Raw genomic sequence first — 72,089 nt, forward strand, 5'->3', positions numbered from 1 at the left:
TTGTAAGATCAACGAAGCAACTCTTTTTGGTCGTTTGTGCATGCGCACCGATCATAAAACTAACGAGAGAGCTTATATGAGCGATTTATTTTGACTTATGATTTTAATCCGTTCGACTTGTGTTTTTCGTACAAGTATTGAAGAGTATCCGGATCCAGTGCAATTAAATTCAGTATTTGTCCTTTTTCTTTCAACCTCGCATCGACATCTGAAGGTCTACGGCAGAATAAGTAAGTGCTGCTTTATTTAGCTTGGCAGACTGAACAATTGCGCTGATCGACTCTTGAACCTTCTCAACCCTGAGAGCCCTCCCTTAAACAAGGAGGAAGGTAACAACCCTTTAATACATTAATACCTCACCACCATTCACATATATACCATCTCCCCCATCCTTACTTTACCTATTTTATTTTTTGTATTTTTGGGTTATTACAGTTTTACTTTGTGAAAGTAGTCATTTTATAATTCGTTTTTAATAATAGCTTTTAGTTAAAAAACGCCCAACAACTAATAATAAGTGAGTTTTCTGAATCGTTTAATTTTTAAAATGAGCTAGAACATTCGAGTTCTTCTACAATTATACGATTTTAAAATGTCGTTTTTTCTTTTAATAAAACACGATACAAATACTTGGGTTTTACACGGAACATTCGATTTACTCGATTGCTTAACTGAACGGACTGCCGTCAAACGACAGAATAAATATAGTCCGTCGAGTAGGCGTATATATATTAGGAGAGTTTTAATCGAAAAGTCGTGACGTATACGGTTCCGTCTAATTGATGCGGCCCGTTCGTGATCCACAACGAACACTTGCATTTCGAAATATTACGCCTGACTGTTCAGATCATTTGTTCTGTCATAAGGGCGTATTTATACTTACTTCTAAAGGGGAGGACTCAATTTTTTTCAAAATTTACAAGTAAAATTTTTGGTAATATTTAAATCAGGTGAATCCTTAATATTTGTGATTTTTTTTTTTTTTTTTAATCTAACGCCTGATTCACTTAGAATCGACTTTTGTGTAGTTTTTTTTTTTAACACCTGTTTGTATTTTGAAAGTAACGCTTGTGTTTTATTTGATTTTTCACTGAGTGTGGACCTGACAAAAAGCCCAATTCAGTATTCGTAGTCACACGTAATTTGATTTCATTATAAAATGATCCACATTAAAAAAATTTGAAATGTGTATTTTATATATAATCAATTCTTTAAATACGGATTCAGGGGGGGGCGATTGCCTCTTCGCTCCTTCCCTAAAATATGTCCATGTTACAGAGGTTGTTTCGTGCTTGGTAGACGTTTCTCTCACGCTCATATCAATTCGGGTAAAACGCGTATTATTTTATCGCCGAATCCGTTCACACATAACTCTGCCACCGTACAGGGTGTCCTACTAGGGTACTCGCGCCATAATAATTCAAAGTGCTCGCTGGATTAACGCGGTTTCCGCAGTGAACCCGTGTAGCTGGTTACCGCTCCGAGTCGGTAAATCTTCGTGGGACCGCCACCTGTCCACGCGTGTATAAAATAACTCATTTTTAGTGAAAATATTATCATGCAAAAGTCCCCCCAGTCCCTATCATCTCCTTGATAACGTTTATGGACGGCGCGAGAAAACAATAAACGCGTCCGAGTCCGCGTACCGTTTTGGCACCGAATGTCGCGAATGGGTCCCTTCGGTCATCAATCTTACGATAATATACCACGTGGTGACACATTATGGTATGTACCGAGTACGGTTATTTGGCGTTTGACAGGTAAAAAATATGTAACCACATGAGCGCAAATAGACGTTTACGTGCGTATGACGAATATGTTTAAAATATTGTGTAAGCTGCATGTGTCGGTTATTAGGAAAGCAAATCGCTATATGAGAAAAATTGAAAAAAAATAATTACAGTGCAAATTTGAGAAGTGTTCAACTTGAAAATAGTGGTCAAAATTAAAAAAAATTAAATAACGTGATTTCGAACATAATTTGTCTCACGTGAGAGAAACGATATCAAATTAAAACTAGATAGTTCAAGTCACAAATCACTCTTAATATTAATTTTATTTCCACTTATGATTTTCAAAAAAAGTTATCTTTCAAACTAACCAACTTCACCAAAGAAGAACAGTGCAATCGTTTAATGGGTGGATGTCATTAAATAATTTGAATCTGTGGTAGTTCGCCTGTATTGAGGAACGCAAGTAACGCGAGGTACACTACACTAGAATTTTTTTGGTATCAGGTGCGGAGTACTATTTGAATGAAAAACGGTTGACTAAACCTAACCGAAGTAATTCAAGTACTCACCGACGAATCACCATACTCACGACAACAAATTCTACTTCAACGAAGAGAAACCAAATTCTATGAAATTGGTCTACGTACCACCAGTTCCGTAGCATAGACTCGACAAGCCACTACAGGAGCAGTTGTATACACAGCAGAAATTCAAGGACCAGAGACCAGGTCAAACCAATGGTGATCAAGCCAAGCGGTGTGTCTTGAATCGAAGGGATTCAATCCAGAAGGATCAAATTTTTCCAGTGCAAATAAACGGACCTGTTAATTGGAATAAGAAAAAAGAAAAATGCACCAGTTGTGAGTATTTAGCATAATCTATACTACTATATAAAATGAAGTCACTTTTTTTATTCGGGATAAACTCTGAAATTACTTATTGGATCGTCATGCATTTTTTTTTTTTAATGAAAGGGGACATCACAGAGAAGGTTTTAAGCGTAAATTTAGTCCGATAAAGTTAATAAATAATTAGTTATTAGTTATCTATCTATATGTATATAAAAATGGAGTCAAAAGTATAAAATTTCATCAATTGAGAACGGATGGGCCGATTTGGCTCAAATTTTTTTAATTATTCGTAATTGGCAGGAGAAGGTTTTTACGAAAAAAAATTTTGGAAAAGTACTATTGTTTAATAAATCATAGTTTTATTTAATAATTTTTGACCCGGTCGATAACTGCGCAATCGAAAATGAATTATTAAATAAAACTATTGAAAAAATATGAAAGAACAATTAAAAACTATTTAAAAACTATTAATTTTATTTTTGGTATTAAATGACGGGTATTGCATAAATATTAAACAAAAAGATCCCACAACAGGTGACAAAACAAATAATAATGTTAGTTCAAAGAATTATTATGCATATCGGTTGATGATTAGACGCGATCAGGACAAAATTATTCTACGATATCATGAGCTTCGTCAACAATTCATGGTCGAAATGTAGGTAAAGATAGAGAGCGAACAATTTCGATACTTGCGATTCAATCAAAAAAAGCTGCGTGCGGAAGATTCTCAAAACAATTAATAGATATTGATGATTAGAAAGTTACAACAAATAAAACGGTATGTATACAATTACCGACCGATTTTTACACAATCATTTATTCGCAAGAATCTCTCATTGACCAGATATTTTCCAATGTACACAGACAATACACAAATCATGAGTGGCTGGCAGAAAGAGAAATTTAAGTAGCAAAAAATGTGGATGTCAACGAATTGAATCTCAAGATACAACATTTGTTACCAGGAGACTTGGTCTCATACAAATCTATTAATACAGTTTGCGGTGCTATTGAAGCTGTAAATTATCCAACAGATTTTTTAAACTCATTGGATTTACCAGGCATGCCACCGCCTAATTTACAATTGAAGGTTTGATCTTCGGTTATTTTGCTTCGTAGTTTGACCCACCACGGTTGTACAACGGCACGCGATAAGTCGTTAAAAAATTAATGAAAAATGTTATCGAAGCCATCATTTTAAATGGCAAATTCTGCGGTGAAAATATATTATTACCGCGAATCCCTATTATACCCACAGATGTGCCAATACAATTTAAACGCCTTCAATTTCCAATTATATTGGCATTTGCAATGACTACCAATACGTTTCAAAGCCAAACGATGTCTATCTGTGGCTTAGATTTGAGCACATCATATTTTTCACACGGACAATTATACGTGGCGTGCTCCGAACCATACGGTTAGTTTTGGCGAAAGATGGGATAACAAAAAATATTGTACACTCTGTTGCATTAAGATATATATATATATTGTTTTTTACTAATATTGTCATAATTAGGGATATATATAATTTTAATGGATCAATTTTAATAAATTATTAAAAAAATAAATGTTTGATGTTTTTTCATTTTTATAATTCGCCACCATTCATAGCACTCTATACCTCTTCCTTACACCCTTATCCTTATCCACATCCTAATATGCCTATATTAAATTAGTTATTTTTTTCTAGCAAAATATTCTCTAAAAATAATTTATATGACAAAACAACATTTGTTGGGTCAGCTAGTATATACTAATTTTGAAAGTTTTCCATATGAGCAAACATCCCTAAAATTCTGAACTTATTAATAGCAAGCTTAGCTCGATAGATTTAATTGACCTTAACGGAACAATAAGGGGCAACATGAAGACAATGACTCTAACGTGTGCTCTAAAGCCAGATTCCAACCTTTTGCGGGGGTAACGGCTACGACTTAGTCGAATTTGAGGAAGGATGTGAATTTGTATTAAAAAGTGTCTCAGAATCAATGAAACCCATAATAATAAGAGCAATAAACACTAAATTAACACGTTCACCTCCACACGTATATTCCTAGTCTAGTGCTACACGCCGCATAACTGTTGATAACATATTATAACAATGTTATTCAACACACAAACCCGGTTTTTCATTGCATTCCATACAATAATATATTGTATCTTCACGAATGCCTTTTCCTGAACAAATTTGATATCGTTTGTATTTGTATTTTTTTTTTATCATTTTTTTCTACTTTTTTGGGAAGATGTTTTTCATTCTTTTTTTTCGTGATTCGAGTATTATTATCCAGATCGTTTGGTAATAATACTTCAATCACTGACAGTCTAAACTCGTACAACGATGTCTTCTTTGCATATTTATTGTATAAAAAATAAGAATTTAGCAATAACAAATATATACAATGTATACCAATTTTTTTATACCATCTTATAGTCTTTCTTTCAAACGGGTAGTACGAAGTCATCTGATCTTGGCGATCTATTCCAGATATATGTTCGTTATATTTTATAACTGAAATTGGTTTTTTTATATTTCTATTTTTTTCAATTTCTATCATTGAATGAGGAAATTCAGAACTTATTGTCAACACATCCATTTTATCTTCCCATTTCACAACACAAATGTTATCCTCTGTATATCTGCATATTGACTCTCCCTTTTTAGTTTTTGAGCGATAACTTCACGTGGATTATGTTTACGGTTTGAGCGTAAAGTTCCCGTAACATAAGGTTTTTTTTTGTAATAATTTTCGAGAAAGCTGAACACTGTTATAAAAATTGTCCATGTATAATGAACGACCTTTGTGATATTACCCACTCATAAGATTATCGACAACAAATTCAGTATGAGTCATACCCTCAGAAATATCATGCCTTTGTCCGGAATAAATCATTATTTTATGTATAAGTCCCCATGATTCTGTAAGCATAAACATTTTCACTCCAAACTTATGTTTTTTATTTTTTATATACTGTTGAAATATTAACCGTCCACGCCATAATATCATCGACTCATCAAGTGACAAATTTTTAGTTGGTTCAAATATTTCGTTCATCCTTGAACGAATTGAAGTAATTCACGATAGGTTGAATTTTGTGTAATCTATTACGAGGAATAGATTCGCCTTCATCTGGGTTCCGTGAAAAATGTAATGCTCGGAGTAATATAGTAAATCGATTTCTACTCATATGGGTACGAAAAAACGGTAAATTAAATAACTTATTTGTTTTCCATTAATCCTCTAATCTAGACATTTTAATTGTTCCCATATTAAATAATAAACTTAAAAATGTTTTTATTTCCGATCTATTTGTATTTACCCAATCACTAATTCTAGACTTGAATTCAGAGACAGAATTAAAAAAAAAAATTCAATAGCATAAATATTAGTTTCATCTACAAGAATGTCTAATAATGCATCAGTTACTAATAAATTAAAATAATCAATTGGATTGTCTCCATTTGGTAAACACTTAAGTTCAGGTGTGACCAGTTAAATTTGTAGAACTATACATTTCAGATAAAACCTCAACGACTTCATTCCCTCCAGAACCCACATAATCACTCATAACATTTTGTAAATCGATACCTTCATTTTCTCCATCATCGCCATCAGAACTATAACTACATTCTGATTCATTATCAAATTCTTCTTCAGACGATATCCATTTATCGTTTTCCAAAATATCAAGTAGTTCAGCATCCGATAATATGTGTGTTTTCATGCTTTTGATGGGACTTCGAGAGCGATCAACTCTTGATGGACTGGCAGGAAGATCCATGTTATTATAATATAAATTAAATAGATACTAAATTATAGAATACGAATTATAAAATAATAATATGTCTAGAAAAACAACAGTGTGCAAATTGCAAGGGTACTGTAGTTGTTTTCAATATAGTTTAACGAAAATACACGGGAAACACAAACCAACTGCAACGCATTGTTTATTAATACGTTCTGAATGGCAATGATAAATATTGAAGCAGTGTTTCTATAGCCGAATTATTTATAAACATATCTAAATATAAGTGCTAGTGACGATCACGGATCGGCGGCGGCCATTAGCGCGCTACTACTAGCGCCGATCCGTAATTGGCGGTGGCAGTGAACGTGGGAAAAATGCGCGGGCAGTTTGGTGTAGAGAAATAAAAAGTTGGAAGGAACTGAGGCTCACTTTCGTAATATTTTTGGGTCTACTTACATGATATCTTATCTATAGCTACACTTAAATTCTTTAGAACAAAAAGAAAAAGAATCTATTTCAGAATTTGCAGGTCAAATAGAGGGAACATACCATTTGCCTACGGAAGTATTTTTAGTAGGAAAACCAGTAGAAACAGGATTTTAGCAGAATCGGTATACACCAAATCATTCACTTAATGTTTTTACATCAGGAATTACATCTGAAATTACAACGATATTAATAGCTAGGAACGTAGGACTGTTCGAAGAAGCAATTATACTTACCATTGAGAAAGAAAAAACCATTCAAGGAAAACCAAGAAGTTACGAATTTAAGGGAAAGTCTGATAATAATAATAGACGAGATAGAAATAATTCTAGCAACGATTTAAAAAATATATTCGAAGATGTGATACGTGCTAGAAGAACAAGTCGCACTTGAACACTAAACAGCCCATGTTAATTACCACAACAGTTACATGCGCATTTGAACGCGTATGCCTCGACATCGTGGGACCACTACCAAAAACTCAAACCGGTGGTATGTACATACTGACCTTGCAGGATGAGTTAACACGTTATGCGTTAGCCATCGCATTAACATCAACGGATGCACAAATGGTCGCACATGTGTTTGTAGAGTGTTTTTTATGCATATACGGAATCCCAGATTCTATTAACGGACTGCGGTACGAACTTCCTGTTCGACGTATTCAAGCAGATGTGTAAACTGTTAGGCATTGAAAAAACATAATACGTCGTCTTGGCATCCACGGGCCAAAAGGTTTTCGGAAGATCACATAAAACATTGAAGAAATACCTACGGAGTTATGTAGACTAAGACAAGGAATGGGATACCTTATGCAATGTTCTGTTATTACATAACGGTACACACGTATAAAGCGTTTACTCCGTATGAATTAGTATTCGGACGTAAGCCGAATATTCCTTCATCATTGTCACGTGCGCCAGAACCACAATACAACTACGACCATTATGTATATGACCTCAAGAGAATGATGCAAGAAAGTTATAAAATCGCCAGAGACAATTTAATTAGAAAAAAAGAAAACAATAAGAAATATAATGACCGTACTGCTTATCCGATAGATTTACGCATAGGGGACCGGGTATTAATAAAATAACAAAATAAAAAGAATGCATTGTGTCAAAAAATGGAAGGGTCCTTTCAAAATATAACTAATCCATGATAATGAGAATATTACGATTTTAAGAGATAGGATGAAATATCGTATTCACAAAAATAACGTAAAAAATATGATTGCCCTATATGAATTCGAGGTAAATACTTATTCTGAAATAATACAAGTTGATAAAATACATGGACCTATTAAACCAAGAAAAAACTCATTGACCAATTAAAATATATTAAAATAGGGTTATCTAGTGGTACTGATTTACACATAGAGTTAGGTATAGATAACCCGTACGAGCTACTCAAACTTTCAGAATTAGCGATATATTGTGTTAACAATCGGTTAATATTCAAGATTAATATACCATTACTATATCAAAATATTTTTTCATTGTATTGAATTCTATCTAAACCATATTGTAAATTAAATATTTGTGTTTATATAAAATTTAATTTTAATTTATTAACGGTAAGTAGATCTAAGGAATAATATACTACATATGATCATTTTGATCACTTTTATTGTAAACATGCTCAAGATTTCTTAATCTGTCCTGAAATCTATCCACTGTATCCACGCAGTACACGACCGATATGTGAGGTAGTGCTTTTTTTAAGATCCAAAGGAAATACCAGAGAATTATGAGATAAGACAAATACAGCTAGTTACTAGCATTTTTTCATAAATTAAAATATAAAAACAATTGGCTATACACAACAAAAGGAAAGACTGTATTCATAAAATGTGACACGGATAAACAATCAACTAGCTTACAATTAGAAGATGTAGGAGTGCTTTGTATCATACACATAGTAAGTAAGTAAAAATGTGTAATATATAGGTAAGTTGAATGTAAGAAGATTTTTAAATTAGTCAGTAAATTGTGATAAATTTTTGCCCCATCGACAATAAGAGCCAAGTACCGCCCGTGAATATATATATATACATTATAATGAATTGAGGAGATTTATGGAAAACAAACCAGACGACAGTGAAGAACTTATTGAACCAAAACCCAAGTAAAAATTAATACTTTTTCGAAATAATTTTCTAACCTAATATTTGTGTATACATTATTTAAAACAAATATACATTAATCAATACATCGTACCATTTTAAATAAATCACCATACATATATTGAAATTTTAAATTCAGTTTTTTTTTTCTTTCGTTTACTCGGATTCTCGAACAACTCGAACTTTTTTTGCCGGTCTCTTCTACGATTTCGGGTTGACCAACCAAGTTCGACCGTACTACCCCCGTTTCGGCAGAAAAACGGAAAAAATGTTCTATTTTATAGGCTCCGGCGGCGTACATCACGTGCGAGCGGAGGACGACGTGTAGCGCACTGCGAAAACTGTTGAGGTAGGACGCAGCATGGTGGGCGGTTTCGGGGCGGGGGAAAACGTTTCCGCCCGAGCGCACCGTTTCCCAATGCCGTCGCCGTCGCCCGGAAAGCATTCCGCTCTCGTTACGTAATAATTTCATCGACATCCGCTGTACCACTGACAGACAAACGTCCGGGACACGGCTCATCGGTTCGGGACGTCGCGTTCAATCACCACGATTCAAAGTCGTCTCGTGATGTGAAAACTGGAAAAATACGCGTACGGAAATGTACACGCTCTTGCCTCGATGACTGCGATTTTCAAACGGTCACGTAGTGATTTTCGGTTCGAGCTCGCAGAGGATTTCGCAGCGCCGAGAAGTGGCCACGCGAATGCGACGATGTGCCAGGAACAAACAATGGTGATTCGAGCTGCAGTGGTTCCTGTCATCGTTCACGACCTTTTCACGTATTCCGGAACCACGTACGCGCATTGAAATTCGTCATGTGAAAATACATCCCTTTAAGATATGTCCATGAATTCGACCCCCCCCCCCTCCCACACGAGGTCAGATCAACTTCCAAACACCGTTAACAATTTGAAAATCAATTTAAAAATAATTTTGAAACATTTTAATCAGTCAATTTTCACAACACTTACTTTTATGAAGATATAGATATATATAGATAATATATAGATTGTTTCTTAAAACTAATAAACAGAAATATATTTTTTTGACCGAATTATAATAGAGGTATTAGATTTATATTTTTGAAATAAAACCTTTATTAAAATCAGTACCTACCCTTATGCAGCGTTTCTCGATCTGGTAGTCGCGATCACCTTGACTAGAGGTCGCGTAAGTCAAAAATAATAAAACACTGATTTACATAATGAATATTTTATATATATATAATATATATATTTAAATTTTTTTATTTGAACAGAAAAAATAAATAATTAAAATAATAATAAAATAAGGATCTACTAAAAAAAAAAATAATAAATATTATTAAATAAATAATTTGTGTTATCGTTGGAATTGTTTCACGTTGAAAAGTTGCTTGATCTGTGATTCAACATTTGAAACTCGTAAAAGTAAATTTTTTACTGTCTAATGATATCAAGTGGTAGCAAACGATTTCTATATTTAGTTTCTATTGTCACTATGAAAAAGAATCCTTTTTCGCTTAAATAAGAAGTAGTGAACAGAATCAATATTTTTAATGCCTCTGTCACTTAACTTCTGAATGGATGTATTGGATGGACACAAAATACCATACCTAATTTTAATTATTCTAGACCAATGTTTCCAAAACTTTATGATAACGTGGACCAAAAATATCTTTTATGTTGTGTAGATGACCCTCCAAAAAAAAAAAAAAAAAAACCCAGTATGCATTAATATAAGGAATTTAATCACATATTTTAACGCAGCGATTCCTAACGTGAGCGGTGCCACCCCCTTGTGAACTTTTTTTATTTTAAGGTTGCATTTTACTTAAGAGGGTAATTCAACTGTGGTTATCATTTTTATTGTTCATAACTTATTGCAATAAAATGTTTAGGTAACTGCGTACAATCAAAAATAATAATGTACCAAACAAAAGTATTATAAAGAACTGTGCAGGTATACATAATATGTATACACACTACAGTATCATTAAATAACAGCCAAATTGTATCAATAATCAAATGGTATATAATTAATATCTGGACTGGACATATCTAAAAAGGTAGATTTAAGAGTGATTGTTAATTATTGTTAATTATTAAAATTGAACTATAATTATTTTTTTAATCTCTCCAAGGGAGAGGTGATTTTGAAAATCTAAAAGAGGCATTGAGTCAAAAAAAGGTTAGGAATCAATGCTTTAACGCAATACTACAAAACTGAATTCTAATACGTATAATTATATTTTGATGACTAAGATATTTAATTTTTAGTTTACGAACAGTGACCCATCAAAAATATTTTTACAACAAAATGTTGGATCGCGACACGTAGATTGGGAATGCTCATATAGACCATAAATAAATGTAGTAATCATTACTCATTAAAATAACTGAAAAACAATAACTTGTGTTTTTCTTCGTAAAATAAAAATAATAATTAAATGATTCTAATAGCCGATTGATTGTAGGTTTTGGATCGCATTCGATATTTCTGATCTAATTTCATGTACAAAATTAATTATTTACTTAAAGATCATTAACAATGAGAGCTCCACTTCTCATTGTCGTGAATATTCGTGACACACATTTTTTAAATATAAATCGTATTGGAGGATATATAATAAATGCAGAGCCATCTATTGATCGAGTTTTGAACTTTTCACTAAATTTCATAGGAGGTTTGACGTTTTCCGTTCCCGAAGTCTATACATTTTTATTCAGAAATCTTTTACGACTGCTTTTCGTTTACGACGTCAGTAATAATTATAATTATATCAAAGTTATACTAATATGAAATGATTGCATTTTTTTTAGAACATATCGATGTCAGTTATGAAGATAAAAGTCTCACATCGATAATAATCAAAATCGTGATGACCATATCGAAATGGTATTAAAAAGCCAAAGGAATGCAGACATGTTGTGTACAGTGGTGTTTGTCATAGATCACAATAAACCAAAAGCATTCTATGAAAGCGCTTATATTTTCACTAAAAATGAAGTTTCCAAAACTTATAAAAAAAAAAGTCAAAAGAGATTAGCTTTGAGAACGAAATTTTCTGAAATTTGATGCTTCCTTGTTTCGAAAAGCAAGAAATATGTAATAAAAAAAACATAATTTTGACTTATAACATTATAATCTTCAATAACATCAACACGTTTCCGTATAATAGTTTAATCCTAATAGTTTTATTGTGAAGATTAAATAGAAAAAAGACATCTATGAACATGAAAAAAAAGCGGTTATATCTTATTTCAAACTTGAAAATGAAAAAAACAAAATCGATTACTTAAATTCGAGAGCTCTGAATATTTGAAATTTTGTGCACAAATGTATGACGGTTTTTGAACTCATGACGGGCTATCGCCTTACAAATTACATCTCCTGATAACCCACTGACCCCCGTGGTAGCATGACGTTCAACGTTTACTTAACAATCGTTATCAATATTTCTTTGATTGTTAATATTGCAATGCTTATACAAATTAAATTAATATACACTCGCTTGTCTTCCTGTTTACAACGCGCTCTTATTTTCGGTTTTTTTTCTTCACGTCACCACCAAGCTGACATAGTACTTATTACAGTAATTAATCATTACTTATAGACGGGCACGCATGCATATTGTTCGAGCGATAACACTACAATGTCACATATTCACAGTCATTCTCAGGATGTTTTAATGGTTAAGGAGGAGGATATATGAAAATGTATAAAATGTATAAATGTATAAATATATAAGCCGAGTATGTAAAGTACCCACACAGGGCCGTATTAGCATATAGGCACCATAGGTACTGTGCCTATGGTCTACGAAAATGTGTGACTACGATTTTTTTGTAGTACAGTGATCGCCGCTTAATGTAATCACTTTGGTACGGGACATAACTGATAACATAATCCGATTGATAACATTAAACGAAAGTTATAAATAATAATAAAACCTACGTTAAATAAAAAAAATAAATAATGTAGTGTTACATCAAATTTTATAATCATAATACATAGTTATTTAAAATATAATTATTTTATTGATGAAACTATCCTTCTGAGGCAATAAAATTTTCTATACCCATTTTTTTGCAAGTTCTACAGCTTTTTGAAGCAATATTGAACCATTAATGCATGCATAATTTTTTCTATTATTAATATACCATAATAATAATGCTGATTCAACCTGTTCTTCTTTCCTACTGCGTATACTCTTTATGTTTGGATTTTTATTAAATGTTGCTGCATTTTCTATTTCAATTCGTTTTTTTTAATAATTTACACAATAATGGTTCCGAAATTTGTAGTTTTATAGCTGCTTCTCGTTGTCCCATTTTTGGTAAATTGTTGTAACGTTGTAGTATTAAAATTTTTTCATAAATTGTTAGGTCATTTCTTTTTCGTTTTTCACTTATTTTTACTCACACGCGACACGATGCATACAAACGCGATACTAGTCGACAGACAGCGACGGTACTGTTTTAATGCTATACAAACGAAAGGTAGATAAACGGTAAATAAATAACAGTATAGACATTTATATTCGAGACATTCGACGAAAACTTTGATTGTATGTTACAAAATTATGATTTTATGACCTCAAACTGATAATATAATGTGGCGTATTGATTACAATAGCCGTCATAATTTACACAAATAAGTATACATCCGGCCCGTACTTATACTTTTCGATAACAATAAACGACTGATAACATTAACCGTGATTACATTAAGCGGTAACCACTGTATGTAAATTGATATGAGACAATTTTTTTTTTTTTTGGTTTTTGACAATTTATATTATATATATATATATATATATATGTTTTGAATTAAAATAAATTTTTTCAACATTTGTCAAAACTTTTATCATATAAAAATTTATAGTGTTATCATATAAAAGTTTAATTTTGATTTTTATGTTGTAAATATTATTGCTTTTCAAAGCACCGACTGCATGAGATTCTAAACTTCCTCCCCCAAAGAGAAGGTTTCTTAACCATTTAAATACTGAACAACAGCCCTGCAAAAAACTAGGGGCCTAGAGCCTACGATAGTGTTAATCCGGACCTGCTCCCATGCCCCCCTTTCTTATATAGAACAACATACAATAAATTACAACATATTATATACAATGTGTGAAAAGCAAAATAAGTCAAAAAATATTTATTGATAATATTAATAGATTTTATTATTACCAGAGCTCATAGCTTGTAACTCTAAAGTGGTCATAACCGCAATAGTATGATCTTATAAGTATACATATAATTCAGTGGCGTTATTTGAGGGAGGAAATTTAAAGATTTATCACAGTCTAGAGTTATATCTATTCCAAAGTCAGCGTATCATCTAAATAAATGTGTTGTAAATCAAAAAAAATGAGAAATTAACTACACAGGAACTTTTTTACATAGTACAAATCACTAATTATATATTTTGACTGGTTAGACATTCCATCTCCCCCCTCCCCCACGTTAATCGGCACTTAGGTAATGAAGCAACCGATTCGACAAGTGAATGTTGACTGCCCCCCCCCCCCGTAAAGAAAACTGTCAACCGCGCCCCGTTTTTTGTTTTATTATTACAAGTGAAAGTAACTAAGTCACCCGATGAAACGCGGAATAGGCCGATCGCGTTACGAAAGTACAACAATTACCATATCCAAATGAGAATTCTGTGCAAACGGAGTACCTATTTAACATAAATAACAAAACACTATATGTACGCATAAAACAATAAGTAAAGTAATGAGCTGGACGCAGCTCCGGATTTAAGATTTAAACCCTAATATTAAAAAACTATATAATTGGAAATAATGCCAAGGAACCCACTAAACTTTTATATTACATTTTTTTTTCATTCATCAAATAAAAAACGAATGGTTAAATTCTTTTTTATGTGTCTTAGTAAAAAATATAAAAGCATATACATTATTACATTATAATATATTATTGTTTTTTAACATTTTTGGAGAAGTTTTGTGAAAAAAGGTTAAAAATATAACTTTTCATTACAGTGACGGGTACTATCTAACAAATATTATGACTCAGGGTACGGAAGAAAAAAAAGGTTGAGAACCGCTTTATTAATACGAGTATGTTTACGTCGCGTCGGTAATTTCGTTTTTTTAAGTCACATACTGTATCTTAAACTTTTATTCAGTATTTTTTAAGTATTTTATATATTATTTGTATTAATAGTGTTGAATAAAAATGAATAATATATTTTTTTTTCAACATTTTAGATTGCATGGATAATAAAATGTTTTTTAAATATGTAATAATAATATACCAAATATTGCTTGTTCGGAAAATTTTCTTCAACAATTATATTAGCAATAAATCTACCCTCAAAATCGGTATTTTCATGATATTCAAGATAAGATTAAATCCTTCTTTTTATTAAAAAAAGAACGTAAGGGTACATCATGGGCGGATATTTGGTTTCATCTGTGGGGGGGGCTTAACATTTTTGTCTTATTCATTAGCGAAACAAATATTTTTAGTCGCTTCCGACCTTTCAACCTAATAACTGTAGTGGCTACTCCTACTTGATTTTAGCAGAGGCACCAAATATATATATAGGTAATAGGAACATAAAAAAATAAAATATTGAATAGCTACTAAATTATTTTTATCTTAATTGTATACATCTATTTTTTTGTGCTAATATATTAACAATTGTTTCAGTATTAATAGATTTAGAAATTTATTTTTCAATATATAATATTGAGGTGTTGTTGAACCTTTCCTACAGCATAGAAGTTCTAAGCCAAGTTTTTATTCTACGCATGGCCGAAAAACTCCTTTCACGAGTGGAGGAACTTATAGGAATTGTTAAAGTAACTTGAAATAGTTTTTATAAATTAGGGAAAGTCTGTTTTGTTAAAACCTTTTTCACATCATTTAAAGTTTTATAATTTTCATCGGTAGATTACAATATACAATTATTTTTCACTTCTATTTCTGATTGTAATACATCTTTAGATACATTCATCAAATCCTGAAAAAACATACAAAATACAAGTTTACTTTTAATAAAACTAGAAAACTAGAGCATAGGTAAGTAAAAATGAATTTTCAAAAACCGATACGATACTTACTTTATAATGATCTACAAAGAAAAGACTTTCCTCCAAGTTTAATTGAAAAAATTGATCAACAGCTGTAGCCATTTGGAGGCTTTCAATAGAAAATATTTTCTCCAGATTTATCAAGATAGCATTAAATACAGGAAAGGAAACATTTTTTCTAAAATAATCTTCAATAGTTTCAATGGTGTCATTAATATTTTGTTCAGCACTTGTGGTTGCAATAGTATCAAAATGTTGAAGATTGTGTGGCTATTGTATTTTTCTTTTACATCCTAGTTAAGTAAATATTAACTTAAAATTATTATAATAATAAATAAATATAATATGTTTATTAAGTCTTACCTTTAGATGGCGTTTGTATTGATATTTCATTATCTTCAGCAAAGATTTCTATTTCACACCAAAGCTTAGAGAAATACTCCGTTGTTCTAGAATTTTTAAAAGTCATCATAACACCTTCAATAATATTTTTAGACCCCTAAGGTTACATTTTTTTCTTGAAATTTGTTAGAAACAATATTAATATTAATTAATACTTAATGTAAGATAAATAAATAAACTATAAATCGTCCACTTTTTAAATTTGTTAACATACCTAAAAAAAAGATATTGAAATTTAAATACTTTGAATTATTAATTATTACTTATTATATTATACCATTTGCTTCATTTACTCCTCTATCATATTCATTTTCAATTTTTTGTTCTAAAGCTTGAATAATTGCTTTATAACTATTTTTAACGGACTCTATATTTCGATAACGGCAATTCCATCTAGTGTCAATAAGTCTAGTCATTATCGAATGTTTTATTAATAGTTTAGTTTGAATCTAAGTTAAATCTCAATTACACATGCCTTGTTTCCTAATATTAATATAAGTAATAAATAAAATCATGAAGATCTAAGATGTGTATAAATATTCATTGCCTTTACGTATTTACACATATCAATTAAAATGAGGTTCATTTTATGAGCCATACAGTGGGCATAAATATCGTAAGGATATTGATTTTTTTTTATTTTATTTTGTAGTCCATTAAATATCCCAGGCATAACCTTTTCACCATCATATGATTGAGCAACTATTTGTGGCAAAGTTTACACTTTTTCAGGTATCAAAATATGTAATGATATAAACTTTCAGCATCTTGATTCTTAGAACAATCTATAAAATCGAGAAATCTCTCAACAACATCTAGATTTTAACATACCTTACACATAATGCCATTTGTTCTTGTTTATAACACCTATATATTAATTTAATAAAAATAAATTAAGAAGTCCATGTATAAAACATATTTTATATTTCACCTTGCTTCATCACATAATTTCAAACACCTCAACTTCTTCAATATCTTTCACCATTATTTCTTTCAAAACATCTGCACATATTTATATTATTTATAAGTTCATCTTGAAGTTTTGATCTACTTTTCGTTGTGTTGTGTACTCGTGTTGCATTTCAGTTGTGTTCTAGTTTAGTTTTCATGCAAAGTGTTTCTATATTTTATAAAGTTTTATACCTATTTACGTATTTACGTACCAACAGTTCTTTTTAAAGTTTTAATTTTAAGAATAATTATTTTATACCTATATATTTTAAATTTTTAATAAACAAAATAAGTTGTAAATAAAAAATTTTTTGATGCATATATTTATAAATTCTAAACATATTTTTATACTTTTTAGAGCATAATTGCATGCATAATTTTAAATTTTTTGAAGCATAAACATCCGCTTCCTTGTTATTAGTTATTACTTTTTAGTTGTTAGTTTTATACCTTGATTTAAAGAATCTTTTGTCTCGTCGTATCCCTTAAAACCAATTCTTTGACAACTTACAAATAAAACAATATCAACTAACATTTTCATATATTTTTTATTAGTTTCAACCATAAATGAATGCTGAGAAGATATTTGAGAATAAACACTACCAGTTTCTTTTGTTTTCTGATCTGCTGAATATTTAATCATACATGTAAGATGTAAATTACTTTTACCATGTGCTTCCAATTTTTTTGAGTTTACTTTTATTCCCAACAAACACTCAACTAAAAATTATAATATACTTATACAAATAATTATAATTATAATTAAAAAAATCATAAATAAAGCATAAATACAAAGTACATACTTTTTTCCAATTTCTAAAACCTACTCAAAACCTATCTTCAAAATTTCCACTAATTCCAGTACTAAAATTTCTATAAGCAAAGCAAAAAATTGAATCTTTTGATATACTATATTCAAGCTATTCATATGTTTTATAGTGATAATTATTGAAAGCCCGAATTTGTGTACTAAATTTCGTTAGTGGATATGACTGCAATGTATTTAATTTAAACATAATATAATAACTCAAACTATGTTGAGTGTTTACCTACATTTGAATTTACGGTTAAAATTGGTCGCACAGGGCCTGTTATTAAAGTTCCCAAGTCGGAAATGACATTTTTATCTATAATATTTTCAATACTTTTTGTGTAGTTATATTAATGTCTAAACCAATATTTAAATCTTTATTTTCAGATTCTAGTGCTGTTGTTGACGAGGAATTAGTAACAAATAATTTTTGTTTTTTAATATTAAAGACATCTAACATTCTTTTAGCCACTTTTGAATTAATTACAATTTATAATTCAAAATTAATTAATTAATTCAGATAAATACACAATTTACACAAATAATATAAAATTATGTTGTTTATTTGTTTAGCACATCACTTACGGAAAACTACGCGTGGGTATTAAAAATAAAAATAAAGGCGATCACCGTAAACGCTCCAAAAACGTAATCGACACTAATGCAATGGCTGTCTGCAGCTTGTGTATTTATAACTTTACATGTATCGCAAACAAGTTCTAGAATATTCGCGATTACCAATAAATACCTATAAAATATGATTTTCCCAACAACGATAAGCCATGAATATTCCAGACCATTCTCGTATCTCAACAAAATAAAATAAAAATTATAAATATCAAATATTGAAACACATAATTTTTTATTTTGACGTTTACTTTCTGGGGAGCTTAAGCCCCCCAAGTTTTCCCCGATATCCGCCTATGGGGTACACGAAAAAAGATAAAATAGCTCTCAAGTTTCAAAATATGCGAAAATATGCAACATAAAATTTTGTATTTACCTTTTAAGATTCCTGAAACTAATTTATGATTCACATAAGTATCTTTAGGACCTGTAACGAAAATAAATGCAAATGCTAGAAATTATGAACCTTGATTATTACTAAATATCGAATAACCAAGAAAATAAAATCTATTAGAAAAAAGAAGCTATAAAGGGATCCATATTACCTATATAACCCCTCTCCGCTCCATGATAATACCCTTACACGTGTTAGGAAAAGTTATAAATATAACTTCGTTTTAACTATGATCATTTATTCAACATCGATTGATTTATGTTAAACATAATTCTAATTCTAAGATTTACGTCCAAAAGTTCAAAAATCCTAACCATGCACTCAACAACTCTACTTCCAACTGCAAAAGCCTCGGTAAAACTGCTAGATTGTAAGAGCTGTGGTTGTTAAGAATTAAAAATAAATATATATATATACATGTTAAAAAAAAAAAAACGCCTCTCTAATTTTCCATTTGTTACTTTATTATATTTACTATCGTTAAGTCGTAATTTCATAAGGCACTTATTAGCATTATTGAGTTTGTAGATATAAAATTAAACGAAAAAGAAACTGCAGTCATCATAATATTACTGCCAGATAACAGGAGAAAAACGGTATGAATATTCTATTTGTGCAACGCATTCATGTTACGATCTGATAACATTTTTTCTTCCAAATTATACGTAAACATGAACGTGCAGGACAATACAACTGTTCAGGCTACGCGTTTTTCGGCGGCTGCATTTTGATGGTAAAATTGAAAAATGAATAATTTTTCTCGAAAACGAAATCGTTAATATATATTATAGTGATTCATTGTCGTTGAAAAATGAATTATACATTTTCTTTCGTATCGCGGTACCGCGAACAGTATTATATTTTAACCAACATTATAGTATAATATTATTGTACTCGTACACAATGAATTTTTGCAGGCGTCACACAAATTTTCGTAGAACTAATGCGGAATAATCTGTGAAATAGCCGTATTGGGCTCGGTATTATTATTATTGAATTTCAACGAAACCTGTGCTATATGTGAAATATTTAATGGAAAGAGATTTTTTTACGAGCAAACAAATCAGATCGCTGAAATTAAAAACATTATTATGAATGAGGTAAACTAAGCTCCGGTACAATAGTAACATTATAATAATGCCGTATTGTTCCGAACAGGGTCAACTCGACATGCAATGTTATTAAACGAATAATTGGTTGCTCACATACTAATAATTGGTTGCTCACATAATTATAATAATCTACAATATTATCTTGATTCTCTATACTTATTCAGTGGTGTTTTCCAACCTTTTTCTATTCAACGTTCTTTTCAGATTTAAGAAAATCTCCTACCAACCTCTCCTCAACCTTTTTTATTTTTAAAACTGATAGCTTAATTTTTTAATAATTTAAAAAAAAAATTTTACTACTCGTATAAACATTTATACTCATTAGTGTAAATATATACGGAAAATATAAATTATAAAAATTTAACTTCGAATACGTTAAAAATAATTTTAGAAAAAATACTTACTTGACCGATAACTCCATTGAAGTTGATGATGTCCTACTAATGAAATAATTACTGGCTCAATAGATCTCTTCATTAGTCTTAAATATTCCCTTTCACAAATTTCTAATCAACGTGTTGATTTTGTAAGAATAATTGTTATAGTTTGCACAAAAGCCGTTATTTTATACCTCCATTTCTATGAAATTTTGAGAGTATTGTACATAGTTTCTTATTTGAGTCAGAACAAATCTTATAATACTAATGTAAGAGACCAATGAATAGTCCTCTTTAGCTTTCTTTAAAAATTAAAAACGCATACAAGAAAAGAGGCAACGTTCATGTCAGGAAATCACTGACTTATTGTAATATTATCGTACGACAAATATAAAACACCGATCGATTGTATTATACAATGTACTAATATTATTAGCAGTGGCGCCGATCCCTATGTCCAAGTATGGCGACTGCCATAGTGAATTATGTGCTATGTGGGTACTGAGTGCTCGGTAGGTGACACATAGCGTGGTACCCACAGCCCAATATGCAAAATGTACTATGAAAGTATTAAAGCTATTTAATATTTAACATTATTGCATACAAGGACATCAGTTGTGGTACGTTGATTACGTCGATACAAGCCAGAAGACCGTAATATTAACACAGATAATACGATAACGATAGTGCGATGTGGTGAAAATAAATATTATTTAATATATAGAGTGAACATCTATATCGGCTATATCATAAATTATTGATAAGTCACAATATGAAAATAGATATATAAATTTATATATATATATATATATATATATATATATAAATATTAATTTTGAATACAATATTATGGTAGGGTTTCAGCCCCCCTCCCACCGTTTACACCAATTGGTAAGTGGGTAGGTACTATTAAAATTTGATATTCGCCATACTGCATTTTTTTGTAGTTCGACGCCACTGATTATTAGTATATTATTATTATTACTTATATTATTAGTATTCAGTTATACGTACAATTAAAATACTATCAAGATAAATGGACCGGTATCGATAATTTATAAAATCAAACCATTTCTCGATTTTTTTCATTAGTCTGTAATAAAACCGAGGAAGAAAAAAATATTAAACATCGTTTTAGTGTTGAAGTTAACGATTGTACGCAATACATTAATTCTATTCGTACAGAACAAAGCGATTCAATGAGTTTTAGGCTTGAAGATGATTGAACTTGGGATGAGTTTGGAGATAACTTCCCCCCCCTTAAAATCGAATCGATGTCAATGTTTAGTAAACTTTTAATAGCTTATTGTGAAAGAAGTAAAACAATTTGTAACCTAACTGTCATAACTTCAAACATTCGACTCTGCAGGACTGCAAAAATTCAAAAAGAAGATTCAACCGCTATGGCATGCCATGACATCGTTTTAATTATTTGATTAATATTGTATAAAATTGTTAAGCTCTTTAATATGATGTATGACTACGCTCATACATCATATTAATGAGTCGCTAGACTACGCTATATCCGGCTCTAAGCCGAGCGTGGAAAATATTCGGCAAATGAAAATCAAGTTTCAGTTGCATTGTTAGCCAATTGTACAATAATATTATTAATTACATATGCTGTACGTAAAACCTATCAGTTTTCACTCCACTACTGATTCCTTCGGATGTATCCGCTAAATAATATATAATATACTGCTCGCGGTAAACGCGACTTTTTAGTTTTTTAAAACGTTGTGACAACATTTCTATCGTACGTGTTGATGACTTCAAAAAAATACACATATTCGTTCAAGTGTATTATTCAGGGTTTCACAACAGTTACGATTTTCTAACCACGATAACGCATAAATTATCCGGCTTCGCTGAAGCTCATTTCCATGCTAACGCTCTCGTGAGGTTAGTGTGTATTCCCATACGCTCTTTTTTAGCAGTACATCGATCTAGATCGCATTCGATAACATTACAATATAGTCACTTAATTCGCTTCTGTATTATCCTTTTTTATTTTTTCACGACCAATAAACCATTGGCGTCACGAGCCGTGAACAAACAATTGGCCGCTAACGTGTATACGTTGCAATATTATATACGATACAAAGACGATCATAAAAAAAAAAAAAATTAAATATTCAAAAAATGATGGCGGGGAACACAAGAAAATATTGTAGGTTTTTTACTTACAGGTGTAAACGCTGCCAAGTGCCTACATTAATAGTAGGCTGGGTTTTTCGCCTGAATAAATATAATTGTAAAAAAAGAGAAATAAATAAATGTATAATTTATAGGTATTAAGTTGCTTAGTTAACACATTTTAATAATTGGATATAATAACAAAAAATAAATAAAATAACTAAATAAAAATATACGGTTATATTAGTTGCCTAGTTGGCACAATAAATACTTACAAAAAAAAAAAAAAAAAAAAGGTAATAATAATTAAATAAATGCAATAGTATTAGTTACTCTAAATGTATAAAACAAGAAACAATATTATGATGATAAAATTATATATGAACATGGTCCAAACGGCATACAAAAATATCAACTGTATTGACCCTAAACGGCACAATTTAAATACAATTATAAAACTAATCAATTGCCTATGACGGCAAGGCCCGTCGACCTTTAAACAATGAGAACAGATATGGTCAACCAATACTCACATGCGACTGTGTTAGATGGCAAATTTCATTCCATGCGACTGTACAGTGGATGTGAGTAATACAAAAAGATAATACAAAAAAATCACAGCCCCTGCGTGCATGCGACCACTGAACCACGGTCACGAACGAAGACACAGGTCTACAGCACAGGACACTGACAAATTAATGAAAATCATGTTATTGACAATGGCTGTCAGCAATTGACCACCCTGGAACACGGTTGTTACAAATGCAAGGCAATGAACTTGCGTAGAACGACACTTATCAAACAGCCGGTAAAAATGACACGAACACAGAAAACGTGGTTTTGACAAAAATGGCTGTAGACCAAGAGTCTCCAACCTACGGCCCGCCAGGGTTTTTACACCGGCCCGCCTAGCTAATTAATGTTTTGAAAATAATATATAAATAAACATAAATATTAATATTAATATTAGTTTTATTATTAATTTTCATTAGTTTATTTATTTTTTATTGAATTAATTAATAAAATAAAATTAATTTATTATTTTTTCTTTTGGTATTATTCATAACAATTTATAATATTTATATATATAACGTATACTAACACTAACTAATAATAGAAAAACTCGTCAATCACACTTATCTGCCTAATATTGTACTCAAAACTTACGCGATTGTCAGATAAGATACGATCGACTTTTTCCGTTGTAATAATAATGCTATCGAACGAGTAATCGACGGGTTTTTCTAACTGCGCGAGTCCACTGTAATGTATCGGGTATAATTTATAAATTATATAGAATTAGTTTTTATAATTATTGTAGTTAAGTGTTATTTATTATCGAGTGTAGTGCTCTGTACTGTATTAAAATAAATATGAGTACTGTACTGTATTAAAATAAATATGAGTTTAAGTGAAAAACGGAAAGTCGATACAGAGTGCCGTGTTTTTAACAAAAAATGGAATAATGACTATTTCTTCATTGAACAAAATAATGTTACTTTATGCGTTATTTGCAAGGAAAAGGTTGCTTTTTTGAAAGAATATAATATTGGTAGACATTATAAAAGCAAGCACGCATCTACATATAACGACCTATCTGGTAAACTACGATCGGACAAATTTGAAATCTTAAAACAGAATTTACTAGCTCAACAGTCAATTTTTACTAAACGGTCATGTCAAAATGAATCTCTCGTAAAAGCAAGTTTTCAAGTAGCTCGTACTCTGGCGATGGCCAGAAAACCGTTTACTGATGGCCAAATTGTAAAGGAGTGCATTTTGAAGACAGTTGAAGAGATTTGTCCCGATAAAATCAATTTATTCACCGGTATTAGCTTGTCAGCAAATACAATTGCGCAACGTACCACAGATCTCGGAAATGATATTATTCGCCAATTAAAAGATATTGCTAAAAGCTTTAAATATTTTTCAATTGCTTTGGATGAATCTACCGACAATTCAGACTCAGCGCAGGAGCTTTTATTCGTTCGCGGAGTCAATGAATCTTTTGAAAAAAACCAAAGAATTGGCCGCCGTCCATTCAATGAAAGACTCATGTACTGGTAATGACATTTTTTTGAAGGTAAAAGAATCTATTTTTACTTTGGGTCGTAATTTTAATATTTTAAAAGGCGTAACTACTGATGGTGGACGCAACATGTGTGGAGCACATACAGGTTTGGTTGGAAATGTTTGTAAAGCTGTATTGGAGACTGGTGCATCAGCACAAATGGCTATTCACTGCATAATACATCAGCAAGCTTTGTGTGGGAAAAATGCACCAATATCTGAAGTTATGAATATTGTTGTGCAGAATATAAATTATATTCGAAAAAGTACTCTCAGTCACCGTCAGTTTAAGAACTTTCTTACTGAAATTGAAAGCGAGTACCCAGATATTCCCTATCATTGCGAAGTTCCTTGGCTCAGCTGAGGTCACGTCCTGAAAAAATTTTTTTATCTTCGTTCAGAAATTGACACATTTATGACAGAAAAAACAACGTTATAACTGAGTTAACTGATTTGTCATGGCTATGGAAATAAGCTTTTCTCGTTGATATAACTCAGCTCCTTAATGAGTTAAATTTAAGTTGCAAGGAGCTAACTCGTTAATTTCAGATACATACTCCTACATTAAAGCTTTTAAATTAAAACTAACTCTATTCACAAATCAATTAATAGAAAAAAAATCTTGCCCATTTTCCAACATGCAACAAATTCAAACTTTAAAATGATGAAGAATTCCCTTCCGATTTTACTGTTGGAGTTCTCACCTATTTGAAAGAGCAGTTCCAGACCCGGTTTAGAGATTTCAAATGTGCAGAAGACCGTATTCGAATTTTTGAAAATCCTTTTGTTGCATTAAAAATAGAAACTTTACCGACAAAGTTTCAGCTTGAAGTTATCGAGCTTATATCAAATAACAATTTCAAAGACTATTTCAAAGAAGCTAGTCTCCAACAATTTTACGCCATGTTGCCAAAGGAATCATTTCCAAATCTCAAAAAACATGCACGTGAAATGATGTCAATATTCAGCTCAAAATACTTATGTGAGCAGACATTTTCAAAAATGAAATACGTCAAATCTAAGTACAGAACTAATTTAAGTGACGAACATTTACAAGCGACGCTGCTAATTGGAACCACAAAGTTTGATGCAAACTATCAAGACATTTTAAAAAACAAGCAGTTTCAAACGTCTCACTAAGTAACTTACTCTTATCATAATAAAACGAAATTTTGAATTATAAAATAAAAAAATGATATAAATAAACATACAATTCTTAAATAAATCTTATTTATTATTATTTATTGCTCGATTTTATAACCTATCTATTCCTCTAAAAATGTTGGCCTGCGATGCCAAAGCGTATATCAAATTTGGCCCGCGGTAAAAAAAAGGTTGGAGACCCCTGCTGTAGACGATTAAAATGCGGATGTGTGCACATTAAGACAGACAGGACAAAAGAAACAGGACGATGTCGAAAACATTCATCAAGAAGGCTTATTCAATGAATTAATGTCCCAAACTTTTTTTATTGAAAGCAAAGAATTATTATTCCAACTGACAGATTATTTTGAAGAGACGTGAATCGGAAGACCTACCAGAAGAAACCTACATCACCTTCCAACAGTGGCGGCTCGTGAGGTTCACATTAAGTAGTGTACAAATAATTTGTAAGATATGTAGGTGGGTAAAAAAAATATTAATTTTAACATCGGTAGATGTACATATAACGTACCTATATATTGTTACGTGCCAACCGTTTGATCCGTTAATTCAGTTACAACGTCTCAGTCAACGCTTGTGTGGAAGTGTAGTCAGGAATAATTAAGACTTCTTTTTAAAATAATTAAATTTATTTAACTTATAAAAAATTATTCTAACTACAAATTTTGTAAATATTCTAGTGATAGAAATTATTTAAGTCCTAACAATTGTACTTATAAAATAATTTGAAATATTTCTAAGTCCAGACCATAACTTACACTGACGTGAAGGTGCTCAGTGCAGCATAGACAAGACTCGTCTGATTTGCCCTTGTTTTCGGGTCCCTTTATATGTGATATTGTATGTGTGTGTGTAAAATCCCAAGTGTGTGTGTGTAAATGAATAAGATAATAAAATAAGATAATTCCTATAAATTGTGAGTGTGTGTGTGCGTTAATGATAATAAAATATGATAATTTCTTATTGATTTTGCATGTGTGTGTTACATAATTACTGATGCAGGGATACAGGATGTGGTCAACCACCCACGTATCTGTGACTCCAATATTCATATTCTTATTTAAACAGATAACCATGTGAACGATTTAACTTATTCACACGCCCAGTTTCGATGTTCATGAGAACCTCCTATAATGTGTGTTTTATATTATGTGACTACGCAATACGCGACAATATATATATAAATTAATTGCTGTTCGTTAATTGCACGAATAATAATATACGTTAACGTCGGTGGTCGATAGTAAACAGAAACACGATTGTTGTTTTGAATTTAAGATAATGACTAATGTTATCAGCCGATAATCGGAGTATAATAAACAAATATGAGTAAAAATAAATCATAATGCCGATGCCAACGCGCAACGGCGCGGCGATATCGAAAATAATTCGCAGATAACAATTTAGTTGGTTATGTGCACAGAAACGAATACGCACATCAATTCCATTATAACGCGTCTTGCGTGTTTCGATTTGTTTTAATTTTTACATTGTAAAAATGTGCACAGCAATAGTGTGCACTACTGCACTACTATAACACACACACTGATACCGTTCCGTCGCGGACAACCGCCTGCCCGTTTGGCCTTCGGAATAACCCAATTTAAATATTATATTATTTTCATAATATTCTGAATTTATATTTTTATATTTTGAAAAATAATCTTCATAACACTACAGGTATTTAGTGGTATTATTATGGTTTATATTTTCAATTTTTTTTTTGAGTTTGGGTAGGTAATGCACGTGCACATGTGCACATGTACACTAGCTGCCACTGCCTTTCAACATTCTGTGTACAGTTACGGAACCAATACGATGCTACACTAGCTGGATATATATATATAAATAGTTATAAATGCAATAGTACATAATGCAATTATTTATAAATTTATAATGAATACTTTTTTTGGATGGTAAAGACGACTCACTTGAATTCACTGCAATTCGATTTTTATTTTCCTCAGTTGTTCGATCATCATTTTCCACAGTGCTTGCACAAGTTGCACTTTTTTTTTTTTTTAAAATGTGTAATATCGACATTTTTCCTCTTAGACATTATGTTTTTGCTCAATAAACGAATAAAATGAAATAATTACAGTATAACAACTTACAACTATAATACAAACGTCACCAATTAAATTAAAAGAATAAATCGCGGTCACTTTTAACGGCGTATTACGAGAAATATAATTTCGATTACTAAGGAAATTATACGTAATACAAGTACGCGTGTATATCTACGGTTGTCAAACTAAAGACTAAAGAGTGTCTAATCTATGTCAACAGTCAACACAACAATTATTACTATTATAGGTACTGCTAGAAATAAACTGATATCTGTATTATAAATATGTATATTTCAGGCAGTCAGGAATAAGGAAGATTTTAATATCTGTAAACAAAATAAACATGGAATCTCATACTATTTTTAGAACAAAACTCTATGAGTCGGTTGGGCTGGCCGGCTGGTGGTTGTCGTCGCTCATACGGTCGCAATAATGTTGTTATCGACACTTCATATATTTATGTTATAAAAATAAGACGAAAATTTGTGACAATAACAATTAACAATACATTAGAATGGTATAACACAAAATAATGTAATTTAATAGTATAACAAATTAGATACAACACATTTTGATACGGCTGACGGGGGGGGGGGGGGGGCCCCCCCTACCACCCCCCTGGATCCGCGCCTGATATAGAAATGTAATAATTACCGAAAATACAAAAGTGAAAGTATCGAAAGGACCGTCATTAATTTTTTTTAAATGGTTTAAGATCATATGGTATACATTATTATAAAATATAAGTGCAGTATTTTACAATCGAATGATACACATCATTACAGAAGGTTAGCATAGATCATTTTCTTTGTTATTAGCTGCATCTCATCCTACCATAAGGCGAATTATTGAGGTTCTTAAAAAAAAGGAAAAAACCTAACAGAGTTAAAAATGTACCGATTAATTACTGGACAGGAACCACAAAGAAAAAAGAAAAAATACCGAGGAGTAACTCTGTGACTAGAAAATATTGTGTCTTCATTCAACGAAAGTGATTTAGAATAATATTTATGTGGATCGCTAATAATTTAGAATTTTAAATTATATTTAATTTATACATTTTTGATAAATAATTTAAAAGTTTTTGTATGTATTACAAAAAGCTAACTAAAACATAGCCAAAGGAATGTGTCCACCTTTACGTGATGTTTGGCGGATACGCCATGAGACGGCAAAGTATCCAGAAAATAATACAAAACTTATCATATAAAATAAATCGGATGGGGAAATAGATGACGAGGAAATGGTAACAGGGAACCGTCCGACGGGTGTCCGGATATCGTTATTATTATCCAAAAGCAAGCGAAATCACACGAAACAATAATAATGTTTGCATACTCGCGTGGTGCAATAGTCAAGATTTTAATTAATTCAAGACTGGACATTAACAATTCATCGAGCTAAAGTAAAGCTAATTCTACTTGTTCGCATTAATTATTTCTGGTAGATCAATTTAACAATTTACCTCGACTCATTTTCTTTTAGACTAACTTAAATTATTACCGAAAGTATCATTATTTTTTTCAATGTGTTTGATTATAAGTACATGGGACGTAGAGAATTTTCAGAAATCGAAGAGAAACATATATTATATGATTACAAAGAATTGAACGTAATGATACCTAACGAAAACAATTTTTTTTTTATAAACTTTTACACAGCTAACTCAAACATAACAGTGATAAAATATCACAATTTTTTTTTTTTTACAGTATTAATTGTTTCATATTTTATTTCTCGCAATAATAATATCCTCGCCGATATCACAATCGTATCGCAATAAACCTAACTAATCAAGCCTGTAGAAGATCCTTGGCGAGTTTTTCGGTTTAATTCCGGTTTAATATATTATTATAATTACGTATAAAAAATGCAGTGATTCGTATGCTGAACGTTAAGATATAATATACATAAACAGTAATCTCACCGATGGAATCTTAGGTATATTATTAACTCCGTCAAAGTAAAGCTGCACGCATAGTGGAATAAAAATAAAGAACACAATTTAAATAAATTTAAGTAGAGAGTTGAAAAGTTCAAATTGATGGAACTTTTTTATTACATTGTTTGTGTTGTGCTCAAAGAACTGTACTGAAAACCCAATCAAGTTGCCTCGCTATGAATAATCGCATAGGCCGAACGACAAAATATATTTAATTTTTGCGTTTAAAATTTAAATAATATATTAAAATTGACAAAACGTGCTCCGAAGTCATCTTGATGTTATATACTGACATAAATACGGTCTTCGGGAAAAGTAAAATTTTAACTGAACCCGTTCTAAAAATATTGTAGTAAATAAAGTGTCGTGTTATGGTGCACAGGAGCATGTGGACCACTCAGAAAAAAAAGAATTATATAAAAAAAATATTAGATTTCTATGGTAAATCATAATTTCTCATTATGCACGTAACGAACAAAAATATTCATTAAAAATAAAAATAACGTTTTTCAGTCCATCGTATTGAAAAGTGTTTTTATCGGCGATTAAATAAGTTATATTGGTATCACACATTTTCAAAACATACGGTTTGGTAAAAGACACGTCACGGTATAGTGTGAACCCGGCTTAAGTCATTTTTATTTTACCGTGACAAAGAGCTTAGAGACCATATTTAATATTGAATGTTGATAAGTACTTTATATCAGTGGTGTATTTATTTGCAGGCACTATAATTATATGCGTACAACGGCAAATTTGAAGAATGTATTTTGTTATTAATTATAAGTAAAAATCGTTTAAGAAATGACGTTTAAGTATTTTAATAAAATTTGCTTTACATCCTATATAATTAATATAGGTTTTATAATAGTCAATTGAATAATAATTCAGTTAACGTGGTATATTATTATCGTTATTTAGAGTGGCAATTTTCCGCGAACCGGGAAACATTTGAATACGCCCCTACATTAATATGTACCTATAACAAAAATAATTTTTTACCCATCTACATGCCTCGATATCTTACAAATAATTTGTACATCGCCTAATGTGAATCTCACGAGCCACCACTGCGAAAATATATTATTGTATATTATTGTTTTGTATTCAAACGGTTGACTTTTGTACATTATTCATTATACTTTGGTTCACGAGCAGATACACAAGTACAACCATACGGTTTAATTAAATATAAAAGTAACTAAATTAGTCTTTCATTTCATCAAGTATTTTATTAACCGTTAATCAAACATTAAAATACATCGCATGGGACGTTGTTCATAACCGCACACTTTCAAAAACAGATCGTCGTTCAAAACCGGACTCTTATACATCTTAATCCCACATATTTTCGCCAAATTAAACCGTTCAATACCGCACAAATTTATATATATATATATTGATTACGTACACATTTATTTTAAATAACATGAGTGCACCTCGAGACCGAGTGAGGTTACTCGCTCGCTCGGACAGTTAAAAACGAAAATATCCTCTGATTTACTATGTAACATCACCCAAAGTAGGTCCCAGGATAAAAAAAAAGGTTTTGTGTGGGATTCATACGAAATCGGCAACGTAAACTGTACATGCAAAGTGTGCAGAGAGAAAGGAACTGTTAACTAAATGTGTGCTATTTTGAACTATCGACTTTTCAAATTTCACTTTTTAACAATAGAATAAATATGTGTGGTATTGAACAATGTAAAATGTGCGGTTATGAACGGTAAGTGTGCGGTTTTGATGACCGCCGATCTCATGATATCTTCCGTTGACATTTGATTCGAAAATTTTAATTAAAATAGGATTAAGTGCCGACGACACCGCAATCCTTTCATCCAGTCAAGATCCACATGAAGCAAGCGCCCTACTTCAAAACCATCTAAACAGCTTATCACACTGGTTAAAATCATGGAAAATTAAGATCAATGATTCAAAATCTTCTCATGTCACCTTCTCCCTCCGCCCCGGTAACTGTCCTCACATAACATTTGAGAACAAAATCATTCCTCACACAAATGAAGTCAAATATCTCGGTCTACTATTTGACAGAAGGCTCTCTTGGCTCCCCCCCTCAGAACCAAACGCAAACAACTAAATACCCGACTGAACATTCTTAGGCCACTCATAAAATCTAATATTAACATCTCCAACCGTCTATTACTCTATAAATCCCTACTTTATCCTATCTGGTCATACGGAATAGCTCTTTGGGGTACCGCTAAACCAGTGGTGGCCAAACTTTCCTCGGGCCATAAAAAACAACTTTTTTTTTATCGCGGGCCATAAAAAAATGCATTCTAAATTTTTTTTTACGTAAATGCAAAATATTACAGTTATACAAATAAGTGCTGTAATATAGAAGACTTTCGCGGGCCAGATATTAAATGATGGCGGGCCGGAGTTGGCCCGCGGGCCGTAGTTTGGACACCACTGCGCTTAACCATCGAACACAAGAACCATTCAAGCATTCCAAGCTATCTGCCTCCGCATGATTGCCAAAGCACCTTGGTACGTCACAAATTCTGCCCTACATAATGACCTCCAAATCCCCACCATCAAACAAACAGCTATCAAATATTATATTCGCCTGCACTCCAATATGCAACATCACTCAAATACCCTCATCGCTCAACTTCATACCAACGCTTTTCCAGACAACCCAGCCAGACGCCTCAAACGTAAATGGCCCAGAGATCTTCTCAAATTCTAATGTGAAACTTCTACTCATTGTCTTCTCTTATCGCCTCTTTAAATTACTCCATTCACACTTACTTATTGTACCTTATATTGTATAGATTGTAAATTTTCATAAATAAACGACATTAATTAAAAAAAAAAAAAAATAGGATTAAACAAAGAAACGTTGAGAACATACAGGCGAATAACGCGATTTACGCGAAGAAACGCGTTTCGGTAGTTTGGTGCAGTGTTTATAACTAATTAATAATAATTAATTATCAATTAGTAATATTACAATAAGAAATAGGTAATTTTTTTTTCATGTGAGTACGTCTGCTATAATCATTGATTTTTATTTATTTTATACTTAGGTTATAATACAACCGTTATACAACATACATATATAACAACCGTTTTTAGTATTATTTTTTGTTTTTATGTGCGTGTGTATGTTTGTGTGTGTGTGTGTGTGTGTGTGTGTAGAAAAATTAAAAATCACTGATGAGAACATTTAACCGCCGTAAAAATCTACATTATTTATCGATTCAGACATCTGGTAGACGAAAAATAATAATGTCTAAACATATAAAATTAAAAAAAGTTTTATAAAACTATTATAGATTATTATAACTATTATAATTATTATAAACGATTATTATTCCAACGCCTGCAGTTCTCATGCATCGATAGCGCAGTATTGTAGTTCGGTCATAAAAAAATAATTATTTAGCATGATCTGATGTGTATTTTTATTTACAATTGCGCGCAATAGTTATCAAAGGAGTGAAAATGTTTATAGATCCTCTGTAGAAAATGTTTTATTTATTAGCCATCTCATATCGCATTCGATATTAAAAATAATATTCTTTAAAAAAAAAAAAATTTTAAATAGCTTCACATAGTTTGGACAAAGTTTAAAAAAATAAAGTACCTTAAAAATATCAAAGGAATTATTTTAGTAAAATTCAGAGTCTATTTTCAAATGAACATTAAAAAGAATTTTATAAGTATTTAACAAATAACAAAATAATAAATATGATAAATTCACAACCCGTTCAACATCCTACTCTATTAACAAAAATTAGTTTCGAAAATATGCTCAAATCAAGTTGTTAATATCATAATTTGTAATATTACGACAAAACATTTTTCGATTAAAGCCACAAACCCTACATATTTGAGTATATTGTATCAAAAACCATATTCATCAATACACATTTTACTATCACTTATTTATGTTGCTTAACATGTTCAACATTTATATTCCAAAATACTCATACTCTCAGTACAGCCAGTGTAGATAATTTAATGTTGTTGAACTCTTCGATTAAGAATACCTGTAGTCAGTGACGCACGTAGGGGGGGGGGGTGCCCCCCCCCCCCCCGAAATTTTCTCCGATTTCTAGATTAAAATTTACAAATTTTACAAGTTTGAAATATGAAGAGCTAGTATTGAATACCTAGTAGTATCATTGATTTTCATTCTATTATCAATGCTATTATTTAAATCAAAATATATTAAGGATTTGCATAATTTTGTTAATTGTAAAATGTGTTATATTTTTACTACCTTGACCCCCCCCCCCAAAAAAAAATAAATCCTGTGTGCACCACTGCCTGTAGGTACCTACATCCAGTAATGTGGTGTAAAGTGTCTAGAAGAGCGGCCGCTCTTATAAAATTTGTAGTTTTGGGATATGTGCAATGGTGGTTTTTAGGAGGGTGAATGAGGAGCTCGCCCCTTTAATGTAAACTGTTATATTTTATACGTCGTATTATTTTCACAATATATGTTCAAACTTTCTTTGTTTTTAATCAGCATGAAACATTGAGTTGATAACAATAGATGAATATATGTTATCAAAAAATACAGAACTGCGGCTAGAATTAAGAAGATTAAGCTATTTGGTTTAATTGGGTTTTTTTTAAATTATAGTCAAATTTATGGACTTTTTATTATATTTTATATTCCAATAAAATTAAACTATTTAAATTATGAAATAAAAATATGAAAGTTATGTAATTTATAATAAAATCATAAACAAATTGTATTCTTTATTGATATATGATATATGTAATTATGGGGGAGGGGGGGCAACAAATATAAAATAGCCCTCCCTTGATGTTTTATCAAAACCGTCACTGGATGGGTGTACACTAATATTTAACATATTATACGGGACAGTGCATAATATTAGATGTTAGAGTGGACGAAGTACTAGTACCTATGGGATAGAACACGATTACGTATGAAATTATATGAAACATTATCAAAATTACTAATTCCACCGTATAAATATAAATAGAATACAGTTTAATTACATTTTAATTACAGTTTAATACAGTTTACAGTTAAATAGTTAGTACAGTAATTAATACAGTTCTATAATAATTCATAAAAAAAATTAATAATAAAATAATAAATAAAATTAGGATAACTAAATAAAAGTAATTGATAAATAAATAAAATCGATAGTTTTTATTTTAATGAAATTATTATAAATAAATTATTTGAAAATGCTTAAATTTGGATTCCCTGACATCTATAACCTACTACTTTTACTGAAACTCGGAAAATACCATAGAAATAACGACATTTCGTTGTATCTGATATATTTGATATCATTCACAACAAATATAGGTAATAAAAGGGATAAGGCTAGGTTCACATGGACGTATTTATTTTTAATACGTATTTTATTTTTACATTGAGTAAAAATAAAATTCCAAGCATGTCAGTATATAATGGATTTAAAGTTCCTTACATTCCGGATCATCTGCCGCCACTGGATATAATATCAGAAAGCTTGATCTCGCCTCGTATTCCCTATATGCAAATCAGGGTAGTGCATCATGTTAATAGTCAATACGGTATATATGGCCAGATTATCAATGTGCCGGTTAGTGTGGACACCATGATTAAAAATCTTCCACGACACATCGATGATGACCACTGCATAAATGTACATATCAAGCGCAGAAAAATTTATCGAACAAGCTATCTACACGGAATAGTCAATAAAAGTACAATAAAAGCTTGACTGCTTTATCTTTTACCATCTCCAATTTATCGTATGTACGGAATAACCGTTGATGAAGCTTTCCTCAATAATAAACAAGTAGTGCCACAAATTGTACATTAATAGTTTGATACCACCACGACTATTATCGCGGAAGTTTCACTTCTACGACCTGTGCCTGCACAGAATTGTTTTTTTTATATATATCTATAGTAAATAATCTAATTTTGACGTCTCTCACGCACCGTTCTGATTTTGGCATTGATCACACGTATCGATCGTATCTAAACGTAAGGGTAGCGAACGATTTCGAACGTTTTACCTTTTTTATAACACGATTGCGAACGACTGTTGCTTATCAAAGAATTTTTTTTAGCCAAAAAACGAACAATTGTGAATTTTCCTGTACGCTATGTTGCTAAATTTATATTTTTCTAGATATGTATACATTTCTGAATTTTATTTTATTTGAAGATTTAATTAAATTTTTTTTTTTTTTTTTAGTAAAATCTACTCGATATTTATAATATTACTATACTCGTATTATAATTATGTCACAAACTAGAATATAATGATTCGAAATACGTGCTTAATTAAAAAATGTTTCTTGGTACAAATATTAGTAAAATAACATAATAATATATAATTCATAAAATACTGTATAGAACTGAAAAAAAAATTGAAAAAATTACATTACAGATCAACCGGCTTAGTTACCTCGTTATCGTTAATTGAAGCTACATAGATAAGCAACAATTGCGATAGGCCGTAGTTGATTTAAAAATATATATGTGAGGTGGATTAACGCACGATGAATTGACGTCGCGATAAGTTGACCGAACAATAAATTTACCACGATAAAAAGACGCGCGATGAATTGACGTGCTACCTAAACAAATTATGTCAAGAGTTCCATTCATACATAAAAACCAAACCGGCTACTTTAAAGCAGATTTGTGGATCCGACAAATATAGAAAATCAACCGAATAATGTACTCTATTATTATATTATTATTTATTATTGTTATTATTAGGATAATATTAAGATTAATATTATATTAGCTGCGTTTTTCTATTGTAATTTTTTTATAAATAATTAATGTTTTTTTTCAATAAAAAAAAATGTTATGGTTTTCTTATTAAAATGTACAGGTGTCCCGCTTTGAAGAAAAAAAATTATGGTCACGGTAGGTATACACCAATACCGGTGTAAGAATTGGCATCAACGCTTAAAACTTAGTATGCAATCGTGTAGTTAAACATCAGATAAAATCATACGGAATCGAGTAGCTCAAAAAGGTATTGGTAACGGTACGGAACGGTATTTGTCAGGTATATGTCTGACTATAGTGGGAATCATGTTTTTTTACGTACCTACCGTTCATTACCCACTCATACATTGATTTTGTATTTTCCAACAAATTTCTTCTCTTATTCAATAATATTTAATAATATCATAGATTATGGAATAATTCTAACAATAAATGATTACAATTATTATTAAGAATTATTTAGACAATGATAATATGTACTTATTTTTGTAATATAGATTTACTGCCACTTTTCATGACAATGGTAATGCAATTCATGGGTAGCATGGCTATTTTTACTCAATAGTCCTGAAGACGGTTGAGTACTTTTCCTGAAACTGGTGGTACCCCTATTAATAGTTAATATCGAGATAAATTTAATGGTTTCATTTAAAAATTCTTCGAAATTTTTATTTTTATATTTTTCTAAATTCCATGAACTTGTTATTGAATGCGGTATTTTAAAAAAATATTTTTTCTGGTCTTGAAAATCAAAATTAACTTAATTGGGATAAATGAAAAAAATAATACGTTAAATTCGAGTTAATTTGTAAGGAAATGAGTTGAGTTAATAAGTTATGTTAATTTTTCAGTGATAAAATAAGTTAAGTTAATAAGTTAAATTAACTTAACTTTTAACTTATTAACTCGTTAATGCCCAGGCTTGCTAATTTACAATATGCCTGAAGAGCAACATTAGTTAAACCCGATCAAAATATCAAACTAGATAATAATATAAGTATATTATTTATTAAACCCCCAAGAAGATTTTATATTTGTATTTTAATAAAAATTAAATTTTACATACTTATTGTAACGTACATATTCACAATTTTAGACTATGAATAAAGTATTTTATGGTTTTTTTCCTAAAGACTTTTTCAAGTAGAAATACTAGTCCATAAGCAATTTTTAAGATTCAAAATTGGCCTGACGTGGTATAATAGAGAAGTAATTTTTCCTAAATGTCAATAGTTTTTCCAGGTGTAAGAAAAAATTGCCAAAAAATCGAGTAAAAACGGTAAAAATGCACTGTAAACGAGACTCACTTTTCAGAGTTTTGTCATTTAGATATAACTCCAATAAAAATGTTCCTAGAAACTTGAAATTATACTCTACATCAAATATATATTTTTTCATATTTGACATTTTCAAAAAAAAAAAAAATTAAACATTTTTGATTTAAATATAGAACTTTGAAAATACCTAATTTTTTGGAAGTTTATATGTAATAACATTTTTATTTTTGAATATTACGACGTGGTAATTTAATACCACCGTAATCATATGCTTACCTAACAACACTAAAAAATTTTAAAATTCGTTATTAGTATTATAGTTATTATCATTCGATTTTTACGTAATTTACTGTTTTTACACACTTTTTTAACTTTAAATGTTTATTAAAAAAAATGAGTTTATCCAATCATAATGAAACTTTGGATAGAACATGTTTGAAATATTTGGTTAAAAAAAATGTCTCTTTCGACAAACAAGAAAATTTTAAAAACCTACCGGCAATTAGATTAAAAATGGTTAAATATAAAAACAGTATATTATCGTACTGAAGATTTGCTCGGAATCGTTTTACGAAAAAAATTATGAGTCATAATTTCTTTAAAACCCAATATCTCCACTATCATAATCCGGTTCGACTGAAAAACGAAGGGGCAGATTGATTTAAACCGCCTAAGTCATGCCGAAAAAATTGTTCTGGCTTCGTTCGAATCACATTAAAACCGTTTCACGCTAAAACGTCGTCTACGAATCTCTAAAATATGTTCGTAAACGTACTGGTATGCCTGCTAGATTTTAATTTGTTTGACCGAAATGTGTATAAAAAAAATATTTTTAGCGGGACACTTAACAACCGCCTCCGGTGAAAGGACCGTTCGATCGGTACCGGGGACTAAAATTATGTACAATACGACACATTTTGGTAATTCGAAATGTTAAGTGTGTAGTACGAAATTAAAAAGTGTGTTGTGGTTATATTCTCAATGTTATGGTATTTGTTTTTTAATTTTACATTTTTTCATAAAATTATTTTACATATTTTTAAAATTCCAAGACATATCTATCATCAGCAAAATCTAAAATACCAACTATTTAACTCATAACTGTTAACGTTTGAAAAGGGAGAATGACAAAATTCTTAAGTGTGTAGTACAAAAAAGTATTTTTATTAGCCTCTGATAGGAACGATATGAGCGTACGTGAAAATTGCGAGACCGGTTGACGTCGTGGCACGATCCGCGGCAAAACAGCCGTCACCGTTATCAACGGGAGACGTGAGCTGATAAGGTGACGTGCGAGATAAGAGCGCGCAGCCGCAGCATTCGGTGTGCGGGGGAGGGAGGGGAGCGAAAATAAAATATCATGAGCACCATTGCGCACACCGAAACGCGATAACGAACCGACTACTGCGACTACGATGAACGGAATATTGACGCGAGAACGATCGTCGTCGCCGTGACCGCGAGAATCGCCAACCACCACCACTGGTCAAGCCAACGGTACGTTCCCGACACGGTGTTCGGCGCGCGTTCGCGATCCTCGTCACCGTCCCTGCCCCATTGCGATCAACGGACCCGTCGCCGTGTCCCCGGCGGCAGGAGCTGTGTGACCTGCCCACCCGCCGGACTGCCTGCGGACACACGTCGTCATGGGCGCCGGACCCAGTCACGGCGAGCTGGCCGACAATGATTGTCTGCTGCGGTTGGCTGGCGAGCTGGAGATCACCATCGACGACCCCTTCTGGGACACGTTTCTCACGTTCTCGCTGAACCCTCCGACGTCCAGGTGAGTGCGCGTGACACCGAGGGTGTGACCTTTTACACATATCCTTATGTCATGATGTCCTGTTTGTTGTGTAGCCAAGACGACAAGGTACTAACTGATCGACTCAAGAGCATATGTGATTCGTTAGTTGTCAACAACAGGAACACGTCCAATTTCAAGACTTTGATCAGGCTGCTGTTGGAAAAAGCAGACTTTGAAAAATTAGAAGCTGAAGAAAAGTACGTTGGTCACTCTCCTCTCATCATTATCTGAACCGCATTTAAAATAATGTTTATGTCTATCCTGTAAAATGTTTTTGAATTATTGTCAACAGCAACATCTTACGATGGCAAGTATTCAATGGGCTGTTCATTGCTCGATATTTTCTCAAATATCTTGTCCAAAACTCCAAAGAAATTGAACTAATCAATCAATTTGAATTACAAACAGGTATGTACCTACTTTTCAAAGATAAACTTACAACTTTTAACAAATTATTTTTAATTTATACAATACATTACTTAATCTTTGCTAAAAAACAGATTATATTATTTGTTATCAAACACCTGTTGTCCAGATTTTCTTAATTTATTGGTCTACAGTAGTGGTTTTAATTTATTTAAACCATTTTGTTCTTTATATTACATTATTATCTTAAAAAATTTTTTTTTTTTGCATTTCAGATGGTATTGAAGTTGCATTAGGTGATCGAAAGGAGTATGCCGTTCCAGAAGATTTAAATGAGACAACATCATTTAAATTTTTATCGTTATTAGTTAAAATTGTATCTGAACTAAAAGTGATGTGAGTTTACCTGTTGTAATGTGTAAAGATTTTATTGTTTTTTATTTTACATTCATATAATAATGTAGTTTTTTCATTTTTCTTAGGAATTCTACTTATTCAATTCACATTGAAAGTTTAAATTGTATTTTAATTATGTTGTCTATTCAAATGTACACCATACAACCTTCAAGTAGTCTCATTACATACAGGTATGTTGGAGTTTAAAATCTGATTTTGACTATTCAAATCTTTTGACAAAATCATTTTCATTGACTTAATTTTAAGAATATTCATGGAAAATATTGACTCACCAAAATTGTCCAAAGCATTACTACTAAGGTATACTGAGCAAATTAAACCTCCTCCCGTGAATGGAGGTGGCATTTTCTATGGATTGGCCTGTAAGTCAAAATGTTTTCAGTTATTTATTCAAATTACTTATTTCTTTGTATGATGTTTAAGCAAACTTGTGGAACATACTAACCCTGAGTTCTAATGCACCTGATCAAACAAATCAGAGTCCATTAAGTTCATTGTCAATTAGTGTATTGTTGGTATTGATTAACCACTGCACGTCACCACCACCTCCAAATGGTAACCCTTACCGTACATATATTTCCTCATTTTCAGGTATTAATTGCTCCATATCAATAAAAAATAAACATTCAAAATATATTGTAAAATTGATTTTTGATGACATTTCTAGAAAATCTTGTTGCCGTATATCAATTTCTCGGAGATAATCAGGAAGCTCCGTTAAGTGAAGAAAAGACGTTGCTGTTATACCATTTGATACATTGTAACAATGGTTTTAAGACATTTCTTCTGGCTCGTACTGATATCGAAGTTGTGGTAAAAGAAATTATATTTAAATTCTGTACTTCCAACAAATAATATCTTCCTTTTGATTTTCCAGTTAATTCCACTTTTAAGAACAATTTATAATACCCAAAGTAGTAGATTTCAACACATGTACATGGCACTTATTGTACTGTTAATATTGACTGAAGATCAACTTTTTAACAAAACTGTCCATAATATAATACTGAAAGGTGCTACTTGGTATCAAGAAAGAGTGGTATCCGAAATTTCCTTAGGTGGTCTTATAATTTTGGTCACTACAAGAACAGCACAATATAATTTACTTAAAATGAGAGTAAGTTACCTTTTCTGGTTTTACTAACAATAATTATTTTATCACATTTTGTTTATAGGATAAATATCTACATATAAATTGTTTTGCGGCATTGGCAAACATGTCATCACAGTTCAATCAATTACATCCATATGTATGCCAAAGAATGTTGAGCTTGTATGAGGTGCTATCAAAAACATTTTTAAGATGTCCCAACCAAGACGTAATTATTTTTAATAATTATTTATTGTAACAATAAAAATAACATATTTCAAAAGCATTTAAATTTAATATTTAACTTAATAACTTTAAAAAAAAATGTATATCTGTCAATTATTTTAGTATATCAAAGTAAAAATTCTTAAATTAATTATTTCAGGAGTATGTTATGTCCTAAAAATAATAATACAAGTATTATTAAACAAAAAAAATTAATTATATATATTTATATATGTATATATATTTAAATTGTTTTGTAATTTAATAATGTTTATACATTTGGTACTAAAAAAAAAAAAAAGAATAACTACTTGAGTTGCTCTATAATAAATACATTATCATCCTTAATTAAACAAACATCTTTAGAAGTCAATTTTTTTCTGATTTATTTAAAGATCTTATAAATAATCACATAGAGTTATTTTTTTTGTAATTTAATTAAAGTCATGTTAACTTATGATTCTTTTTTTTTTTTTAATTAAACCATAAGTAAGGTATCTCTATCTATAATCTATAAATTTACTTCTATGACAATTAAGGTGTAGGTAGATGTAGGTAAGGTTATATTAGAAAAAATGTTTATAGTTGTAGATGTCAGTAAAGATTTCTTTGGCAAATATGTAATACACCAATATAAATAGAAAAATTAGTAAACTGACGAGGTAACTTTTATGTTTGTTGATATTACAAAATATATAAACAATATTTATTTATTTATTTTATTCATTGTTCTTTTAATGAATACTTAACAGTAATAGTATTTTAATAATTATAATTTAAACTAAACAGTTAAATGGCGCTGTCATTATTTTATTATTTCCTTGAATATAAATAAAAATAATTAATTTTACTTAATTTAGAAGTCGGAAATGTGTTTTTTGCTGAAATTAATTTAATGTTTGGATAAGACATGAACAAAAATAATATTGTAACATATGTATTAATTTTTTATATCATTACACCATCAATCGAATCTTGGACTAATCCATTGACTATTTGTATCTTATAGCATGAATAATGTGTAAATTATTATTGATTTACGTTAAATGGTTTTGAAAATTATATTGGAAGGTATTGAAATTGCTTATATTTAAAAAACCAATATTCTAATGATTAAATTATTTATTTGCATACATAATTTTGATTCAGTTTTTCAATTATATTTATTTATAACAATAATATACCCCCAAGTATTTAATCTGTGTGTTGAAATGAGTACCCTAGGTATAAACAAAATTTAAAGTAATATTATTCTTTAAAAATATGGCCTCAATTCCTGTGTGAATCTTGTTAGTACAATTCGCTATATTTTACTAATTTATTTTTACAGATGAGTGCCATTGAAGAAGCTTTGCGTATAGTATTGGAAGTTATAAATTCATGTTTGTCTAATCAACTCATACACAATCCTAATTTGGTGTACGCTCTTCTGTACCAACGCAAAGTTTTTGAGCCTCTAAAGAGTCACGAAGCATTCCATGACGTTATTCAGAACATTGACATGGTTATCACATTCTTTTCAGCAAAACTGGAACGTGAGGAAGAACTGTTAAATTCATCTGATGTAACCACAATGTTGTCCCGGGTGCAGCATTGGTCTCTTCAGTGGCCTAGAGACCTTATGAAAGTATGGTGATAGGAATTGATAATTTATGTAAATGTATGGTATTTTTTTTATGTATATTCGTGGTGTTTTTTACTATACCAACTCAACAGTTTTACAATAGAAACATATGCTTCATATTTCATTAAATGTTGCTGATGATTATTATTTTGCATATTTCAATGATTTTTTTCTTTTTTTTTTTGCTTCTGGTAAAATTAATATTTGGTTTCATAACTAATAAAAAAAATTGAATGCAAAAAAAAAAATCATTATCTATTTATGTATTAAGAATATACAAAATTATGGTGTTATAAATAATAAATTTAATGAGATAAAATCCTTAGTGGATTATTATTATCGTATAACTGTAACTACAATGTTAAAGTATGTAAAGCTATTTAAGGTACATTGGTTTACCATATTTTGTTTTATTTAGTTTTGTGCAGTTTCATTAAATAGAAAAATTATTAAATTTTAACATCTAATGTTTTATTTTCAAAAGTTCCAATCATTGAAAATATAATCACTAATTTGAATACTATTATTCAATTGAAATATTATATATACATATAAAGAAAATAATTCTTATTATTACATATGGGTAATTTTGTTTTTGACTTATATTTAATAATAAAATACATGTCAATCACAATTTCTAATTGCATATTATGAAATCAAGTTCAGTTGATAACAATTGTTGTGATTAGTCTGAGTAATTTAAAACACAAATTGTATGCTTTTAGAAATTCCCGGATCTTAAATTCAAGTATGTGGAAGAAGAGAAACCTGAAGAATTTTTTGGTCCCTATGTCTGGTCTTTGGTGAACATATTGTCTGGTATAAACTTTGAATCAACGCTTTATAAATTAAACTAATTGACAATAATTTATTAAATCCAAAGTTTTAATTTTATTTTATTCTTGTATGTATTTTTTGTTAACATTTATATGTGATAAATATGTATGTATATATAAGAAAATAAATACTAAAATGCTTAATTTAAACTACGGCTTAAGGAAAACATCCTCATATAATACAGCCGTAATTTGTTATACTACCTGGAATATATATTTATAGTAATTATTTTCATAATTTGTTGTTTTATTATTACCATATCCTTATGAATTACAACCCTAACGGTTATGACTTCATACTGTACTATAATACAATCTATTATATTTGAAATAAAATAAAAATGTGTATGATACCATCTCAAGTGGTAAGTCCATTGTTGAGTTAATCACATTTATTTATCTTAGTTGAGTATCATGATAAATAATGGAATTCAAAAACTATTTCCTGTAAAAGCTTATGTTTTGCATTGAATATTTAAAGTTCACAAAAAACTAATCATTATTGTTAAAGATTATATTTCATAATACATTTTATCATAATAGGTTATACTGTACTTCATAAACATGTAAATTTCCTCTTCACCTTGACAAAAATATTAAGTATGAAATAATACCGTGTAAAAAAGTTTATTTTAAAATAGTTTAAATAAAATAGTATGATGTTGTAACATCCAAGATTTCAGGCCTCCTAACAATGATACAGACACTGCTGCATATCTCTCCGAATAATGCGCATTAAAACCCTTAATTAACTAATAAACCATCTATCCTATACAGTAAATAGTATAAGACCTCTAATTATAATTGAATCAATCAAAATAATAATTTTAATCGGTCAAGTAGTCATAATAATTATCTTGAAATTAATGATGACCTTAAATCTGATGAACATGATCAAAACACTACTTCCGCATCCCAGTGAAACGGTCTCCAACTAGAACCTTGAGAACAGATTATATTTTTTGCACTTTTTCCCCGATAGGTCCCCCATTAATGTTATTATTGTGGATCATCAGTTAGGTATAATTTTTATAAAATTGTATAATATTAATTTAATATCAATAGTCTAATATTATTAATATACATCATCTAATTTCATATTTAATCTGTACAATTTAAAATGTTTTCTCAATCAAACTCATATCTTAAATAACATGTCATTGTTTGCACAGACTCCTTTCATACACACTATAATTTGTTAGTTGGGGAAGGGAAGTGTAAGTGTAACGTCACGGAATTTCAGGCTTCCTAATAATGATACACAAATAATTCCATTTATCACCCTCTCTATCGGTCATCGATCGATCATCCGTGGTGGGACACCTTTACAGCCGATACGCAGCGCCGGCCACCGTTGAAAGCCAACGGATCACTCTGTCACTCTTTACACGAGAGTAACTATGTGCTCTAAACTTACATCACGATCTGTTCGGTTATTTTCTATAAATGATAAGTGGTTATTTTTAATAAACTTAACGTATTTTCTTTACGATTGAACAATAATAATACGTTTTATTTAACACCTTTCCGATCCACCAAGGACCTCAAAGAACTGCGTTCAATCAACCAAGGACGGCGGGCTGAATACGGCGCAGGCCCTGAGTGGCTTAGGTTAGTATTCAGTTCCAGCAACAACGTCAACATTCATCTGTCGGCTAACCTCTCGTTGTTTTTATATTATTATTATAATCATACCATTTCTGTATATTAAATCCTGCGAGTTCCGTCATTCTTTCACGTGACTCGGCTAACAGCTCATCGGTTAAGTACCTAAAAAGGACAAAAGGTCATACATGGCGACCGTGACAGGGCTTGTAAGTTCATCTCTACCCTTTTAAATTCTAAGATGTATTTTTATGTAGGCATTTATTAACATTTATAATTAAAATTATGAAAAAAAAAAGAATCATTTTAAATTAAAATTTATAATTTTGATGATACAACTTTGTGGTGATAGAACCTTCCCAACGACCATGTAGAAATTCCAATTTCTCTCTATGGTATGAGTAGATATATTTTTCCCTTGTGTTCACTTTTTGTCTATTGTTTGCAAACATTTTTCAGGACATCACAGTTTTTTTCCCTAGTACATCCATTGCACATATTTTTATATATTATTATGATTTAATAAAAAATTAATTTTTATTCAGAACAAAATATATATATATATATATGTACGGCATAAATTAATTTATCTTAATACCAATACGTAATATTTAATATAAAATGTACTCCAAGTATTCGCTTAAAATACGTTTTCCCGTCAAATTTAAAATATTTTACAATACAATCAATTCCCTAATCTGACATTATAACGTTTATTATTAGGGCTTGGACTTGAACTTCATGCTCTAAAAATATGCTCTTAGAAATATTTTACTTTTCATTAAAAACCAAAAATTAAAAATTTTTTTATTATTAATTATTATTATTCTTTATTTTTTTTATATTTCTTCTTTAAGTACTATAATATAGTACCTATGTAAACAAATCATATCTGTCACGTATTGCTTTTTGTTCTTTTTTAATAATATATGTACTTAAAATACAAATATAACAAAGTATTCACTTATATGGGGGGAAAAAGTTGAATATGCAAAATAAAAATGATTTATTTAAACTCCTGGTACTATGAAACAAATTGTTATATTACTCAGTTATGTATAATAATAGACAAAAATACACGATAATAGTATTGTTAGGTTAGTATAGGGTTAACTAACTTTTCTTTAAATATATAGGTCCAAGATTGCTGGAAAATTAATACATTGTATTCTTGATGCAATGATTACCAGCATGAAAACTAGATTTTTATCTGAAAGCTTAAATATTACATGTGTTGATACGAGTAATTTTTTTAAATTACAATTCAAAGAAAGTTTTCCATTCATGCAACATTATGAGATGGGTTATTTATTGTATTATTTGAAAATTATACGAAATTGAAAATTAAAATATACAAATATTTCCATATCAATATTTTAATATATTGTAGCTACTCATTTTTTTTTTTTTATTTAAAAATTGTTAGCTATTAATATTTTTGTATGATTGGAAACTGAAATTACTGTTACTAAGAATTTTCTTCTTCCTTAGCTTAACGGTCCCTGTAGGACCTGAACTGCCACAAGCAATTCTCTCCATCTTTCCCTGTCCAATGCCAGATCAACAGTCATATTTCTTCTCAGCATATTGATATCTTTTTCTACCGCATCTTTCCACCTCGTTCGTGGTCTGCCTATTGGTCTTTTTTTTTGTATGGTCTCCGTTAGTACTTTTTTTATTATGTCATTATCAGCTCTCCATACATGTCCAAATCATTCCATTCTTTTAATTTTTTATATACGTCGTAATATTGGGTTTTAAAAATAGTCTGTTTAGATCTTCATTCTTTCTTCTCTCAAAAATTCCTAACTCTGTATTATATATTGGGCCAAAAATGTTTCTAAGTACCTTTCGTTCGAATATTGCCAATCTGTTGTCATCACCTTTCGTTGAGGACCATGTCTCACATGCATATGTGATTACTGGTCTCAGATAGCTTGTATAGAGTAAAGTTTGTGATTTTCTTGACAGTAATTTGGATTTTAGTAGCTTACTTATACTGTGATAGCATCGGTTCCCACTAGCTATTCTTTCACTTATTTCTTGGTGCATGTCGTTTTTACTATTTATGTTCACTCCTAGGTATTTGAAGTTTTCCACTTTTTCGAAAGTTAGATTACCTACTTGTAAGTTATGCTGATTTTCGTTGCTTCTGGAGAGAACCATAAACTTAGTCTTCTCTTGATTTACGCATAGGCCCATCTTTTTACTAGCTTCCAACAATTCAGATGTAGTTTGTATAATTTCTTGCCTGGTGTTACCTAATATGACTGTTACTAATACTGTTACTAAGAATAGTATTCAAAATTCTGATATAACCTTTAGTAGTGGTAATCTTGTATATTGAAAGGGATATTACAAATATTATTAGGTCATAGAATATTTTAATGAATTTGTTTTGGAGAATAGAAGTATATATCTGTAATATCATCACAATAATCATAAAAATATATTTTATTATATTGCACATATTTTTTGTGTTCTTGTAATTGTTTACCTACTGTTATTATATGAAAATTATGAGTTGTATATTAATAAGTGTATTATCATTTTAGGTACTTATAAATATAAATTTATATTACACAAAGAATTTTTATGAATTATTAATTATTACTCAATCTTAATCATACATATTATATTATGCAAATTTATAATGTTTTAATTGATCTTATCATGTGTCGAGATAATTCATGTAAATTAAATCTTAAAACTGTGTTAGGGCAGTTATGCTGCCATACCTTATTTTTCCGTAAAATAATGTTAAGAAATTCAGCCTCCTCCTAATTTAAATACCTAGTTACGCCTATGCTCGCTACTAATAATTAATATCACATAAAATTACATAAAATTATTATACAATGGTATACATTTTTCCAGTATTAACTCAAATAACGATCTGATTATTGATAGCGAAAATGAAACTAAACATGATTCTGACTCATCTAATGAAATAGACAGTAAAGAAGAAACTAAAAAAAAACTTTCAACAATAGAAATACTTAAAATGCTTTGTTCTTATAATTTAGTTGCAGCATTCCCAAACCTTTTTGTGGTATATAAGTACTTATGCACTATTCCTACAACATCTGCTTCAAGTGAGAGATCGTTCTCTAAAGTAAAACTTGTTAAAACTCGACTTAGATCTACTATGATGCAAAATAGACTTGAAAAGTCTCATGCTAATATCATGTGAAAAAGATATAGTTTTAAATCCAGAAGAATTTTTGAACAAATATGCTTTGACATCTTCATTGCTGCAAAAAGAATTGTTGTTCAAATAATACTTTAAATTCGATGCCAAATCATATATATTTATACCTATTTTCTATATTAGTTGTTAATTATGTATTGTTTATAATGTATAGGTATAACTGTATTAGATACTATATAAACTGAGCTTATATGTATTTTGATGTGTTAAAACTATTTGTTATTATTACATTATTAATGTAGAGTATTGTTATAAATTATATTTATGAACTATTCTTTATATAATAAATTAAAAACAAATTATATTTTACTTCATACCATAATTACATGTTAAAATTAAAATTTTGTTTTAAATATACTTATTTGCATGCCTTAATACATGTAGGCATAACTAAATTAATATAAATAAAATGGATTTCCTTTTTTTTTGTACAGAAACACCAATTTGTACCTGTGAACATTTATTTTGTACACAATAAAAATGTTAAATATGATTAAACGGTAATATATTTTTTTTGCGAGCGAAGCGAGCAATTTTGGTTATATACTATTTTATGTGGGTGGGTGGGTGGATGGAAAAATTATATCTGGCTCCTTTTATTAAAATTGTTCACCACGCCACTGCATGGAGCAAAATCATATATGAGAACTGCCGATATCGAAAATGACTATCCAGTAACCAATAGCACCGACGCGCCATTTATTTTGAAAATAAAACTGATAACACATTATTTAAATTTTTATTATAATTAATATGTTGGCTTAACGGAAAGCTATACTATATGATTATTATTTCACCAAGGAAACGATTTGAAGTTTCCGAAAGAGTACATTTTTCGAGCACACTTTCTGTTTTGACGCGGATCACTTAACATCTGATTCTTTTGAAGTCTTTACTATCCAAGCAATTTGTTCACATTATAGGCACTAATTATATCGAATATCATTCTTATAATTAATATCCTATTTAGAATTGTTTTGTATTATTTTGAGACCATACATAAATATTTATTATGGCGCTCACCACGCTTGACCAACGGGTCAGCAATTATATCCAACGTATTTTCAGCAATCCATCCAGCGATGATGTGCTGAATATTTTCAAACGGTTCCATGCTTCTCCATCGCCTCGTCATAAGGTAATTAATAGTAATTAGTACTAAAATCGATAATGTTGATTCATTTTAACCTTTAACAGTTATCCTTATTTGCACTTACGTAACCGGTATCATGGAGTAATTATATAACCCAATAATTTCATTGCTTATAACATTAAAAATTTTCATTTTTTTCAATACTTTATTATTTTTAATTATATTATTAGTATTCAAATGATCATTTTCTTCCCTAATGACATAGTTTTTTATATCAAATATTATTTTTAGTTAATTTTTTTTTAACAATATAATTTTGCATGGATATTTAAACATTTGTTTAGTTATTTTTATTTTATAATCTTATACATTCAGGTTCGAAGTACTCTAAGGTTTTCTTTTAGCTTAGATACTAAGTCGTAAAAATAAAATAAAATCAAGTTCATAAATTATTTTCATTTCTAACAAATTACAAACAATATTTTATGCATCTCAAGGTATATTTAAATTTGTAAAATTATTAAAAAAAATTGAAGTCTAAAATCTTAGCTTATTTATAAAACTCAAATCTACTTTTTCTAACTAACTTATAACATTTAAATCACTCATAAAAAAAAAAAGAATATATATATACGTAGTTAACTCTATATTAATTCAACTCGACTAATCACTAATTGGACAGACGGGTGGTGGACTGTCAACTATATTTATAAATTAATTTTTGAATATAAAAATAATATTATTACATTCAATTTGACATTATAATGATCACCCATCTTCTAAGCTAAAATTAATTTGAAGCGAAGCCTGAAATTATTCATTTCAAAATAATAATTACATGACGACAAGATATAAGAAAATAAATTCGTAACAGGTATTCTTGAATCATAAATGACCCGCAACAGATTTTAATAGCTTTCATGAAATAAAAAATGTATTATTGGGACTGATACCGAAAAATATAAGTAGTCCGAAGCCATGGGCTAAAATACAATTGATGGATACGATGAAAAAGTGATATAAACGATACCAGTTAGGAGTTAAAATTCAAATAGAATAATTCTTGCATGCAAAAATACAGTTTAATTCATAAATTCTAGAAATCTAGAAATACACAAAATGCTTTTGAAATTGTTTAGATTGTGAAAATTAGATTGTAAAATTGTAAAATATTGTATATATGTATGAATTTGAAAATTAATTTAGAAAAAAATATGATTGTATTTCACTTATCGAATTGTTAAAATTGCATTAAATTGAATACTAATTTTGATGAATAAAATATGTACGTAATATAAATATTAAAATTGATCAAACTTCTGATTTTTCTCTACAGACCAATGAGAAAAATTAAAATAACTAAAATGTGTAAATAAAAATAAATATTAATATTTTAGTTTCATACGTAATAAAACTAAAACTAAATATAAAATATGTATTAAAATATAAATAATTCTTTGTGATTGCATTATTATTTAGTTAAGGGATGCTTTAAATGTTGAGAATAGATTTTATCAATAGTCAACCAATAAACGGCTTCATCTTGACCTCCCACTCCTTACCAACTGCTATACTTTAAAAGCATTTTTGAAAGTTAATTATTGATTAAAAGTTTAATAATTTCTATATTTTGTACTAATAAATTCATATTTAAATGTAAGATCATTGCAATCATTATATCATTATAAGATGTTATCATTATTACAGGAACATTAGCTGTAGGTAAAGAATTGTAAATTATTTTTAAGTTTGTTTTAAAGAAAAAATTAGTTTTGTCCCTCCTCCCATGGCCTCAACTCAAATACGCCCTTGCTTTATATTATGGTATTTGTTTTTAATTTTACATTTATTATTAAATTATTTTATATATTTTTAAAATTCCAAGATGAATCATCAGCAAAATCTAAAATATCAACTATTTTATTATTTTAACTGTAATTGTTACTTATTGCTGTTAACGTTTGAAAGGGGAGTATGACAAAATCCTTAAGTGTGCATAATGAAGAAGTATATATTTTAGCCTCTGACATAAACTAAAAATATAAACAATAGTAATTATCATTAGTAAGTAGTAACGATTATACTTCTATAGTTAACCTATATATGCACTTATATTAATTATTCAATGATATAAAAACACCTTATAAATTATAATATTTTTATAAAAAAAAAAAGAAAACAGGATTACTATTTAAATTTGTGATTAGAATTATTACCGGAACAAAATATGAAAACTAAAAATGAATAAAACATTAACTGATTTCAGATTAGCTGGTGATTTTATAATTAAATTGATTAAACTTTGCATAGATTCATTAGTTAATTTTACAGTGTTAAGGGAACACGACTTTTTTTTTAATGCCAATTCGTTCAATACTTGATTACTTTAAATATGAACCTTCCGATTGATTGAAAGCATGGCTGACCTATTAAGTGTTTCTTACACAGAACAATTATAAATTAATTACATTTTATAATAATTATGATGCTTATTATTTACAAAGACTTGATAATAATTAGTACAATATAATCTTGGTAATATAAAAAATACATCTAATTTGTCCATAGTATTACTACGTAAATAAATCTTTATCTTTTGTAACAACAAAAATAATCTTTAATTCTGTGCAGTTGAAACTGGGTAGTATGGTGAAAATGATTAATTATTTAAATATATTTGGATATATAACATGTAGACAAAGCTTTCATAGCATTGCAACAATTATTTGTTTTAGAAATATTGGGGAAGTTTTAACCCCCAGAACACGTAAATACGCAATTGTATATCTATATATACACACATACATACATATATATATATATATATATATATATATATATATAAATAACATGATTCATTTACTATATTTGTATCTGATGAGAATTTTGAGGCACAAATTGAAATAGCTACAACGATAAAAAAGTGAATATGGGCACTACTAAAGCCCAAATATTAAGGGTGTTGAAATTGCTGAAAATTAAATTAAATGGTGTTTAACTGTAATTATTATAGATTATATAGATTTTAAAACAAAAACAGGAGTGCTACATTTGAACTCAGGGGTGCTAAAAACCCTATTGCACCCCCTAGTTGCGCCTATGGAAGTGAATGATGCTTTTTTTAATCTACATGAAAAATAAAATGATGACGCCATTTAATTCAATAGTTAAATCAGACGACTGATATCATACTGTTAAAATAGTCATAATAAATTAGTTATAGTTGTTGTTACGATATTCCTTTTTCTAACTTAATGTATTTTTATTCTCGTAGGAAATTATCTGTAGCATGGTGAAACGTTTGATCAAAGATTTTCATTTATTCTCATCATACTCGGATCAAAATATTTTCAAAATGGCTAATTTCATTGGCAGATTTCTAAAGCATGGATTTATATCGTAAGTAAACTTTTATAAGTTATTTAATTTGCATAAGCTTAAAAATCAAATTATATCGATATAAATAAAAACTAACAAAAATGTTTTTTTTATTTTATTTTTTTAGTGATAAGAATACATTGAAAACAATTATTACTTACATATTATATGATCTGAGGAATACGCAAAATGCTAATGCATTTAATTTCAGTTATATAGCATTTGATCGATTTAAAAAGAAATTGAAAAATTTTTCGAAACTGTGTGTCCGGCTTGAAAAAATTGATAAAGTTGATGATTTTCCACCGGACATTATTGAGGTAAGTTTGAAATGCTGATAAATAACGTAATACAATACTAATTACTTATTAAATCTTAATAATTAAATAACAATATAATAAATCAAAAATAGGTGAATAGTGGACGTTGATTAGGCTTTAAACTATATTAATCAATGAAATTTTGTAGTCATCATTCGGATTTGTTCGATTTAAATTATTTAATTATTTATTTATTTCTAAATTTATTTTTAAATTCAACCCCAACACTTGATATAATGCTTTGTTTTATACAGTTTGTATACGTCCAATGGTATCCGTTTGAATGCAAACAAAGATATTTGTGTAAAAAACTAATGAACGCATGATCGTTTTCGTTTGAAACACCATTTAGATATTAGTTCTAATCAATGGCATGGTTACAGGGGGGAGAGTGTCAGGAGTTTCCACACCCCAATTTTTTATTTTTAATTATATTTAATTATTAAATAAAATTGAGTAACAAAATAATTTTTATTTAATTCGGGACATAATAATAATACCGTTGTAAATGTAATATTATTATATAGAACCTCGTATTAAGATATAATATTATAAATTAATTTTTAAACACCATCCCAAAAAAAAAAAAAAAAAAATGGTATCTACGCCATTGGTTCCAACCATTTTTTTCTATGTTATGCGCAGGACGTGGTCGACGATATGGTCAGGCTTACACTACCGACTAGGCGACTAGCCACCGAAGAGCAAACGACATCGGAAACCGATAACGGCGAGGAGAAAAACGAATCGCGGTCCCAAGACGCGATTATCTGCGAGCAAACGCTAAAACCTGATCCAGCGATCGCTGCGGTGGCTGATGCATCACCAAAACCGCAACCTCCGACGATCGCCGCGACGGTTGACGATGACGAGATAATCGTACCGTCCAAAGCTGTACAGGGCGAAATTCGTTATCTTATCAACAGCCTGAGTAAAACGAATCTCGAAACCAAGGTAAGAATCCATACGAATACATTGATTATGCACAATTGATATTTCCATTTTTTTTCTTTTTTAATTTTTTTCCATTTATTCGTATTACAAACAAACGTTGCAGCGTTAGTGAAACAATCTTGTCAACAGCTTATTTTACTAACCTTCCGTGTTTTATGATTCTGTTACAGTGCAACGCGATAAAGCTTCTGATCCCCGAAGAACACTTGCCGTGGTTGTCCAAGTACATTGTCTTAAAACGGGTAAGACACGAGTACAACTTTCACGATCTGTACTCAAGAGTGTTGAATTGTTTGAACAACAAAAGGCTGAATTCGATGGTACTGTCGGACACCATCAAGAAAATTAAGGTAAATAACGAGCAGTGTTGAACCGGGAATTTTTTTTTTTTCTAGATAAAGATAAAAATATTATATCAACAATCTATTTAGACGATGATAAAAATAATCTCTACTAAAATTATCTTTGTAAAATACAATCGTAATTCATTTGGATAAAAAACAGATACCCTATTATGAATATTATGAATTTTTGTATTTGTTCGAGGCGCTAAGAATTTGTGTAGATTTTAAAGTATTGCATATATTTTTAGAATAAAAAAAATTTCATAATACATGTTTGTTCTTCAATCCTATTTAAACGTTAACTAATCGTGCTGGATAAATTCAAGCGAACGTTTATTATTGGTGGATGAGGCATTAGGTTTGGCGCGTTACGATATAGTATATATATATATATATATTAATCTTCTATTTTCACTCCACGTGTTCTGTACAGGATATCGCAATAACAATCAAATCAATTAAATAAACTACTTCAATTATGTTGTAATTGTACTGACAGAGAATGTAAATATTATGGTTTTAGATTCTGTTGAGAAGAAACGTAGGCATTCCAAGTGTGGCGGATAAATGGCTAATTAAAAATCTGGGACACTGGTTGGGCATGATCACTTTGGCGCAAAACAAACTGATATCGAAGGACGATATTGCCTTGGAAGACTTGTTGAACGAAGCGTGCGAGAAAGGTAGCGAAGAGTTGCTGTTCGTCGTGCAGTTGGTGACGAACATACTCGCATCTTGCTCGGGGGGAAACTTCGGTCCGGACAGTCCGTGGACAGCTTCTATAATAAACTGTCTGTTCGAGTTGTACAAGAAGCCCAACGCGACGCTACAAGTGCAAGTCGAAATCGAAAAGCTGTGTAAAGCGTTAAATATCAAGCTCAAGATTAATTAGTATTATTAAAATTTTAGTGAAGAGAAACAGGACCAATTGCAGTTTAATTATAAACGATGACAATTCGAAGGAAGCAACGTCTACTAAAATATGTAATTTTGCGCCTTATCGCTGAATAAAAACTTAGGGATACCCTATAAACAGTTTTTTATTTTTATAAGCTGTGTACCTATTGAAATGATACATTTCAATACTATTTGACTTTTTATTTTGTTTTTGTGTTTTCTACACGTCATTATTATTTTTGATATTTATGTTTTTGATTATGTTTAAACGGTTATTTTTATTAACTATTGAATTTGTTAATTTTTTTTTGTAAATTTAGTTTTTGTATTTTATGCACCAAAATTATTATTTTACAAAACTATGTTTTTGATTTTTTTTCAAAATGTCTACGAATGTTTTATAATAAGTTGTTATTTTTTTTAAATTTTTTTTTTTCAACCATAATAAATTCATTTTTACATAAATTATGTTACTTTATAACGATTTGTTTTGATTTTCAATGGCATATATTTGTTATATCATTATTAATGAGTTCATGAAATGTTTATAGAATGATCACAATTTAAACAATCATTTTTAAAACAATTATAGTTTTAACGTTCATTAAATCCATGGTTGTTATTTCTGAATACGTAATTGTACATATACAAGGTAATGTTCAATATTAAAAGGCACAACTTTATTCATATATAAAAATAAATTATCTTATGTATGTAAAAGAATCACTAGTGAACGGTTTGATCGATTTGACTGATTTGTGGTCGTTGTAGTATTCACAATTTTCTGAACAAGGTTTGTATGAAAGAAAAATTGTTAGAAAGTTTACCAAATAAGTTGAACATTTGTTACAGTTTATTCATTATTATGTAATATAACATGTTAGACAATTCGTGTATGGTTAAAATAAAAAACGATAATCAAAAATAATTAATAACTTATCTGGTCGAAACAGGATAAATCGGTTAGTTTATAATAATTGTTTGTTTATAAATGTCATACTACACTCGTACTGCGTGTGTGGTCGACAAGACAAAATTACTCCCCCACTTGCTCCTCGTTCTGATTTGCTACACAGTGCGGAATTCGCATGTTCCGGAAACGAAACAGTCGTTGTCCCATACGCGTATTAGCTCCGGAAACTATACTTTTGACTGGAAGTGTTTTATTATTATTATTTTTTTTTTTTCGAAGACGGTCGGATCTACGTGCATTATCATTCATTTCCATCGGTCACGCAAGTGCTGTTATCGACACCTAATACATATTAAATGTTTGAATAGTTGATCATTACGCGGGCGTCGAGGAACAAATATTTAATTGTTGAAATTAATGACGACCACGTACGTAAACACCTCTTCAACCGCAATCCACGTACATCGAAGACGGTAAAACGTAAAAAGATATTCGGAGTGCATGAGCAGGCCCGGATTAACACTATCGTAGGCCCTAGGCCCCTAGTCCTTACAGGGCCGCTGTCCAGTATTTAAATGGTTAAGAAACCTTCCCTTTGGGAAAGGAAGTGTTGAATCTCATGCAGTGTTAAGCTTTTAAAAACAATAATATTTACAACATGAAAATCAAATATAAACTTTTATATGATAACTGTATACATTTTTATACGATAAAAGTTTTTAAAAATGTTAAAAAAAATAATTTTAATCCAAAACATATATAATATAAATTTTCAAAAACCATAAAAATATTTTTTTTTTACACCAATTTGGATACTACAAAAAAATCGTAGCTACACATTTTCGTAGGCCCTAGGCACAGTTTCATTTAACTGGCATCCCCACATTGGAATTTCGAAAATAAAATTTGGTCATTCGTTTGTGCTTTGTTTGTGCTGGTTTATGCACTCATTCCCGACGTTTGTGCTTTCATCGTTCTCGAGATATTGAAATTTTGTTGTGGGGGTACGAGGACATGCTTAGCACACCCACTTTGGAATAAGCAAAATCAAACTCAATAATTAATTTGTGCTGGTCTGTGCATTTATCCCTGAAGTTTATACAAAATGTTCTGGAAGTTGCCGTCAAATAAAATTTAACATTTTTATGCCCATCACCAGAGCCGTTCGCCGCCATCCGTCACTGCTGCATGTAACGGTCGGACGGCGAAATCGTTGATAATAATTCCGCCGTTCGTTCCAAAAATACATGATTTTAATTGTGATACGCCACATTGCGATGCGTTTCAATGGTTTCTACGGTGATCCAGACAATTGCATAATCCATATTAAATAACTAATAGGTGGGTACTCAATAAAAAATAAAAAATATCATAAGATCTAAATATTTTTAAATTATCCAGGACGTTTATATATATATATATATATATATATAATGTTATATTGTTACTTACCTACAATCTTTATAAGTTAATATTTATATGGATTTTATACGTTTATAATATTATTATGTATATCGTATGTTTATAAATTATAAATGAATTAATAAAAATAAACAATTAATATAAACTTAAATTAAAAATTAAAAACGTTAACAAGACAAAAAGCACGAGTGTACAATAGGAATTCAACGGCGAAAAAACTGCAGTGTGGCTGGATCCTAAAGTATATTTTTCTAAGAAATAATACAATACTCTGTTCAACTAAACTTTAAATATATATTTGTAAATGTACACCATCGTAATAATTTAAAATTATATTTAATCAATCTATTATGATATTCTGGTATCCTAATGTACCATTAATGTTTAAATGAAATATTGTGCTTTTCAAGATGAAATCAGAAAATGGTTGTTTCAATACTATTTCCGTCAAAGTACAGTGGAAAAATAATTGTATTTTTTTTTTCTTCAAAAACACATGTGCAGAAAGGGCAATACCGTTCTTAAAAACATTATAATATCGAGTATTTAATATTTCCAATAAAACTCGCACGAATTACTCTAAAAAAGCGTTTTACATTTTCAAATGTAGACAGGTTTCTTTTCCACTACTATATTCTATAATCTACATTCTACTCGTATACTACTCGATTTCTCATCGGTCTAGGTCTAATGCCTAGAAGACGTGTAATACAAAATATTATGTAACCGTCAGTGCTATGCACGGTCAAATCGGTTTTACTTCCAAGGGGAGTGTTATAACAGTGATGTCCAACTTTTTTCTTCGGTGGGCCATTTTGATAAACAATTATTTTAAAACAGGCCACCAAACATAAAAGTAAGAATAATATCAACATTTATCTAATAATGTTATTTTAGTAGGTATACAATATACATGTGGGTACATATCAAATTTGTTTTTAAATATTTTATTGACTACTGAAAAGATTACACATTAAGGTACACGCTGTAGGTACACACTAATTTGATCAGTTCTATATTTTAAGTGCATGGATTAAATCGTGAAATTTCTATTTGAAAATGTTCGTAAATAAAATTCATATATTTATCGTATTTTATAATAATTTTACTTTTTTTAAATATTTTTATTTAAAAAAAATTGTAAGGAGTCACATTTTATACATTCGCGGGCCGTAGGTTGGGCACCACTGTATTGTAACTTATGATAATTACAGGTTATGATGCGATTCGACTATCTGTACGTCAGTGGTAGGTTTGATGAAAAGTGATGACGCGGAAGGGTTAGGAGGAACGCGACCACGCGGTGGGGAAAAACTGGTTTTTTCGCGGTGTTGACCGTAGGATATTTCATGCATTACCGTGTTTCTGTTGCCTTTGTTATATTATAATGTGTTCAACACAATATTAAAGAAAAGGAAATAGGTGATTATATACATTATGAGTCTGGTTGCGGAAGTGGCGATATGATGTAGGTTGATTTACCCTCTTCCTTGTTTTAAAAGGGCTTTCGGGGTTCAGTAAAGAGCAGATCAGTGTCATTGATTATTCTTGGTAATCAAGTAAAATCGTACTTACTTAGTTTGCCGCGATTTTTCGGATTCTGATGTGTCCGACCTTATGTTAATTACACACCATCAAGATATAAAATTTTATCAATTTTTTACTTTTTTCGATGTCGCGTCTCATGCGTGCACCAGTGGCGTAATTTCTTTTTTTTCTAGAGTACGACATACACAATTATTATGAGGGGGGGGGAGAAGAGAGAACGTCAAACCAGTTAATAACCGCAATCCGTAGTTTACATTTTTAAAATAACCTAACCAAAATTGAAACTCTTAAAAAAAAAATTAAAACCTTTTTTTTACAGTTTTTTTCGATTTCAAATAGGTAATTGGAAATAAATTACTCTATTAGAAATTAAATATTAATATTTAAACATATGTACTAAAAATATATTGTTTAGATACAAAAATTAATAAAAAAATAATAAATAATATAATTAATATTGCAATAATGTATGTGTATAATGTATGTTACATGATAACGTCGATAATGGAAAATAATTTCTAGGAAAAAATTTAAAAGCTATTTTTACTTTTACAAAAATGATGTTGGGTTTTTTAAATGTTTAATATATACTAAAGACCTGCAAGGGCCGGGCTGGCCCAACCCGGTCCTCAAAAAGCCCGGCCCACATTGACACTGAACCGGGCCGGGCCTTAAAAAAATAATGAGGGCTAGATCGGACTTTCGTTTTCGTAAAAATTTTCAGGCCGGGCAGGGCTGGGTTTTTTTGGTAGAAATTTTCGAGCTGAACTGAGGAGGGCTCTCGAAATCATAAAATCAAGGATGAATTGAGCTTTTTTTTTTTGTAAAACTATTCGGGCCGGGTCGGACTTAAGGATTTTTGTATATCTGGACGCGCTTAGACATTTTATGGATTTTTTTTGTATGACATATAATTGTTATTTAAAATAAAAATGATAAATTCTCATTACGACGTAGGAATAACCACAAATATTATGAAATTCGTGGAACGTGGGTACTGAGTAATGGGTATAATAAATTTATTTATATATAATTCATAAATATGTCATTAATAAGTAACAACACTACCAAAATATATGGCATACTATTAGCGGGGTAGAGGTATTTGTCTATTAGCGAGATTATTATTCCTATAGTATCATCATTGATTAAATATACATGTATGTATATTTAATCAATGGTATCATCATAGTACCAAGTACTAATATAAAATAGAAACGGTAATTTGAAGTATATTGTAGTAATAAGAAAATCTCTTGTGTTTGACTATGGAGATTATTAACACGCGCATTTCATGTATATGCATGTATATTTAATTAATGCTACTACTTTGTCTAATATTTATGGTTTATAAGAAATATAGGTTTTAATAAGTGTTAAAAATTGTAATTCATCCATTCAGGATAAAAGTCAACATATTATTTCCAATTTAAGAATAATGAATGCAACTTATATAAAATTGAATCAAAATAAACCAATATTTCTTTTTAATGAAAAATACTGCCAACAATAAAAATGAATGGTTGGATAGGACGACCTTGTTTTTGTAATTAATCCAAATGAGCTTGCATTGCTTCGATACGATTATATTAATTTGTATAATTTAGTCTGACTAAAAACGAAAAAACAAATAATAACATTAATATTAATATCATTCTTCATTATAGACGATCTCGCGCGGCCGCGTTTAGGATTGATGTGATTGAATAACAATTTATTATCACGTTGACAAGACGTTTGTTTTTTTTTTTTTTTGGTAAAACCCAGATAAAATTAGTCTTCGTTCCAAAACCATACTGACCTAAACGTTAATTAAAATAACCAGATCAGTATAATCGTTTCAACATGTTATCGTTAATAATACAAACTGTTTATGTTTTATCAATTCATTTGTTTGTCATTTTATGTTATCATTTTCGTGCGATGCGTTACGTATCCACAGCCCTCGTCGGCGGCGGTGATAAGCCTCCGTGTGCGACTGGCCGGGTACGCAATCGCGCTGTTATCATCGCATGAAAATGTCGTTATTCCACGTCTTCAAATTTTATCGGTTATGTTTCGTGTAAGTTTCAAGTCATGCTCTCAGTGCCACAAAGTTCACTAATTTCGAGTGTTTTTCAATTTTGTGTGGTGGCACTGGGGCATTTTATCTTCATTGTGGTGTCCGGCAGCCTTAGCCTTCGTGGTGAATGTCGTCGGCCCCATCTCGCTCTCATTTCTGTGTCTTCATGGTGTGCACATCAAATTTCGTTTTTAAGTGTTCGTACGTCCGCAGCCATTTTCATTCAAACCACGTTTTTTGTTGAGTAGTGTCATTTTCGTTTTGTGATGGACGTGGTTTTCGTTCATTGTTCCATTGTCCAGGGCTGTGGACCGTTGCAGTGTTTTCGTTGGTGACTGCTTGAGTGGTCGCACGTACTAATTCTGTGATTTATTTTTTATTGATACACTGCAGTGTGCCGTCTAAGGCAATTGTCTAATCACAGGGTTGGTGCGGTCGCGTTGATGGAATCAGCCATTTCAACATAGTCACAAGCAGTGGCGTAACGATAGGGTGGCATGACGGACAATGGGCCAAGGGCCCACGACTCTAGAGGGCCCTTCAAGAAAAAAATAGTACATTCAAAAACAAATCATCATAATAGTGAAATTTATAAATACGATTCTGTTTAAAAATATATGTATATTTCTGTAAAATAAAATAAATTTAATAACTGATCACGATTATGTTTATAAATTATTTTATTTACCAGTCCGTCGACATTGTCGATATTAATATTATTATACATTTAATGATATTGTTATTTGTAAAATGGAAATAACAATGAAGCGTATCGCAATCGCTTGTCTTTGAAACCGAACGTAACATTTATATTTAGATACTAGATCAGATTAGAACTATTCTAGGAAAAAGTGACCGTTGTTTAGTCGTTGTTACTTGATGTTCTTTTAATTTATATTTTATTTTGTTATTAGTCAATGACGTGTCGTTTGGGCTGGTCGTTATGAATCAGTTTTTGCGCTTAAAATTAGATTTGTTGAAATTCAAAAAGCTTTAACAAAAGTTATACTTTGCAACTCTAAGTTAGATGAGCGAAATGAAGCATATGGGATTAAAAAACAAATTGAAAATCATAATTTTATTTGCACTTTAGTTTTTCAATGTAAAATTTTACAAATTATAAACCTAACTTCTAAAATTCTCCAGTCAAAGTCATTTGATTTAGATAATGCATCTAATTTATTAAAAAACTTATGAACAATTAAAAGAATATAGATGTAATTTTAATGATCTCTTGGAAGAAGCAAGTATAGTTGCTAAAAGTTGGTCTATCTCTACAGAGTTTCAAAACAAACGTCGTAAAGTAGTAAAAAGATATTTCGATGAACTATGTACTGATATGCGTTTAACTTGTCCAGAAAGCTTATTTCGTGTAACTATTTTTAATAGAACGTTGGATATATTAATAAATCAAATAAGTAAACGTTTTTCAAGTTTTCATGAATTAATGCTAAATTTCACAACCATCTTTTCTCACATCAGCAACAGCTTTAGAGCTTTTAAATGAAGCTACAAAGTTGGTAAACAAATATGATAAAGGCATATCAAAAACATTTACAAGTGAAATTTTAGCTGTAAGATCAACTCTTAAAAATCAAATAAATCAACTTAATTCAACTAGAGATCTTGCTCAACTTTTAATGGTGAAAAATCATTCTTTAACAGCCAGTTTCCTAGAAGTATGTACTACTCTTTTATTATTTTTGACAATTCCTGTTACATGTGCAAGCGCGGAACGGTCATTTTGGAAACTAAAAAATTATTAAAAGATATTTAAAGAGTAAAATGATACAAGATCGTTTAAGTGGCCTGGCATTAATTTCAGTCGAATAAGAAACAGCCCGAGAAGTTGACTTTGAAGATTTAATCGATATGTTTGCCGAAGCAAAAGCAAGAAATTTTGAATATTTAAATTTTGTATTGCTTTGTATATATTTTTTAAACCAAAAAATGTTTAGTAAAATTTTACTATAAAAATAATATTACACTAAACATGTTTTTTATTGTTTTTAGCCTTAAAGGGTAGAATTGTATAGGTGGTTAGTTTTTGAAGGATATTCCTCATATCTCGTTCTTCCAAATTTATAAAACTAAGGGCTCGATTGGATTATTTTGCCACGGGCATTAAAAGTTCTGGTTATGCCACTGGTCACAAGTGAGTATTGGTCGACCATATTTGTTCATTTGTGTTTTAAAGGCCAACGGGCCTGGCCGTCGTAGGCACGTTATTTATTTATATTGTATTATTTTGCATTGGCCGACATAGGCATCTACTACATTATTGTATTATGTTGCATTGGCCGACATAGACATCTACCACATTGTTGTTTATATTGCATTGGCCGACATAGGCATCTACCACATTATTGTATTATTTTATATTTTTTTATTTATATATTTATTGTTGTGCCGCTGTAGGCCAACACTTGTATTATATTTATTATTTGGTGTGTGCCGTGTGGGCTATACCTTTCATTTATTCATTTATTTATTTCGTTTATTTCATTTATTTATTTACCATTTATTTTTTTTGCATTGCCATTATTATTATTACTGTTTTAACATAAATTACAACTGGCTGTGATCTTTATTATTATTATATTATTATTCTTGTATCAATTAAATTTATTATATCAATTATACAGTTCACAATTATTTTATTTTTTTTGTTAATTATTAATTATTATTAAAAATTCAAGTTGCGCCCAAGCCGCTCAAACTATTGCGAGCACTTCATGCGCTAACACAAACAGTATTTTGATTAATTTTATGCGACAATTATCATTGTAATCAATGCTATTATTAATCGAACGAATGTCGTGGTTATTTCGAACATAATATAATTATGGTAACCATTTTGAGATTGTTAAATGTTAACAAGACAATCTTCTTAATACTACCAATAGTTTTTTTTTCAGTGTAGAAACTGGTTTGAACCATTTCTAACCGGAACCTAAATTTTAAACTTCATGAAATCCCTTTAACCTAAACCCCTAAAAAAATATTTTAAAGACCCGAACACTAACTGGAAACGTTAAAATCATTAAATTTCCAGTCCCTGCTTCATACATAAGTACCCGTATAGTATAGGTCTCATTTTTTTTGATTTACAACACGTCGATGGTTTTATATAAGACGTATTTGTACTTTTGTGATATGCCGACACTGGAATATCTAAACTCTAGACTGTGGATAATGTACAAGTTGCTCTACTGTCCCTTGAATGACGCTACAGGTTAGGATTCCGGTTTCGGACTCGTGGCAAAGGATTCCGAGTGCCGGACTACCAGTGGGCTATCCGCATTCCGCGAGCGGACCTGGGGACGGCTGACTACGCCCATACGGTTCGCAATGGTCACGATCGTCTCGTCCTACGAAGCCATTGTACGTGCGGCACACGATTGCCAAACATCATGCGACATAAAATAAAAAATAAAAATGTGTAATGATGTGCATCAATCTATTGTAAAAGAATGCACAAATATTTTATAATAATGTATACTATTTGTATGTAAGTGATTTTAAACCATTTTAAATAAATAACGGTTTCTTCGATACCCACACGGATAACACAAATCGAACAATAAAGACTAATCTTCAAAAGACTGGGCAAGGTCCATGCCACCATACGTCCCTATATAACAGGGACATACAACCCTTCCCGGAGCTCTTGATCTTAGTTCATCAGTGCATGCGCACCGATCGTGAGATTGACGAAGTAGACTCTCTTTTTTTGGTCGTCTGTGCATGCACACCGATCATAAGATTAACGAGAGAGTTTGTACATGCGATTTATTTGACTTGTGATTTTAATCCATTCGACTTGTGTTCTTCGCACGAGTGTTGAAGAGTATCCAGTTCCAATGCAATTAAATTCTGTATTTGTCCTTTTTTTCAACCTTGCATCGATACCTGAAGGTCTACGGAAAAACAAGTAAGTGCTGCTTCATTTAGCTTGGCAGACCATACAATTGCACTGGTCGCCTCTCGAACCTTTAAAAACCTGAGAGCCTTCTCTTAAATAAGGAGGTAGGTAACGACCCCTAATACATCATAAAACCTACCTTTATATCACCCCCAATTTATATCTCTCCCATAATTATTAATATTTTGTATTTTTAGGTTATTACTAATGTTATGTTATTCTTGATTGTTATCAACATTTTTTTACACCTCGTAGACCAATTAATTATAACCCGAGGCAGATTGAACAGTGGCGTAGTGATGAGTGGGCAGGGGGCAGCCCACCCTGGGTGGCACTATTTAGAAGGCGGAAAAATTTTACAGTAAATATTAAATATATTTTGTAAATATTTTAACCATTTCATATTTTTAATATAAATATAAATTTGGATTGAATGAAAAAAGCACGGAATTTTTCATTACTTATTCTGTGACGAATTCGGGAATTCCCTTTCTTTGAATGATATTTTGTGCTTGGATTGTTTATGACTTATAATCAGCGAGAATTACTTCTATTATATACATATTAAGTTCAATATTGTTTATTACGTCCTTTTAAGAAAGTACGTGATGCTTTGCCAATTCAAAGAAAGTTTTATTCATGGATCTCCAGTTGTTTTGTTCGCACTGTTTCGTAACTGTGATTTTTGTGAAAATAAGTACGTATAGTGGTTGTGAAATTATTGGATAACTTTGTGAAAATTTGAATTTTTCCGCTACGTTTACCTACATTCAACTGTGTGAGTATTAAATATTTTATTTATGTAATTGTATGTTGGAAGGTCTGATATGTTGTTCTATCTTTAATATATTAAAGTCCTGCCATGTACGAGTTTTACACTCACATACCCAAGGTTCCGAACAAATATTTACGGTTTTCAGATTTTTGCCTATAGATAGATGTTGTACCATCAGGCTCCTACATAAAGGCGGTTGGTCTCAAATGGTAAAGCGTATGCCCTTACAATTACCCAGAGACATTAAAATATTTATATTTATGTATGTGCGGGTGACCAATAATAATAATAATGAAAATACAATTAATGAATGGCCGGTGTTGGGCCTACAACACTTTAATAATAATAATAAAGAAAATTATTAAACAGAATAGAAAAACTGGGCGCCCTCGTCTATCATAAATACACAAATGCAAATAAATAAAATAATACAAAATAAAGGAAAATAGAACAAATATATACGTATGTAGTAATCCATTCACATAAAAGTTGGTAAAAAGGTAAACATCACCAACTGCAGGAGAGCCAACTGCACAGCATGGATCGGCGGCACACAATTTCGGTCACACTGGGACCGACCAACAGCAAACACGCACGACGGCGAAGGGCCGTCCAACAGCAAACACGCACGACGGTGTAAAAACAACGTACCGCATAACGCGCGCACACGACGCAGAGCGACAAAACGATATTATCGTCCACAGCGGACACTCACTCGTCGGCGAAAAACTCGGTCACGCAACGATACGTACCGTGTGAGAGTACAAGTACGAAAAAAGACGCGACAGGCCCGGTACGGCTCGATGGTCGAAATTGCGATAACGCAGGGCAGAGCGGGGAAGGTGGTACAAACAATAGAATGTTCTAGAAGAACAAAAATAGTTTGTTATCTTGTGAACAGATGTGGTGTATAATATACCTAGTTTTTGAAATGTTCGATAGTTACTTTTATAACTCTAACTTTTATCATTACAATTTTTTTTTATTTTAGCATCAAAAATAAAAAGAATAAAAGAAATCGGGACGGAATAAGATAGTTAAAATAAGTATAAGTATCTATAAGTAGGTTCTATTACCTACTTAAAATTAGGGTTCACCTCGACGATCGTATGATTAAATAATACCTTTGTACATAGGCACAACTAAGGTAAAATATCTTGGGGGGGGGCTATAGCCCTCCTATCAAAACTTAAAATAAACTGCAGATCTTCCCTACTCATATATACCATGTTAATATAGGTATTTTAATTGGAATTACTGCAATGTGTCTTTGTATGTAAAACTATTTCGAGTTAAGTATGCCATAAATAACATGGAATATTTATAAGGGGGGCTAATCCCTTTAGCCCTAATGCCCCCTAGTTGCGCCTATGCCTTTGTACCTGTTATATCAATGGTTGAAGTAAGAATGTTTATATTAATAAACGTGATTGTAGAACAAATACACTTTTTTATTTAAAATTTAACCTGTATAATTCAAAATAATAATAACTGTTATTGCCGAAAAGTTCTCTAGAATTAATGTATGTAATGTATAGTATACATTAAATTTAAATATATACCTAATTAAGAGGGCGGAAAAATTGTCTTCCGCCCCTGTCAGCCTATACCTACGCTACGCCACTGAGATTGAGAATCTAAATTCTATTCATATCAACCATAGCCGACGCTTTGTACGTATGCCGTCGACTGGTAAAAGGCAAAAAAAGCCAGATGATAATCTGGGGCTACGCGACATGGTGGTCTTTATGGTGGTCTCAACCGAAAATTGGAGTATTCGATCGCACATGTTCCATGACAATTGGTCTATTCCATTTTATGAATAGTTTAATATTGTGACTAATGATGACCTAATGACCTGAATAATATTTTAGGAATATTTTAAAATGTACTCTAATGATAACAGTATACCTAACTATTGACCGAATATCATAACTGTTAAGAATAGTACTATATTGTGACAAAAGGAAAGTTATAATTATAATTATTATTGCATCAAATGTACTTCGTACTATTATAAACATTATATAATATAATAGAATAAGCGACTGTGGCGTAGCCAGGATTTTTAAATGGGGGGGGCTAACCACTTTTTTGGATAAGTAAGGTAAGAGAGGATTTGAGAATTCACCCTTAACCCCCCCCCACCATCTACCACCAAGTTTCTAAACATAATTCAATAATAAACGTAATTCAAACATTTTAATATAGTTTTAAAAATATTTATTAATATATAATTTATAATAATAATAATAATAATTTTGGTTTCAGTGTTCAGTCACTTGCTCCACTCTGACAGCTGCATCCTCTTAGACGAATTTCTAGCAAATTCAGTTATTATTTCACTTTCATCGAATTGTTCTTTTTTATTTATATTAGCCATAGCTAACCCATTCAGTCTGTTTTCCGACATGGTGCTTCTTAAAAAAATTTTTAAGGGATTAAGTGCTGAAAACGTTCTTTCCGGAGTGAAAGAGGTAACTGGTAACGTGGCGAATAATTGTAAAAGTATTTTAATGTTAGGTCGAAGATTGGTGCGATGAGAGAGTGAATCAAGAACAGAATTCGGTTTTGGAATAGTATTTTGACTCCATTGTTGCCTCCATATGAACAGGTCAGCTCTGATTGTAGATGAGGTATCATCATGGAGATCTTGGACATATATTTTAGCAGCTTTTATAATATTTTTATCGTCATACATATTTAAATTGGCCGGAATAAGTGGCATAACATTAATAAGCCTTTAATTAAAACGAGCATCCATTGATTCTATTAAATAGTCAAGATACATTATACATATAAACACGGCCCATGGGGGGGCTATAGTCCCCTTAGCCCTCCTCCCCCTTGGCTAAGCCACTGATAAGCGATAAAACTAGCTACTAAGTGCCATATTGTGTTTATAATTTAGCAAACATAATTTTTGTGAAATTACTTGTGTTGTTGAATGAAATGAGAGCAAAAACAACTGCACGTAAACAGCTCAACGTTTATCGACTACCGTTATTATCGATCAGTCACCGAAGAGAGAGAGAGAGGGAGTGAGTGAGAGAGTGTCGGAGAACCGCCATTTTTGCGAATTACTGTGAGTGTGTAGAGTTTGAAAAACAGTCAAGGAAACTTTCGACGCAATACAGCATCGAATTATTCCGTGTGCTTGGTTCGGGTTATGAAAGGTCAGGTGAAACGGGTGTTGAAGCGCCTAAGACAAGTCATTAAAATAATCTGTGATGAAAAATCGTGTATGATAATTATTCGTTACCACCGTGTCGGAATATGGGTATTCCCAGCACCACGGAAATGCCACAAGTGCTCGGTTTATTAGCTATTGCCCCTCCTCCTCACACAAGCATACACGCATCGGTCCAGGTAATTTATGTAAATTTATTTCTGTGTCCAAGTAAATAACGTGTTTCTACGTATGGTGTACGTTTTACGTATCATATTATATGCAGCGGAAAGGGAAAATTATCGCTTTGTTGTCGCGGTGGGGAAACTAGTTCGTTTGCACTTCGGACTATTGCCTCCCGACAATTTACACGTCGATAATATTACCATTGTCCTCGTTTCTATTATTATAATATGTTTTTGATTTTCACATCGGTTGCGTAAGTGCAATGGATTAAAATTTTGTTCACCATCGTGAGTTAGATTTTCAGTCTAATATTCTGAAAAAAAGAAAAACAACTTTACTTAATAAGACAATATAAAATAATCATGTTAATAATCAATACATTAAAGTTTCATCTAAAACTACAACTTTTTGAATATGAAGAAGATGAAATGAAATAGTTTTGCACATGAATCGTTATTAGTTTTGGTATAATAATCTATAACACAGGGCCGGCTCTAGTGGAGGGCGAGCATTACGATTGCACCGGGCCCCGCACTTGTATGGGGCCCCACAAATTATGTATGACGAATATCACTTTGTCTATAAATAAAAATAATCTAGTACCAGTACGCAAATCGCAACCCTGTGTGGTCATTTGGTTTTCTCAGGAAACGGGTTGTTATCGACGAAAATTAAGACGGTAACAATTAAGCATAGCTCTGAAGTATTGTACGCGCATGCATTTGTAAAATTGTTTATCGTCGACGACTTTTCGTAATATAGTTATAGTATATATTAAGTTATAATAAGCTGAACATAGATTTCTATAAACAATAAATTAATATATATATATACAATAGAACCCGTTTAAGACGCTCTCGCTTTAGACGTTTTCCCAGCTAATACACTCATTTTTACGAGTCCCTTGATTTTGACAACATTTAACATGTAATTAACTCTGGATAATACCCCCTATGTTCCCGGTTAATACGCTTGTTTTGTCAATGATGTTCATATAAAAATATTTTGTATATGCATATATATTGTATAAAGTTTAAAGAAATACCCAACTAATAATAACGATAACGAATAATAACAAATAGTAACAAATACACTTGATCATGTTAATGAACTAAGAAGATTAATTGCGTTTTTTTGACAACGCTGACGAAACGTTATTACATCATCTTAATAAAATTGAAAACTTTCTGTATTCAAAAAACATCATAACTTTGAAACAATGAAAGAGACGATTTTTTTTGAAATAGGTAATATAAATGTAATAATTCACTCTGCAAAGTAAAAAATATAATTTATATGTATATAACATGGATTTATTGTAAAATATAATAAACATTTTTTGTTCCCCGTAATACGTTTTCCTGTTTAAGACGCTATTTGTAACTGGTCCCTTAGAGAGCGTCTTAAACGGGTTCGATTGTATATATATATACAGAGTGTTTCTGGAATGGATGAGGACACTAGTATACGCGTACTCACTGTGTTGATCCAAAGTAGATTTTTTTTTTCAATTTTTTTCTATCTCCAAAATCTTGGTTTATTCAATTTATTCTTAGGACATTACCTTAAATGTAAAACTAAACACGTTAGTCGTATTTTTTGCAACATTCTCATACGAATCGATACGTCATACTGTTTTTGGGCTTGTGCGTTTTTCATGCTCGAGTCGCCGACTAAAAAAAAAGTCGTGTGACACATCGATTCGTATGAGAACACTTCAAGATAAACAGTGGTAGTTTATTGTCAGTTAACATACATAATTAATTAAAACAGCTTTAACATTGTAAAAAAATTATAATTAAATACATTGTAATAGTCTTGGAACATTAAGAAAAC

At 30.6% G+C, this 72,089-nt stretch overlaps 1 protein-coding gene and 1 long non-coding RNA gene across 5 annotated transcripts; one reads left to right on the top strand and one right to left on the bottom strand.

Moving 5' to 3' along the window:
- Positions 1-15,607: 15,607 nt before the first annotated feature.
- LOC112681847 lies at positions 15,608-26,607 on the bottom strand. Of its 4 annotated transcripts, XR_003148436.1 has the most exons (5): positions 20,705-21,375; positions 19,171-19,221; positions 16,367-16,452; positions 16,034-16,296; positions 15,608-15,933 (listed from the first exon to the last, which is right to left on the bottom strand). It is a non-coding gene; the product is annotated as an uncharacterized LOC112681847 (long non-coding RNA). The 4 variants fall into 4 exon arrangements; XR_003148439.1 differs by lacking the exons at positions 19,171-19,221; positions 20,705-21,375 and adding an exon at positions 26,559-26,607; XR_003148438.1 differs by lacking the exon at positions 19,171-19,221.
- A 12,825-nt stretch (positions 26,608-39,432) lies between these two features.
- On the top strand, positions 39,433-44,509 carry LOC112681788 (dymeclin). The gene is made up of 12 exons (XM_025552105.1): positions 39,433-39,872; positions 39,947-40,090; positions 40,186-40,301; positions 40,535-40,655; positions 40,742-40,846; positions 40,923-41,038; positions 41,100-41,267; positions 41,344-41,489; positions 41,554-41,793; positions 41,852-41,995; positions 43,322-43,618; positions 44,341-44,509. Exons 1-12 carry the CDS (start codon positions 39,736-39,738, stop codon positions 44,470-44,472), a joined length of 1,866 nt encoding a protein of 621 aa, XP_025407890.1. The 5' UTR covers positions 39,433-39,735; the 3' UTR covers positions 44,473-44,509.
- Positions 44,510-72,089: the final 27,580 nt, after the last annotated feature.

The sequence above is a fragment of the Sipha flava genome, unplaced genomic scaffold (genome assembly GCF_003268045.1).
Source record: "Sipha flava isolate LNK unplaced genomic scaffold, YSA_version1 197_pilon_pilon, whole genome shotgun sequence".
Classification (NCBI taxonomy): Eukaryota; Metazoa; Arthropoda; class Insecta; order Hemiptera; family Aphididae; genus Sipha; species Sipha flava.

What these genes read in the sequence shown, in the direction of transcription:
- LOC112681788 (XM_025552105.1), top strand. Translation starts at nt 39,736, where the DNA reads ATGGGCGCCGGACCCAGTCACGGCGAGCTGGCCGACAATGATTGTCTG. An exon ending in GTATCTGAACTAAAAGTGAT is followed by an intron (nt 40,656 to 40,741) that starts GTGAGTTTACCT and finishes CATTTTTCTTAG; the next exon opens with GAATTCTACTTATTCAATTC. An exon ending in ATAATTTACTTAAAATGAGA is followed by an intron (nt 41,794 to 41,851) that starts GTAAGTTACCTT and finishes TTTTGTTTATAG; the next exon opens with GATAAATATCTACATATAAA.